Below are 60,948 nucleotides of genomic sequence, written 5' to 3' on the forward strand. Positions count from 1 at the left end.
TTCAGTGATGGCGAAAGCCATCTATTGACATTATTGTACTGTATTCATATTCCAAAAGGTACTAGTACTGATTGATAATGTTTGCCCAGAGTTTGATATTACAAATTGATTCCTACATTGTATAGTGCTGTGTCCATATGCCTTTGAACCCAACTTTTTGATCACAAAATGGCAAAGGTAAAACATAATTGGCTGTACAAAGTGAAGTTCATTATTTTTCAATTTGTACATATCATCCAGTATAACAAATCAACTATTTACAATCATACAATCACAAAACACATTCTGTCCTTAGTCCCCTATCTCAGATGAGAAAAAAAACACCCCAAAAAAATCACGTTTGATGGAGAAAACCGAGGTGGGCTGAAGTCCGGTCGGAGCTTTCCTTGCGCGTAGTAGAGCCTTTTATATTTCATTTGGAGGGCGCTGTGAGTTTTAAGCAGCTCACGATAGTCAGAATGAATATCTCTGTTTCTCCTCCCTAGATCTGTGTATTCCCGTTACATGTGGTGCAGAGCCTTTGTGTTCTCATCCAGTGAATTTCTCTGCTGGTTATGCCTGAGATCAGTGTCACTGATGTGTCTGAGCTGAACGTTTGACTCTGCCAGCTGTCCCTGATTCTGCCATCTTGTCTTGTCCTGTTTTAAGGCATCTTCAAGTTCTGCCCACCTTGTCTTGCTCTCTGACTGCTGTTCTTTGAGCCTGTCTACAGCACACTGGAGCTTAGTGATGGTAATTTGGTTCTCAGAGATGGTATCACTTTTCTTTGACGTCATCTCTTCATGGCGCTCAGAGAGAGATCTGGAATTTAGCCCTGATGTCTGCATTCTCCACCCTTAAAGTATGCATGCTGTGCATCAGACTCTCTGAGCCTGCAGATGTGTCCTTCTGGTTACAGAGGATTTCTAGACGTTCCGCTAAAGCCTGCTTTTCTAAGATCATTTGATCAAAGCGCTTCTGCTCACGTCTGAGGGAAGACCTTAAGAATTTTCCGTCGATCAGGCTCCTTTCCAAAGGCCAGAGATCTCTCAGAGAGCTCCTTCTCTTGGATCTCGATTATTTTGAACGTTCTTAAGGACAGAGCCTTCTCCTTCTCAATGGCCTCCCCATGTCTGCTGTAAGCTTCTCGGTCGTCTTGAAGCTACTTTTGATGAAGCTGCCTCTCATTTAGCGCAGCCGCAAGTTCACTTTGCAGCCTTTTGTTCTCAGAGGCGAGTAGTTGGTTCTCATGAATCACATGGTTCAGTTCTTCCGCTTCCTTCCGCTTCTGGGAGACGGCGGCCTCATAGTCCTTCTGGAGCGAACAGTGTTTTGTTCGTTCCTCGTTGAGGTCTGAGGCCCACTGGTTCACTTTCTCCTGCAGTGTGGATCCAATGGTGTCCTTGGCTTCAATGTCGCTTTGAAGTTTCTGTATGTTGAAGTGCACGGATTGAATTGCATCTCCTTTTCCAGACTTTCCCTCTGCTGCTCGATGAGGCAGTCCTTCAGTGCTTTGATTTCGGCACAATTCACCAGATGACGCTTCGTAGATTTTTTTTTTCAATCAACTTCTTGTCCTCTTTGATCTCTGTGGTCATTGCACCTTTCAGCTTTGCCTTGCTCCTCTGCTGATCTTTCTATGACTTCTTGAGATCATCCACTTGGACCTTCAAGTGCTCCACCTCAACACAAAGGCTATTTCTTTCAGTTCGCTTCTTCCTCAGAGCAGTTGCTAGAGCCTCTTTTCTTTCCGCTCTTGCTTCAGGGGAGCTTTGTGTTGAGCTTTAACGGCTTTTCCGTTGTTCAAGGCCTCTGCCGTGGCTCTTCTCTCCACCTCTATAGGGCTTCCTGAAGACCATATTATTTCTCTGATTCCTCTGCCTGTGAGACATGAAACAATAATAGTTTGTGGTCCGTGTCCAGGGATTTTAATTACATAAGAGAAGTGTATAGGTTCACTCTTAAACAATTAACTGTACTACTGTACAGCTGTAGAAAATTGACAAAATTACGACATCACTCAGAAGCCATCCTCATCATAACAGCATAACAACATCATAACTTTTGCACTCCTCGGCTTGTGATATATCGTTTCAGTAGCACGTCAGAAACTAAAGGTTGAGCTTTGGGTTACGTGAAAGAGAATGAGTGTTTCATTTGTCCGTTCTACTGTAGAAACTTTGCGCTGCAACATGGCAAAATATTCTTAGTTTCAGTTGATTATACACTAATGAAAACATAGTTATCAGTTTTAAATCCCGTTTATCCAAATTGATCGCACTAAATACTAAAAACTGTCCCTTCAAGACGATGAAGGTGTATGAACATAATTTGACACAAGAATCAGCTGCATTATTTGACTTTGTAATTGTATTTCTTACCTCACTGATGGAGCTGTAGTTGTATCTGTTGTTGGAGACAAAAGGCTGCTCCTGAACCTCCTTTATAACACTTTCCTCAGGCTCATGTGCATAGTCCTGACTAGCACTTTATTGAGAACTTCGCATGTTAAAAAAGTACTAAGTCGTTAATAAATACATAGCGAAATGCCTGTACTTTTGTGTAAATGTTTACATTTACGCCATTAAGATTCAAGATTCAAGATATTTTTAATGTCATATGCACAGATAACATATATAGGTATTCTGTACAACGAAAAGCTTATTTTGCTGGGTCCTCCTAACACAGAATTACAATAATTACAATAAACTTTAAGGAAAAAATAAAATAAAATAAGCTTAAGGCAAAAAATATATAAATGAAAATAAGGCACAAAATATAGTGACAGTATTGCACAAGAATATGTATAAAGTGTATAAAGTGCACTATGCATTGCAACAATACAATATCCAAAGTCCAAAGTATGGTCGTGACATGAATGAAGTCACAGCAGCAGCCGTTCAGTTCAGTGATGTGTGTTTGTGTTCACCAGCCTGATGGCCTGTGGGTAGAAACTGTTCATCAGTCTCGTGGTTCTGGATTTGTGAATCCTGTAGCGTCTGCCTGATGGCAGGAGCGAGAAGAGACTGTGCTGGGGGGGGATTGGGTCCATGATGATGTGTGCTGCTCTCCTGGTTACTCTGGTGGAGTAAATGTCCTGTAGAGAGGGGAAGGCTGCTCCTGAGATGTACTGTGCAGTTTGTATCACACGCTGGAGTGCCTTCCTGTCCTGGGCAGTGCATTTTCCATTCCATACTGTGATTAAGCTGGTAAGGACAAACAAGTGATTGAGAGTGACGGGTATAAGCCGGCAACCCCGTTTTAAAAAGATTTGTAGTGGAAAGCAGGCTCATTACAGAAACTATGATAAAACTTGATATGCAGTGTAAAACTCTTAATTGCAGCCACAATAAGCTATGTTTTGCTAAATATCAGTTATGTTACAGATATAACTTTATTTGCATTGTTCTAACAAAGTGATTGCAAATTGTATTTCTGATGGAGCAATCTGGTTTACTTGAAAGTGATTGCAATTTTCTTTACTCTATTATTTGAAAAAGCACGGATGGAGGAGTCACAAAAGGTTATTATTTCAATACAAATTCAGCATCTTCTTGTTCTTGAGAGAGGCTCTATACCCAATAAAAAAACAGTGACTTATTGTAACCACTGTATGGCAAATGAGCCAGGTATTGAAAGATAAAATGTTGAGATGTGGTGAGATGTCAGTGACATGCTCACCATTGTATCTCATAACAAAAGAATATAAAATACAGTTAACAACACACAAAGTCGTTCAATTACTCATGTGTAGTAAATGCAATGTCGCACCTCTAATTCCATGATAAATTAAATAAAGTAAATATCATAAACTGCATGATGTGATGCTCTTGCTTTTCAAAACACATTATATGAACCTTTTGGAAATGAATAGATAGTGCTGCTGGACAGCTAAGGCTTACAGCTGATCACCCCATCAAACAAAAACACAGCAAGACATGGAAGCCTAATGTAGTTAAAATACAATTTATTCCTGCTTTCAAGTCACAATTATTACAATATTTAGAATCATGAGTATATGTATTACCCTTGCATTGTGCACTATAATGAAATGAAAGTGTTACATCAAGGCACAAGACAGCCACAGTTGTTAAAGGTGTTGTTTGTAGTGCAGACATTCAGTTTGCCTCACCATTAAGCAGATACAGGTCAGGATAATAGAATACAAGCAAAGACAAAGAAAAACACAATGTCATCCCTCTAAGCAAAGGAAAACATATTTAAGTTAAGTTTAGTTAGGTTTTCTTTCCTTGATTATGACTACACCAGTGCTAGTTATTTCTCAGTTTTTAAGCACAGACAGAGAATGAATACTGACAGCTTTCTGAAAACAAGAGATCAGTTCATGTTTGGGATGAATGGCCTTCTATATACATGTCCATGTTTCCAAGTGTTTGCAGGTAGATGATGATGCAGTTTTGTCCCTCAAAGGAGGGACTCGGTCCTAAAGAGCCAACGAGAGGATATACAACAATAAAAAGGTTTGGCTTAAAGAAAAGTTGTATTTCATAGATTGACAGTAGAGAGCTACAGAAAGTGAGATAATATGGTATCAAAGTTCCTTAAAAGACCTTTTTGGCCACAGGGATCTCTCAATGAACACTATTCATCAATAACTTTTTTTATACTGTACGGGGATCAGGTTTGGTCAGTGTGTGGTACATACATGATCATTGAGAGTAACTTGTGAACTTCCATACTTAACAAAAACATAACAGAATTGATTGTTATATCTAATTTCAGGAAATTTCAAATGTAGGTACCCGTTATAGGAATTTCATAATTCCAATACATAATGATACACCTTCAGACATCTGTAGAGTTGAATGATTTTGTTCAAATTGCTCTCTTGTACGTTATGTACATCATATGCTTCAATGAGAGCTAACGTACCATGTATCTGCTCTTGTGCTCACACAGGGCCGCGCCGCTTTCGTCTGCCAAACGCCTGGGCACCCACGTTGGTGGGAACAAAGTTTCTGTGTCCCAGTCCTCCTGACCGACTCAGGAAGTCAGCCAAGCGGTGGGTTACACAGGTGGCTGTGTTGCATCCCCGCTTCTGTGCTGTTGCATTACTTGCAAGAATGGAAAAGACAGTGAACACAGTTTATCACAGCAAAGGAATGTCAGCATTCAGATGTCTGACCTAACCTTGAGTTATTACTCAAGGTTAGGTCAGACATCTGAATGACACACATTTAACAGTATTGCTGAGCATCATCAATGACAATTAAACATAATGAAAATACAAAAACAATGAATGCTTCCATTAACTGTGTGTGCATTATTGTCATGCTTACCTTTTTCTCCTTTCATGTTTTATTCAATGAGTAATGTACAACCTATGTTTTCAATCTTGAATGAATTAAAAACAGTTTCCAAGTAAAAGAAGAATTTATTAAAGTAGAACCAGGTTACTATGAAGAGAACAATAATTAGAAAGGTGTTTTGCTGTTTCTATGTTTTATTGTCTTGTACGGAACTAGCTTAGTAGTCAGAATCTGCTCAGTGGAACATTGAAGTAAAGCTGTTTCTATGAAGTTAGTCAGACAAATAGGATTCACATGCATCAGCAGTCTCGTGAATGGAAAGCTGGATGAACAAGCAAACGTTAACTCAGACAGACAGAAGAATAGACTGGGCTAAAAATGAAAGTTTCAATTGTATGAGTTGCCGTCGTTTTCATAACGCTCAGAGAGACTTCGCTTCTTGCCAGGCGTCTCTGCTCCCACGTTGGTGCGGGGATAGGTTTGGAGTTTGTGAATATCCTGGGAGAGTTTGCCCAGCACACAAGTGCTTAAGCCGGTGCAGCGCTTGGAAAGGGGTTTATCCAAGCTGTTAGGGACAGAGACAAACATGCAGAAACAGGCTTACAGCAACTGTGGCATGCACATACATATGAATAATTACATGCATCATTTTCTAAAATGTCATGCGTTAAATTAATATTTGAAATGCATGCTAACAGATTTAACAGACATATGAAGATATCTCGTTGTACTTGACTTGTCATGCTATGCATGTTCAGTTTCTATAATATCTATCATGCGTGTGCTCTCCTGCTCTTTGACATCATGCTCTCTTCAGTTTTATGACAAAGGACTTTCAGGCACATCATTTACTATTATATTAAATAAATGGATGGATGAATTACTAACTGCAGTCCATGCATTAACAGATTATGACACAGAGTAGTTTTACATGAAATTCACTTTATTATTATACATTATACCTTGATGAAAAAAATAAAGACCAAAGTTGGAGCTGTTGGGCTTATAAACAAAAGTGTGTTATATTTTGCTGAGATAGATAGATAGATAGATAGATAGATAGATAGATAGATAGATAGATAGATAGATAGATAGATAGATACCCCATCCTACATTAAAATGTATTATAATCAGGGTTAACTATACTACGATAATACCTAAAAATAATAAAAGCCATACCTGTTTCCATCGACAGTTTGGTGCTCTTGCTCATCTGACGTTATCTGCATGAACTCCTTGATAGCTCTGAGTAACCTTTGGACATCATCATTTGATAGTGTGACGCCATCTGACATTGACTCCTTGCTAGTTCTGAAAATACACATTTGATGAAGTAATTTGGAAACATTGGTTTCATTCTTTTTAAAAGCAAACATCTATACGTATGCATATGGGATTAGTTATAGTAAACAAGGAAAACTGTTCTGCAGAAATAATTTTGAGCACATTCTTTTCATTACATAATTCAAATAATTACAATGTTTTTTTACAAGGTTAATATATTTAATTCTTTACAGAACAATGCCATAACTCTCACCTGGATGGAGCTGCCTGTGAGACGTACATCTGACAACTGATCAGTGCATAGGCAAGAAGGAGATTCAAGAGTTTCAGCATGATCATGATGCCCTTTGGAAAACAAGGTAATACAAATTGTTGCAAGGAAATTTGAAAAACATTTGATTCAAGTAGACATGATTTCATGATTAGTACAGACTAAATCATCTACTGCATGCACTCACTGCTATGAATTTCCCCTCTCGCTAACACACCCTCACTGTTAGAGCTGCTGAACTTGCGGAGGCAGATAGAAGAGTTATTGGTGATATACTGACACTGGAAGCTTTGCCAGACACTATAACAGCAGCTCTGTCCATTAGCAGAATTAGTTGCAGCATATCATAAATAGTATAACCTCATCAAACCAGCAAAGCTGCATCTCCCCACTGTTAGCGCCCAGTATCCACCAGTACAGGTGGCTACCCAGTCCACTAAGTTCTCACCTTCTCCAAAAACGGCGTCATCTGATATTTAGCATTATGCACACAATTAACAAAAAAAGCAGTCTTTTATCAATACTCACTGTGAGATAATAAATCTTCTAGTAATGAAGAATTTCAATGATAGTCTCACTTGTGAATCTGCTGAGCACTCCTTGCAGTGCAGGGCTTTATATATGTCCCCCATGGGTGTCTGTATTAAGTGAGTGAGCACTTGATCACAGTCTATTGGCCAGTCAAATGTTTTACCTCAATCTGCGAGCCAATCAGAAGTACTACATCACTTACAGCAAGCCAATAAAAAAGCTTGTACGTAAATGGCATTAATATATGGACATCAGTGTGCTTAATTCACACAAAAAGCAAGATTCTTTGAGAGTATTCCAATGAGAAAGAAAAACCTCACTGTTATAGTTAGGTTTAATTAAAATGGCCAGAGAATTAAAACATAAATCACCAGTGCTTCTGTTATTAAAATATGCCGATGTGATTTTTAAGATTGGGCCATTTCATCTTTAAGTGTTTACGATGAACACGGTTAGGGCCAATAAGTGGCATGAGATCCACAAGATTCATCCCATTTACGAATGTTCACAAATGATTCATATGTCATTACATATTACCAGATAGCAATGTCTTAAATAAAACAAAACAATTTGTGACAGCCTTTGTTGCAGTCACTCACTCAAGATGCTTTTTTAATGTGGCAGAGGGGAATGGGGTTAAAGGCCAACCACATGGCTCATATGTTCATCAGTATGCCATCTAAAAGACAAACAATTTACAGTTTGCATGTTTCAATATATCATTGACACTGCTGAACAATGTTTTTATCCTGTGCATGTTCATAATTTATGTCAAATTGGATAAAATAATGCCTTTCTTGAATGGGAATAGTGTCCATGGATAAACCGGATGGACACTACTGAATTATGTGGCAAGGTTTGCCACATAATTCAGTAGTGTCCATCCGGTTGCTCCGAGCTAATTACTGTTCTGTTGGTCTCTGGCCATCTTGTAATTCCCCTTATGTAATAATATTGGATGATGCATCATAAAGCACCCTGCCTCCCAGTTAGTTTTTGCGTCACAAGGAAACTCATTAGTGTGAATGAGCCTTTTAGTACTATTGAGCAGACCTGCAGGCTCTATACCAGAAGCCCTAAATTAGTCTCCAACAGCTCCATATGATATCAGCAACTGCTCAAGACGAACGTCAGACTTTAGAGAAAGAGATTCCAACTGTAAACACACACACAATGATTATTGTCTCATTTTATTACCATGCAAAGAAGTCTGAAGAGAATATATTTAGCTACTGTTCATATCCAGCTTCTCATGGAATGTCAACCCAGTACAGCAGAAATGTGAAGGTAGAAAATCCTGAGCATCGAACCCCGATTTTAGATAGCAGTGCTCAAACAAGCTTACTGTTTGAAAATTCTAAAAAAATCGTACCAATACAAAAGCTAAAAGCACGCTCACCATCTCTCTAACTCAGATAAGAAGAATGTCTCTTCTTCTATGACAAGAGCCGACTTACACTAGTCTGTGAAAAAGGAAATACTCACCACATTGTTTGGCACTCGAGCTGCTCCCTGGCCTCGGTTCACCTCGTCCTGCTCTGATCAGCGACACGAGCAGAGAAATTACATTCCAAGGGGAAAAGTGTCTTGTCAAGAATGCAATTATCTCACACTGTTAACATTCCCTAATGCTTGGCACGAATTAGCTTGACAAATTAATTGCAACACAGGAGAGCCTTCATGACAGAGAGGGCAGTGTTCTGTTCAGTGCAGTGCTCATCAGTCTCAGCTGAGTCAGTGTGTGAACGTGTCTTCTCCCAGAGAGAAGCGCCACCGTTCCTGGCTGGGAAAAAGTCTCAAAGAGAATCTCCTTCAAAGCTCACTCATATCAACATCTTGTATTTTTTTAACAGGCAGTAAGAGTTGATAATCAGCTGGAATGACACCACAGTTAGGCTATATATTCAGTATTAAAGTTGGTGCATGAGGATTGTCAAAAGACATTTGAGCATATATATGGATTATTGTGAGGTGAAGTCCTTTTTTTCAGCATGTTTAGCCCTTCTAAGCCTCCAGGCTAGTGTTGAATCTAAGAAGGCAAGCTGAACAGATATTTCATGCAAATAATAGGTCTGCTAGAAAGAAAAAATGCTTCTTGTCCAAGAGTGTAGACTGATCCTCAATAACAGAGGAAGAGAAACCCAGATAATTATTAAGCAGGAAGAGACAGTTCCACACAAAAGTGAGCACCAAAACAGCACTGTGGTTTTTGATCTCCAGAAACACTCAACTCACCTAAGTATAACAGATTTTTTTTTTTAAAGGATGAATATGTCAATGTAACTCCATTGGCACTACTGTCGACTTTTGAGATGAAATCAATTGTCAGGTTGTAAGTATGAATCTTTTTCTTGATATCAGGACCTAAGATCCCACATCTGGACAGAGGTAGTGGTTCATAGACACAAATAGTTGTACGGCACTTTGGGGAGGAGTTCTTTTGGTTCAGTCCTAAAGGAGCAAGCTTGTGTTTTGAATGTGAACATAAAGCAATTGTGGCATTTGATGGCTGGATTGCCGCTGCACCTACCGGAACTGTCAGAATTAAGTAAGCAGGAAATTAACTAGTTAGTTGATGAGGAACTTTATTGTCTGTGTTGAAAATATTCTTTGGCTTTACCACACCCTGTTAAAACAATACAGTGACATTGTGAACACAGAACAATGATGAGAAGAAACAGCAACTGTGTGGAAAATCTTTATTGAAGTGAAGTGCCTGAAAACAGTTACAGATCGGTCTCTGCGCCATCATAAAGAACATAAATTTACTCTCATTCCTTGCTCATGGAATTACAAACATGAGATGAAGTATCCATTCGTAAAGGGACTTACACCTGCTGCTCTCCATTAGAAAGCTGAGCAAATCTAAACTAACATTGAAACATGGCCAGTGGTTGCAGAGGGATTACAAGACCTCTTGATTTTCCTGCCACTTTCATTATGTTGTTGGAAAAAGAGGTTCTGGATAACATTAGCATTACCAGGGAAGGTCAGTAATTCGATTTTTCATCATGCACTTGATAATTCCAGTCATCCGGATAGTAAATGATTAACTGTAGAACAACAGTAGAGAAGGGACCCACCCAAACAAGCATGGTACGCAATGCCCCACAGTTTAGCTAAACAGGAAGAACAATCTTCAAATGGCCTTATAACGCTTTAAATCCTATACATTGATATCAGGACAGGAATACAATTATCCCAGAATAGGGTTGGTTGATATGACAATATGTATACTGTTTGTGAACTTACCCTTGCTGCAGCTTCTTCTTGGCTGATTCATGTGGGGTCTGTCAAAACTCCTAACTAAGTTTGTAGTTCAGGCCTTTTGTCAAAAAGTCTCAAGCCCTGTGACATCATCAGGGTTATTTTTCTGAACTGATCCTTGTAAAATTGGTGGTGCTCCTTTAAGAATATTTAACAATGTATTATATTAATCCATATTGCATTAATTATATAGAAAATAAAGTAGATATAAATAGTGTTTTGGTTTTCTTAAATTTCTTTCCAGATTAGATTTAAAAAAAATTGGGATTGAGAAGTAAAAATGAAGTGCCACACCTGATATAACCTGATAATGTTCATGTATTTTTTCTCCACTTTTTTTCCTTCCAGATTCAACCTTTCCTGCCTTGTTGCTCCTCATACTACACATGTATATTCATGACATTCCCTAGTAGAAGCTGTCATGATTATGTCAAATATTGTTTTTAATAAACCTGGTTATATTATTTTTTTTCTGAATCAATGCCAAAATATGGTCAAAGTTAACCACCTGGACACTCGTTGTGTTGCTGGTGTTTTGATTAATCCAACCGCTAACAAGATAATGCAACAGTGAGAACATGTTTATTTGATTACATTTGACAGATGTGTTTAACGCTTCCAGAATAGCTTTTGAGTCTCTGGAGCTGGCAGGAAGCAAAGAAGTAATTTGCAAGAATGTCCTCATTAGGTAGCCCTAACAAATATGAATGATTAGGAGAGGTCTGTAGAGGCCATCCCAAAAAAAAAAGCTTAGCAGCTGCCTCAGCAGGAAGGAACGGCTGGGTAAACAACTGCATGTCTAATGAGGAGCCAGTCAAGATGAACTTATCCCACAGCAGCATGGAGAGCACGGTACTACAAAAGTGCAAACTGTTTATAGTTTAAACCACCATTAATGAGATGATAGTTTATTTGATTAACCCTTGCAAGCTCTATCCATTCTCAACTTCCATCTACAGACCATATCGCAAAAACCTGTTGGCAAAACAGCAAGTGCATTAATAAATAAATGTATCGTTAATAAAAGGGATTATGTACAATATATTGACAAAGATTCCGATTCATTTGGGCAAGGAAAAAAAAACGTCCTAAAGTTTTATGGAGGTATTAACCTGTTTCTAAAATCTCCCCGCACAATCCTGCACTGTCTGGATGAGTTCAGTTTTTAGCCAACGAAAAAATCTCAGACAATGAACCATTGGAATGTGGTGCCTGCCTTAACCTTTAACCTCTGTGAGTCGTCGTGACCTAACCTTTAACATGTTGGGCTGACTGGAGCAGCTTACTGGGGCAAAGTGTATTTGCTTAAAAGTAACACCAGAAAAAAACACATTTGGAAGTTGTATTATTGTGGCAGTAATATGTATTATTTTTTTCTGCCTCTGCGTCGGGAAATTTGTCAATAGTTCCTTCTCCTCACATGTGTGTGTATTCAACAATGATGTCCACTATATTCTCAAAGCAATTGATTTTGGAATCACAAAATACTTTTTTCACACAATCAGCTTTTTAAAAGCCACATCACCTTTGAGACTGTCGGCCAATACAGCAAGTTGATGATATCTATTATGATATCGAGTATATTGTTACAATCCTGTGGGCCTGGTCCTCTTGCCCTACTCCCAGGAGCAGGAAGGGTGGTTAACTTAGGCTTGTTTGCGTCATGATGTGAGTTTGTCTTGTTTCCTGTTTTATTTTGTAGTTCTTGTCTTGTGTGTCCTCTGTGTTCCCTGCACTTCTTGCCCCTGTGATTGTCTACTGATCCCTGCCTTGTCCCTGATAGTTCCCTGCTGTGTCCACCTGCACCTTTCCCTCCCCTGTGTATGTAAACCCTGTTAGTCTCCTGTCCCAGTGTTGGTTGGTACTGTCCCTTCCTCTGTCCCTTCCACTGTCCCTGTGAGTAAGTATGTCAACCTCTCTGTTTTAAGTTAGTGTTTTTTAAAGCCTTTTATTTTTTTGTTATAATAAATTTACTTTTTTAACTGTTGCATCGGCATTTGGGTCCACTCCTTAAACCACCACCTGACAGATTGTTTATTTGGGTTATCTTTAGCTCACCAGTCTTGAAATTATTTTTATTTTTTTCTAAAAAAGCAGCCAAAGCAGTATATATATATAGTTACTTTGACCACTACACAGATGAAACAGTCAAAACAAATTATTTACATTTGAGGGAGGGGAAATATTAGTTTCACCTTACTGAATTTTAGTTTGTTAATATTAAACTTTTTAGATTAACAGACGGGTTTGAGATTAAATTCCTTCCTTGCATGTTGCTTTTGTCTAGCATGCTGATCTTACTATTTCAGTACTCTTAGCTTGTAACTATTTAGCTTCCCATGAAGTCATTAGCTTGTTTCTTTTTCCTTTAGTTTCCTATACATTTCAACCTGTGCTCTATCTTCTTCCTTCAGAGTTTATTTGCAGTCTGAATGAATTCAAAGCTAACTCTACTTCCCAGAAATACTTGTCTACCTTCAACGTTATCATGGTCTCTACAACATGATGAACATAACAGCTTGGGTTAGTAATGTTGGGAAAGCAACTAGCAATGATAAAAAGTATCCACCTAAAAACCTTGCCCAGTGTTGCAAACTCTTTTCCAATAAAAATAACGAGCAGCTGTAACTCCAAAAGTCACTAAATCTAGAAGAGACAATTAATTCAGCTATAAAAAATATTGCAGGGATGATGTATTTTGTAGGCCAAACTTGTAGGCATGTGGGTGATTTCCCTTTGCCTAAACAGTCAAACGTCAAAATGTAGTTCTATAACATAATTGCCTTTTCTATTTTAGTTTAAACTGATCTTTTTAGGACCCAGGAAGCAGCACCACCCGACTGGGAAAGCTGCCTCCAGACTGCCTGCAGCTTTGTCTGATTTCCTCGAAACAATGAGTGGCTCTGTGCCCACCGGTTTAATCCACCCCAGTCTCCCCTAATATAGGTTCATATGTTATATTTAATACGTACATGATTGTTTGATGTCAGTCTGCCTACTGCTTGTGCAGTTTTATGCATCAAAACGCTGGTTTGTTTGTTTGTCAACGTTTTACAACTTTCACGTTTCAGCGTTTTGGGCTAATGGGTCGGATGAAGTGCAGCGTGACTGTGACTTCTGTGGTGGGCTGCCCCCTCTGCAGGTTCAATAAAAGCAGCGCAAAACCCAACATACAACCACCAGTTGACCAGTGGCAGAACAAAGTTCACCAACAGCTGACACTGACTTTTCTGGCCAATCTTAGCTTTAGAGGCGGGGGATAGCAAAATGTGGAAGATGATACATATGCGCTTCGGTTCCTCTGAGGAGAAGCCGAAGTCTGCAGAGGTCGCCTAGGAGTGGAAGAGAGATTTTTTGGGAAGATGGTTTCAATTAAATCGCAATCTCTGGTGCCGGTGTCCTGCGCAGAGGCTCTCCTTGGAGTGGGCTTTTTTGCTCTCGCCCTCCTCGCTTTTCTGCTGGTTCGCCAGCTCGTCAAGCAGAGAAGACCCCCGGGCTTTCCTCCTGGTCCATCTCCCATCCCTGTGATAGGGAACATTATGTCTCTGGCCACCGAGCCGCACGTCTTCCTCAAGAAGCAGAGCGAAGTGCATGGACAGGTAACGACTCTGACTCGTTTTTTGACTGCACGTGCTTTTTAACTCTGCAAACTGTTTAGTGCATGACCTGATACCAGAGGATTAGACTTGCACGACACACACACATCACGCACACACGCATTAGGAACTAGTCATGAAACGAACAAAAGAGACTCGCCCTAAAATTTGGTCTGTAGCATTTGGAGGAGAACCGACCATTCAGGGGCTCCCAAAAAGCACAGACAGGACACCAAGTTTATTTTTGTTGCAATTGTTGTGCTTTTTAATGTTACACATAATTTAGGTGCAGAGCTGGATATCTTGTAAATGGAGAGATAACCTTAGGGGTCAGTCAGAGTCTGTCTCATTCACTCACTGTCCCGTGCAGGGAAGTTCAATTAATTCTCAGTTTTTTGGCTCATGAAAACCCAGTTTGGACACTATAGTGACAAAGAGCAGACATAAGCTAAATGTTGCATCATGGCTACAATGGTGGTATTAATCTCACATATCTTGACATAGGCACTCATTTACACAGAAATGTGTGCAAATAACAAAAGTACAGTGCTCATGTTGCAATGTGTACCTTTCAGATTTTCAGTCTTGACCTGGGAGGCATCCTGACGGTGGTATTAACTGGATATGACTGTGTCAAGGAATGCCTCTACCATCAAAGCGAGGTGTTTGCTGATCGCCCATCGCTGCCTTTATTCATGAAAATGACCAAAATGGGTGGTAAGATGATATAAGATTGCAATGCATACTATTTCTAATGCAACAGTATCTGAATGATTGCAGTTGGCAAGATATAAACTCCTCTGCTTTACTTCTTTCTCCGTCTTCCAAAGGGCTTCTCAATTGTAAATATGGCAAAAGCTGGATTGAACACCGTAAACTGGCTTGCAACTCTTTCCGTTACTTCGGCAGCGGCCAGAAACAGTTTGAGAGGAAGATTTCAGAGGAGTGCATGTTCTTCGTCGATGCCATTGATGAACACAAGGGAAAGCCCTTCAATCCAAAACACCTGGTAACCAACGCCGTGTCCAACATCACCAACCTGATCATTTTTGGACAGCGCTTCACTTACGACGACCGCAACTTCCAGCACATGATCGAGCTATTCAGTGAGAACGTGGAGCTAGCAGTGAGCGGCTGGGCCCTCCTGTACAACGCCTTCCCTTGGATTGAGTATTTGCCCTTTGGAAAACACCAGAAGCTGTTCCGCAATGCTGCTGAGGTGTATGACTTCTTGCTGCAGGTTATACAGGGGTTTTCACAGGGCAGGGTGCCCCACGCACCTCGCCACTATGTTGATGCCTATTTGGATGAGTTGGAGGGGAGCGCCGTAGGATCCGACTCCTCTTTTTCCTATGAGAACCTCATCTACTCAGTGGGTGAGCTCATTATTGCTGGCACAGAGACCACGACTAACACCCTGCGCTGGGCCATGCTGTACATGGCTCTCTACCCCAACATACAAGGTCAGTTATAGTAGAAGCATCCTCCCAATATGACAACATTTGACCCAGAGAGAGATTTGATGAACATCTGTTTGTAGGCTGCTCTAAATATAATGCTTATGTAATGTTCTGCATGAATAAATGCCTGATGCCATTTGTTTTTCTCCTCAAAGAGAGGGTGCACAGGGAGATCGACAGCGTGCTGGCCAATGAGAGGGCACCCACTTGGGAGGACAAACAGAAGATGCCCTATGTGGAGGCTGTTCTGCACGAGATCCTACGCTTCTGCAACATCGTTCCCCTTGGTATTTTCCGTGCCACCACCCAGGATGTTAAAGTCAATGGGTACACAATTCCCAAAGGCACCATGGTGATCACAAACCTCTATTCAGTGCACTTTGACGAGAAGTACTGGAACGATCCAGGTGCTTTCTCACCACAGAGATTTCTGGACAGCAATGGCAACTTTGTGAAGCGTGAGGCCTTCCTGCCATTCTCCTTGGGTTAGTCTCTCTGTTTCTCCTAGATTCCAATACTCTTGATAAAATGATTGTGGCTTTAATCCCCATGGGGAAATTTGGTGTAAAGTAGCAGCAATTTAAAGACAGAAAATAAGATATCAAAACAGCAGGAATGAAAGATATATTTAATAATAATAATAATAATAAATAGATATATTTAATAATAATAATAATAATAATAAAATATATAATAAAATAAAAATATCTGGATGAAAGAAAAGCACAGTATTAATTTAGGAATTAAATTAAACTTAAACAGTAGAAGTGCAAAAGTGCAAGTATGTATGTATGTGTATATTAAGTGTGTGAGGTGTAATAAACAATCAATAACAAACAATAGTGTGAGGTGTAATAAACAATCAATAACAAACAATAGGAGAGTGCAAAAATGCAAGTTATGTATGTAATATGTGAAGTGTGGATAAACATAAACATGTACAGTGATTAATCAGTCAGAGAACCTGGCAAGCGGTGACTTATTTATAAAGCCGTAATGCCGTAGGCAGGAATGTTTTCTGTATTTGTAACTGTAATCACAGTATGTCTCAGGTCAGTAAGACATACATTGTAATTTTCAACATAGTTCGCTATGATCATAGTTCATCGGCCGATAAGCGTCCATAAAATCCCAAATTTCAAAAGAAATATCTGTATAAATTTAATATCAAATGTTTTTGATTCAGCTGTAGCATCTATTTATGATTTTAATTTTCTTCAAGTTCCTGTTCTTTTTCTTTAACACAGAACATTCTCATAGAGCATGTAGAAGAGCATCCACAATCCCCAGTTAAACACACCTTTTCCTCATCAGTTTGTGTTCCCCATTTCTGAGCACAGATGATGTGCCTGTATGTGTATTGGAGAGTCCAAATTAATGAACTTTCGGTTTTCAGGGAGGCGGTGCTGCCTGGGCGAACAGCTTGCCAGGATGGAGATGTTCCTCTTCTTCACCACTTTGCTGCAGAGGTTTCATCTTCAGTTTCCTCCAGGAAGCATTCCAACTGTCACTCCCAAACTGGGCATGACCTTACAGCCCAAACCTTACTCCATCTGTGCTGTCCGCAGGCAGCAGAAAAGTCCCTCCTTTGGAGACACTCCTTATCACGCTTAGGCAAACATAAATGTAATACAGCTTGTTCAAATGTTCATTTAACTATTTTGCACAGCAATGCAACCACAAGTGGAGAAAACTGCATCGCTCTGGACTGTAGCGTCCTGTTCCTGTGCGTCACAGTTTTCCGAAAGGACTTTCAGCGATAAAAGTAGCTTTTTACATATGTACATTTCATCCAGTTTATTCAATTACTATTGAATTATTTTACTGAGCAATATGCATGTTTGCACATTACTTTTAAGTAGTAAGGGAGGCGACACAACTTGATGCTGAAAGACATTCTGGGAACACTTGTGTGCTATTGATTTAATTCTCTGTAGCTAGGAGTTGCTCTGAGCCCCACAAATGAAATGTCTATGAACCTTGGTGCAGTGACGATGGGTTAGGTTTATGTCAATGATTAATAGTAAGTACACCTATTATGGATCAAAGCCCTGCCTCCTCAGGACAACTTCAGGTCAGACAAGTGACACCACTGATTTGCACGCGTGGGGTGAAATGTGACTTTCCAGGAAAGTTCTGAACACTGTGTGTTGGAGCTGGATGTGTATCACCACTGACTCTGACCCTCCCTCTCGGGATTGCGCTCTCTGTAAAATGTGTCTCTTGGAAAGCAAATGCAAACCTGGTGGATTTCTAGAAATTGACAATGCAACACTGGTTTTTGATAAATGGTGCTTCTCAGTATTAACAGAGTACTGCATTTATGTTTGAGGTTAACGTTTGTTTGTCCCTTTTTTTTTTGCAATACTGGTAGTACGAGTTTTTTTTTTGTGTGTGTGTATTCATAAAGTCTTTCTTAAGATATTTAAAACTTGCCATGTCATCTTTTAGCTGCTGCTAAATTGCTAATAATCTAACAGTGAAAAATGTACAAGGGTCTCATATTTATTACTTGTGTGTTATCAACATGTTAAGACCCCAGATTATCCCTTTGAATATTTGCAGAATCATTTTAATAGGATAAAGCCTATTGATTCAGTGATCCAAGTCCCAGGACACCCAACGTACAATAATCACAAGTGGTCATGAATTGTAAACTGTGTTGTCCATGAAGAGGAAAAGCAGCTATGTCACCCATGTTCTAAATGTACCTCTCCCCCCTTTTCTCTGCTCCCAGTAGAAAAATGCACTATTCAATACATTATGTGCTTTCTCTTCGGTGGTGTATTCATAAATGGAGCATACACAGAACACATTAGCATTCATTTGGAGTCATGTTTCATGCAACCTGGTGAATGCAAGTTCGATACTCGATATTTTAGCTCAGTTTTCCTCTCCACCAACTCCTGAGGAAAATATCTGGTTCTTTAGCTACTAAATGCTCCCCTTTGTTCACCCAATAGTCACTGGTTGTGTTTGTCTGCTTTTTGGTGCTGGAGAGGGAGTGTACAGTGGGTTTTCAGAACGATTTTGCAAAAAACAGGGTTCTGCTTCTGCCAAAAACGACACTCATGAGTATGGTGTGAGCGAACAAAAACAATAAAGTTGCAGGCCATAAAATCCAAACCATAAGTGGAAAGACCCTGTGTGCTAATGCCAAGGGGAACTGCCGGGTCGGGTTAATATTGACTGAGGGTTTGAGATCTTCCACAACCACTTTCCTTCCACTTTCGTTCTTCATGAAACGATTTGAGCCTTTGTTAATGTAATAGATATTTACATTAAAACAGCAGCTTTAAAGTGCACAGCCACACAGGTGATTTATATTAATGTGGCTGATTAGACCTCCGTTTATAGGGCGTTCATTGTTCCACAATATCAAGCGCAACCTGACCAAGAGTAAGGGAGATAGATATCAATCAAGTAGTTTGTACACACCCACTGGCCTGAGAGGAGGTCTAATGAGGTGTGTAAGTGAAAACACCTGTGTGTGTCTTTAGGGTCTTTCTCTTCCGTTTATTTGGGATGTCATGACACAAAAAGAAGGCAGTGTTATTCTAGTATATTGCGAGTTCATACAGACATACACACTCGCAGCAAAAAAAATTTAATGAGAACGTCTGATACTTTAGGGATGGTGTTTTATGACAGCTATAAATAACAACAAAAATCAGTTGCCCCCACAATGTAGATAAGGGTGAATGGTTACATTAGACAAACGTACATATATTGATGCTACATAAGGGTAACAACCATTCATAGATGTATTTATGGCACAATCATCAGAGGACACTGTGGTTTGAAAGACTGCACAGTGAGAAGCCATCAAACCTTTACAACTTAATGAGCCGGAGTATGTCGGGTTGGGAGCTACCGAGGATTTATGATCCAATATGGCTCCATGTGAAAAAAACTGACGACAGAGTTGTCAGAATGCATATGGCTCTGACCTGAGTCCAACTCTGACTTTAGCCACCGTCACTGCCACTTAGAGCCCGGTGAAATATTTGACTCAAGATGTTTCTCTTGCATGAACAGTACTGGAGCCCAGAGAGATTTTGCCAATCAGTGTATCAAAGCCCACGAACTACTGTATGTAGGTAAAGTTTGGCACGAGTTGGGTCGACTGAGACAACGGTGATAGACAGAGATAATGAAGAATACAAGAGTGGTTATGAAACAGAACAGCAAGAGGCTGAAACCAAGTGAAAAATCTAAATCAAAACAACAAACCCCACAGTTCCACACCTGTAAATAGAAGTAGATAAAAACTCTGGAAACACAAGGGTAATTACAGGATCTCAATGTACAACATGTCAGCTGCGTGTAGAAAAAGGATGCATTCATTTGATTATTTAAAAAATATATATATGCACATACTCTTTTGTACAGCGGCTAAACACTTGTTTGGTATTAAAATGTGCACACTTGTATCTATTGTTTTGTCTTTAAGTTTTGTTGATTTACACTGCTTACTTAACATTGTCTCCAGAGATTATGATTCTATAAGGTGATAAAGGAGTTAGGCCTTCCCTTTCATTTAACATTATATTCTAGTGGAATGCCAAGAGTTCTTGCGAAAAAAATAGAGACTATATATATATATATATATATATATATATATATATATATATATATATATATGTATATGTGTGTGTGTATATATATATATATATATATATATATATATATATATATGTATATATGTGTGTGTATATATATATATATATATATATATATATATATATATATATATATATATATATATATATATATATATATATATATATATATATATATACACATACACTAGTTCTCCAAACTGAAATAAACTCTGGATCCCTGGGTTCGGCAAAAACAAAGAAGTAATCAGGAAAAAGAGAGTTGGGTGAGCTTTTAATTTGTCTAAACATCTGTGTTTGCCTACTGACTGAAGCACAGATGAATAAATATGCTATAATTTGCTGAAAAACTGAGAAGATTGAACATTGAAAAATAAATTACCTAATAAACTGTGATAGAACTACAAAACGGTGTTGCTGAAAGAGAGGCGTTCGCAGTCTGCTAAGAATAGAGATAAGCGGTTCTCCAGTGAGGTTGTAAAAAGGTTATGCAAACAGTGTATGAATGGCCGACAGACAGCACATACTGTATGCTCCTCTGTTGCAGAGGATTGCAATTGCTTGAATTTGTTTGTCGTCAAGTTGTTCATTGAGAGATTACAAACTACTACAGTCACCCAGATTACAATTGTCTTACTTTTTAAAGTGAGTTTCATATTAATGACATAAATCCTTGCAAAATAATTATTCACCTTTGCGTGAATCCTGAGTAACCTTTAAAAATAATATTTAGAATCAAAATAGGAAAATGAAGAATCCATTCATTGAAATAGCACTCCTGATCTCAATGTTAAAACACCAGAGGACATTTCACTGATTAGAAACCAACCCTTACTGAAATGACGCACAAATATACACACAAGTTACATACTAATAATTAGAAATGTGCTCTTTTTCTCCCTACTCATTCTCTCTATCACATTCCCGCCAAAAATATTCACATACACTCGAAACAAAATGAAGCAAGGAGAGTTAAAGAATCCCCCCCCCCTCCCAAAAAAAATAAAAAAATAGACGGATGGTACACATGAGTAAAAGCATCAAAAATGATGCAGATATAATGCTATTAATCAGTCAACATTTCAAAAATGTCTCTGTGACTGAGTCTGATACAGTGTTTCGTGTCGCCAGCAAGGAGAGAGAACTACACAAGCCTAGGCTCTGGGCCAATAAGGACTCAGTAAAGGTTCAGGCAGGCGCATTTGATATATATATATATATATATATATATATATATATATATATATATATATATATATCATTCAAAAATATACCTGACATTGAGGCTGAAACAGTCTCAGTCTCTTGTCTTTCCGTGTTTGAACTGTTTGCTTTGGTAAAGGGTATCAATCGTTTCATAATGTCGCTTGCTTCATTATCTTTCCTCTTTCCTCCATCTTTCATTTTTAAATAAACAGGAATTGTTTTGTACCTAAGGGAGGTGTAAGCGCTTTGTATTCAAGGCAGCATCACAGCCATGGAGGGAAAGTTAATGCTGGACCCTGTCCACACTCTTCTTCTTTGTCTTCTGCACCTTCCTCCTCAGCTCTGGTGCTTTTTATTCTGGGTGCACTCCATGGGGTGAAAGTGTATAGGAGTTGGGCTCCCACTGTTGCAGCAAGGATCCGCTCACAGTAGTAAGGCCTTTTTGTTTCTCCAAAAACAATGTGACTGCTTTAGCATCTGAGTGTCTGCACAGTGAATCTTTCAATATGTGTATGTGCGCATGTGTTTGTATGTGAGAGAGAGAGAGAGAGAGAGAGAGAGAGAGAGAGAGAGAGAGAGAGAGAGAGGGGGAGCAAAGTGCATTTGTCAACTGTCTGTGTGTGTTTCTCACGTCTGTTTGTGATTGTGAAAGGCAGGTGGTTGAGGGACTCATGTCCTTGTACTGCCTCTCTTCTTCATCCTCCTTCTACTGACGCTCCTCTCCCTCCTCCTCCTCCTGGATGACCTGGATGTCATCTGACGGGGAGGTGGGCAGACTGGCCGGCAGGCTGGGGAGGAGGCCGTCTGGCTGCTGCTGCTGCTTGCCGAGCTCTTTGCTCTTCTCTTCCTCCTCTATGGTCTTCTTCCACACCTTGTGGTTCTCCGTCAGGTGCTGCATAATGCTGCAGAACAACCTACGGCGGCTCTTCCTCCTTTCTGCAATGGGGAAAACACAAAGAACTGTTTAAAATAATCTAGATTGGTTTACTGTGATCTGTTTTTGCGAGGTAAACTCGACAATACTGATGAGCTGTTGGTGTCTTACTTGGTGCCAGCTCGTCCACTAGCTCATCATCCTCATCCTCATCTTCATCTGTGTCTGTGTCTGTGTCCACCTGCCCCACCTCATTGTCTTCATCTGATCCCTCTTCATTAATCCAGTGGCCAGGAAGCAGGCCAGCGGCGTCGTATGAGTTACAAAGTGGTCCTACAATGTGAGTGATGAAGGACTCCTGTAACTTTGCCAGCTGCGGAGAGGAGCGGTCCATGAAGGGGCTGATGGGTAATCCCAACGTAGCCTCCTCATCACCCTGCAGAAACAAAGATTATGGTTAAAAACGTCTCAGAAACACAGATCTTTAATGATGAGCCTTGATACAAACTACAATCACAGTAAGGGGAAGAACAATATTAATCTGACACTTTCTAACTGATATTTGCATTGTTTTAGTGTTTTTTTATTATGCGGAAGGCACATTTCCCATGCAGGATAATACAGACTGAACTGGGCTGAAAGGACCTCCTTAGACTATTCATTGTCATATATTTTAATTTGTTCATAGACATTTGCATATCTGGGATGACCTACAGGAATTGATAGATGTCACTAATATAAATAATCGCTCGCTTTTAGTTTTGTCCCTTTTCCTGTCCCTTACATGTAACCTTGCTGTCTAGATGTTTAAATGTGTCAGACATGTGTTTTGTCTGGAGGTGCTGGGAAGGGGGTTACTTTAGGGTATAGGTGGATTACTGCTGTTACGGACATATTATGTTAACAAGAACAGACCAGACGGATTGACGGACAACCCATAAATATAATGCCTCAGATGTCGCCGGACCTGGAGGCATAAAGGCTGAGATAATCTTGTTTGAGGTATTCCTTCTTCCCTAAGTAAAATGATAAAGATGAATTAATTAAATGGTCTGTGTTAACTGAATACACATTAGCATGCAGTCCACCTGCTCATAAAATTCATTGACGATGCCTTCTGTCCACTTGAGGTGCAGGTCACGAACTTTGGCCGGCCCATTGATATCTGCCAGCTTGATACACACTTGGCACACCAGCAGCCTGTCGTTCTCATTGGTCCAATCAATTCCTGGACTGTTCACATCATTGACCTGTTAACAAACAAACAAACAAACAAACAAACAAAGATGGATGTCTTAATACAAATGGTCGACTGATTTTTCCTGCATCCATTATGCTGCGTACTAACTAGTCACTAGTAACTAAACGTTAACGTACCATCCTTAATGTTTTAATCAATATTTTGCCAGATATTAAAGGATCAATAAATGGATGATGATCTATTCTGGTCATATAAATCTGTAATGATTTCTTCATCTCAGACCTTGGCATTGAACTCAGCCAGGAAGTCAAAGTGCTTCTTGAGGTCTGTGGCCAGTATAGCCTCGATGACGAGGAAGCGAAATCGCTTGAACTCCACATGATCCAGGTTGACCAGGAAGTTGAACTCGGGCCGGGACAGGTAGAGGCTCCAGGCAGACGCAGCGTGGTGGTTCTCCAGCACCGACCTGTCGTTGTACAGCACCGCCTACAGCACACAGGAGGGAAAAGCCAAGTGGTGAGAGAGGGGAACGATTGCAGGCCAACAAGATTCCTTCAATTTCCTCGAAAATGTCAGTAATACATTTGCTTACATAATATGTCTGCATATGTGTTACACAATTTGTTATGGCTTAAAAAATAGCAAGCACTCAGTAAATGAGATAAACAGGATGTGAGGGGATTTGGTTATACAAGTAGAAATGTAACCGCCTCAAACGCAACTATAGCTGACGTAAGAGAAATGTTAAAAGTAGATTTTTAGACATTGGATACCACATAGGCATCATTAGCAATCAATAGGTTCAGAGTTCCCTCTCACTTCTTTTAACCCGCTTTCCTGGGACTTCTACAAAACCCAGACAGTGTGAGTGCTATCAGTGGTCATGTTGAGAAAATACAATATTTAAACAGGGGCATGCAGTTAACCTGTTCACCTCTCATTTACATGACTGACCACAGTGAATGAGCAGCATGGGGATCAACTGGGTGTGTGCTATGGAGTTAAGCTTACATATGAGCTCCTCTTGAGACAGTTTGTACAGCGTATTTAACTTTTTGTTAATCTCGGGACATTAAATAAATTAAATAAATAAGTATTGGATTTGCGTAAACCGAGGATTTTGCATCCAAAAAGGCTACTTTTAAATGATACTATGCATAGCTTGGCTTTGTGTTATGTAGTATGTAAGAAAAGTCATTTAATAAAAATGTTGACTGTGAAGTTAAAGATTAACTGTAAAACTAGAGTTTCTTTAGGATACTCAAAACACTATTTCAAGAGAATTGTTTTTAGTTCTGCAAATACAGTGTTAGGCAGCAGAGGTGATTCAGAGGGATGTTAAAAACAAAAATGATGCTTTAAAAACATTAGGTGAAATTGGATATGCAAGCAGTCCATTTTGTGTGTCTTCGTGCACATGTAGGTGATTATTCATGACTATTTGTGTTGAGTGGTGTTTTTTTCTGCTGACAGACCTGTAGCATCCATCAGGAGCCACTCAGACATACTTTATCACCACTGCAGAGAGACAGTTATGTCATTTCTTGTTTGCACAAAGGGCTCATCTTTCAGGGTCAAGACGTCAGTAGTTATGTTTGTCTTCCTGTTAGAGGGAAAGTTGCAGACCTGCTGCAAGCAGTGTCCCTCACCGTGGAATAATTAATTTAGGAGAGTAGAGACAAACGCTGAGACTGTAGCAAAGGATCCAACATGTTTTTCATTTCATTAATACTCACGGAATATATTGTGCATTTATTTGTAAAGCTTGGACAACTGCACTTACACATGTATGTAATTGTCTGGTGTAATAGAAGAGTTTAAAGAAACCCCTGCACTCCGGTGTTCACAAGGATAGGAGGCAAATTAGACACCAACGTTGAGAAATAAAAAGGCATGTAGTTCAGTTTAGTATCTAGGTGGCCAGTTTAAAAAGGGGACTAAGGTGACAACCAATAATCTAACGTTACTTAATAATCAGTATACGTTTGTGTATACACTTTGTCTTCCGACACAACAGTTAAATGTCATTTTCCATAAACCCATATTTTGAACATCGGATCCTTTGTTTCTGTAAACACAAGTGTGTTTATGTGTCCCAGTGAGCTTCAATACGTGTGTCAATGTATTCTACAACACTTTCAAGTACCAATAAAAACTGCAGGGTACCTGAGATGCATTAGTGGCTACTAGAAAGGCATTTGTGCGACCGGGGTGGTCATAATCGTGCATTGCAGCTGCTACATAAAGGGCCATGAGCTCCAGGGCAGGTATGTTCCAGGCCAGGCAGCCGTAGCTGTCATCTGAAATCGAGGAGCTTTTGGAGGAAGCGTAGGATATCCTTCCTGGAGAGATCCCACTATCTGAATCTGGAACATGACAACAGACATGATGGATGTCAATGGATGTCGCAGTGATGAACAATAATATGTAGGTCTACACTGTCATTCTAACGTATATACATATATAATTTAAGCAGATATTGGATTGAATGCAAAACGGAGGGAGATATGGCCAAACAGTATACAGACACACACACACACACATACACACACACTGTTCTATTCTCATTTGTTCACTGCTCGACTCAACTTCTCATATCACTGCCATTTTCTCATCTCCTTCTCTCTGTCCCTTCTTATCAAATGACAGCTATTCTGGCAGCCTCGGAGTTAGACATCAGCGCATAAGCCACAGGTAATTTCTAATGGAGCTCAACTACCATCAGTAGAGATAGGGAATTCCTGCCTTTTGGCAGATTAAAGGCAACATCCCTGTGGTGGCGGGGGCGTGGTTAGCTCACGTGCAGAGGGAGAGGGGGGGGGAGCGACTCAGAGCAGGTGCCGGGATGAGGGATAATCAGGCTCAGCTGGGGGAAATTGGTGTCTGTGTGTCTCTCCCTGTTAAAAACCAGCAGTAGCAACGGAGGAGGAAGAATGAGCGGAGGCGTCGGAGGCGACGCAGCCGAATCAGCTGGTTGACCGGAGCAGGAGCACGGACAGGCGGAGGCGGGTGCGCTTGGGGGCGAGGCCGAGAGCGCATACCAGGCAGCTGATTAATAAAGAATATTACTAAACCCGCAAATCCGAAGCTTGTTGCCCTTTTGTGCCGCCTAAGACTCACAAAGGTAGCGAACTACGTTAAAATCCCATAAAAGAAGGAACTTTTAAAAGCCACAACCAAAATCAGATTTACTGTAGTTCTAAATTTAATCATAATTAACAATGATAATTGTCCAAAATCTCTTCATGAAGTAGTAGTGCACACACTTCAAAACAGGTGCTTTCAGCAGGAAAGGATGAAGAGTGTGCACACTTTAAAAAGACACATTCTCTTTTTGTCTAGTGACCTAATCACAAATTTCTTTGCAAGATTATTTTGTGAAATTGGCTCAACCTGAGACATCAAAACGGTAGCACAGCTGCATATGTGTACTGTAGAGGTGACAACTAGAGACTAATCTCTAATGGTTTTGGGTTATATGTTATATTGTTCTGTTTAACTTTGCATAAACAGAACAATTTTCTTTTATTGTGCATTGTCGCTCAATAATCAGACTTATTTCACAAGATGTTGTTACACTAAAACGGTCTTTTACAAATTAAAGACTATATTTTTGCCAGCCACATTTAGAAAGTGTTACTAGAAAGTAAAACTCTGGGGAAGCCAATAGCAGTGTAAAACAATTATAATATTTCTTTCTTTCAAACTATTTTTTAATAAGATCAGAGTCCATTCAGAAAAGCTTTTGTTTGCAGGCTTTTGTGCAAAAATGTGATTAGAGCGTGAATAATGAAAACCCCTCAATCCACTCAACATGGCTAAAATCTGTTCAACACATCGATATATTACATAATGCAACCATGCATTTAGCCTGAGAGGATCGTTGTGCAGTCATGTGTGCAGATTGTAACCGGTGTTCCTCAAACCATTTAACAGATGTGTATGAACAGTGAGCATATGATCCCACCTGTATCACTTCCTGTCACATGCTCACTGTGAATCTGCTGGAACCCAGGGATTGGGCGAGTGGTCAGGTACCAGACAGCATGGAGCACATCAGTAGCATGGACCCTGTTGTGATCTGTAACCATGATAGTTTAAATTAGTCTATTGTACCATGTACAGTGCACCAGCACGCACTTCAAATGCTCGATCAATTAGGGATAACTACAACTGCAGCTTAGCTTGGCCACACAATGGACAATGTGGGCTGACATGAAAAAAAGTGAAGAGAACACTACACCGTATAATACTCACAGGGAATGTCCCTGTAGCCACTTTCCAGAGCACAGAAGTATGTCATGAACTCCCTCACAGGGATCTTGAAAATTTCAAACAGACACGTATCCTGGAAAAGGGTATATGTCACCTGGGGAAACACACGGCAGCTTTACTGAAACACCAATCAAAACACAACCAGCTCCCTCACCGGTGCTCAGTGGACAATACAATACATTGAACATTAAAAAGGACTTTGTGCAAATCATTATGCATGGACAATAAGTTAATTATCTGAGCAGACATATCACTTTCAGGAAAAGAAAAAAAACATTTGCATTTACTGAAATCTTATAATCTTAATTTATATCTTGCATATTTACATTCAAATCTGACTAAATGCTAAAATCCATAAAAATCCCTGCAATGATGATTATATCCAATTCAAAATAACTAATGGCTATTCTATTCGTAGGAGAGTGGACAGGCCGACAAATTAAAAGACAAACTGCTCCAGCAACAGGAGATGACTGGTTTGTGCGTTTTGTACTAACGTAGCTGAGTATCCTTCCGCTCTTCCCTCCTGTTCTGTCCACCAGGTCAAAGATCTGGAAGTTCCAGGTGTTCATCCTCTCCATGAGAGCATCATGGTCCTCCAGCATAGGATCTAGTCTGAACTTCTGCTCACCCTGGAAACAATCAGAAAATATGGTAGAAATTAGCACAAATATTGTTTCTATTGACACATGATGCTCTGAACATGCAAACAACTAATTTATGGCTGAAAGAATAGTACAAATAACATGAAAACTCGGTGCCCTCTGATCAAGCCCACCTCGGATTCCTGAGTCTGCTGGTCTGTGCTGGAACGCTTCTCCTTCTCCTGCTCTGCCTGCCCCTGGTTACCTGCAACGTCTGGCCTCTCGTCCCCAGACACATCCACCTCCTCCCTGATAAGAGGCTCTCCTGTGAAGTCCAACCCTTCACCTGCTGCATCAACAGAGCACAGGAAGCCGTGAGTATATGGACACACACACACACACACACACTTGTTGCATGAATTTTAAATTTAATTTAAAAGAATACATTGCAGTCACAGAATGTCTTTTTTATTTATTCCCCTTAATGATTTGCAATATATTGAAGTGTTTAAATGTGCTTTTAGTAAATATTTTGTCTTAAATACATGTCTTTTATTTGCCCAAAACAGGTCACTGTTGTAAAAAAAGAAAAAGAAAAATGAAACCTTATACTGGTTACCAGAAGTTATAGCAGCTATTGAGGAAGTGATTGTAGTGAACCATTGATAAAAAAAAGTAAATTTTCAACGTGTTAGTCTAGCTATTAAACAAAATGTTACAAAAATCAAAACATACATTCTTTCCTGTGTGCACCTCTGTCAGTCTTTGTGTGCATCAACTTGCATTATGTTTGGAATCCAGCAGTGGGCAGTATTAACCCCCTAAACTGCTTACAGAAGTGTGTTTCTTTTCATCTCCAGCAAGACTGTCTTCCACCACACCGATACACTAGTTAATGTGAATGAAATGTATTTGTATGTACCCGAGCGCCTGCGTTGAGCCTCACTGGTAAATGGTTGATAAGATTCCCCCGTTTCAATGGTGGAACCTCCCTTGAGCATCTGACGACCACAACTAGAGTGGACATGACAATCAAAGACATGACCAATTGCACCGTTATAACCACAAACATGAAATAAACAATGACATGCCGCTTCAACACTGCGGGTCTCACCTGGTGCACAGAGAGAAGGGGGAGCTACGGAGGCCCTGCTGGAAATCAGGTGAGCTGAGGGTGAATCCTAAGGGCTTGTGCAGGTTCAGACTGACACTCGGCTTTGTCAGGAAGTCAGCAGTGTCTGGGAACTCCACAGGCGATCGAGTGACGAGGGACGACGAAGAACCTGTGCCTACTGCGAGAACACTGTGGCTTGGTGAGGTGAGTGGGCTCAAGCTGGGAGATGCACCTGGAGAGGACAAAGAGAGAACAGGAAGAGAGACTGCCATGAGATTCAGTCCAAACATGAGCAATTAATCCACATGTAGTGTCTCTGAGAAGTTTTGTGGTTAAGTCTCACCTGTTCTCCTGGACCCAGCATGGTAGGTGAGGGTGACAGAGGAAGATCTCTGCTTGGGAATGGTGAGTAGGTTTGGATTGGGCCCATTAGGCAGGCCTGAGCTGGAGCACAAAACACACATATTCAATTCTGGCTTAAAAAAAAGAAGACTCTCAAGCATACGTTTAGCAAAGATAAAGAATAAGATCAGGGATACTCAATGTCTCACTGTCAGGCGCTCTTTGGCCAACAACATAGCTAGTCTCTACTGCCATCCTGTGGAGAATTACTGCACCATGGACAAGTGCAACTATAACCGAGTGGCATGTTATCAAACAGTTCGAATGGCTTTGCTTTTTGTGATCATTTATCGTGTAAAATACATGAAATACAACCAATGTTCTGCTCTGGTAATAATAGTAACACCTCAGCATTGGCGTCTAACTGTCAAATCTGGCTTCTCCACTCAAAATCAAATGTGATCTTAATTTCTTACCTGGCCCTCACAACAGGTATATAATACCCTGTCAACCTGGTTTTCTATGAAGTGTATTGTTTCTATTTTTATAATCAAGAGGATTTCTTGCTTATTTAGAACTCACTGAGAACAATTCATAAATCATTTTCAGCCTGAAAAATGATTGATGATTGATTTCACAGGTGCTGCTGAGCCACCTGTGGAAGACCACAGCAGGAGTAAAGTCACATTGACTTTGGTTCAGGTTGAAGTAGAGCACAGTATGCGAGCAATCCTGACGAGAGTGTGTATTTCTAAGCGTGTTTTTGTTGGTACCTGGTCAAGTTAAGTTCAGGGTGGGGTCTCTTGCCATTGCTGCGTTCCCAGCGTAAAGAGGCGGAGTCGAGAGAAGAGAGTGCTGAGCACGAGGAGGAGGTGGAGCTCCGCCTGGGCTGAGGGGTGGGGAGGCTGTTTCTGCTGCTCAAACCCTGATGGGGAAAAGAAGTCTCCAGTATAGACAAATGTTTTTACACAAACTGAAGATGCTGGTCATGTGACATAAACGACAGTATCACATCAAAAAGCTATGGGCATTTCTGAACTTAAGCCACATTCAGACAGACAAAACAAAAGCCAGCATAGAGCCACAACGCAATGCAAGGTCATTGAGCAACATAACACAACATCTGGCTATTCAAGTAGTGAATTGTGTAATTCCGTTATCTAACTTGTGACAATCAAGGGTACTGCCGTTCTGATAACTTTTCACAGCTGTAAAACCCTTTCTCACAATAGGTACTGCTGTTTCTGAAGGAGCTTTTAGTGTCTGAGCTTGTTCCTAAATTTGGACACTATGACTCCTTCAGTACTTTGACTTTTTGACTGGAATAACCTATTACTCATCTCTTTATATAACCATACTAGGTTGGTGGCCTTGTAGTGCTTTTACCCACCTTAATGGTTCTCCTGTCACTCCTCTCTACAGAGTCCTCCACCTCATCGCAGGGGTAGAAACCTGGGAAGGGGGTGAAGGGGTTGACCCTGGGGCGGCAGGAGCCCGAAAATGTCCCCATGAGGCTTGAGATGCTGCGCAGAGCTGAGGTGGTGGGTGCCGACAGAGAGGAATCCATCAGCAGGTCCGATACCAGGTTCCTGGCCTCGTTGATGACTGAAAGATCCACGCCATTGCCGCTCACTGCACCCTGCCATATGCACACATACATCACACAGATTAGGGAGCAGGGCAGCAAATTAACTGGCAGAGGGCAACTTCGGTCCAGCACACTCTAAAGTAGTCTTATCCTGCTGGAGTGCACCATAATATTGCCAACAGGTAGCGTGACAATCTACTGATTCATGACACTACCTTAAAAAGATGTTTGGTCTAACAACAGCTATATAAATACACTGCATCCAGAGCCCATATGAAAAGTGTAGCGCTATTCTAATATCTATAGTGAAATCTCATAAATTGTAAGAGCACTGTAGCACAAACAGGTGTGATTCGTGCTTTCTTCAGGGCACGTTTCATGTGGGAAAGTATCCTGACTGGCTTGGCTCTGCCTAATAGGAACAAATAATGATTTTTAGTCTGTGGGAGCTAAATTCTTTGTTGGATTATGCAAATAGTCAAACAAGACAAAGAATGTCTGAGTAAGATAAAAATGTGGCATGACAACAATTCCAAGGTCATTGTATGCCAGCTTTTACACAATGTGTGATTTGCCTAGCCAAAAATGTCGGCAAAAGAACCGAGTGTACGAAAGGTGACTTAGAGACTCTTCAGAGACCCCTCTCTCTGAGTAGACCTGCATTATCTGTGTGTTACATGGATGAACCACGCACAGGTACCTTGAAGTTACAACATAAATAAACACAGTACTGACCTGATACTGTGGTTTGTACCAGTGCTTCAGATCCCAGTCCCACAAGATCATCTGAAAGACACAAAAACTCCATATTATGTTTGTGCATAATAGAGAATATGGAACATATTTACATGGAAAGAGCACAGGCTTTGACCTCCGCTCCACTTCAGAGCACAGTGTCTTATGACTGTTCAGTGAGGGTACTGGCAGGTCAGCGCCAGAGCTTCTGTTAGTCTCTTCTGCCTGTTATCCAAACATACAGTGTGGTAACAGTTTACACTGAGGATTTCCTGCGCCACACGATGCACTCTCTACTACAGGTATGCTAATGCACGATGCCAGAGCCACAGCACACTGGGGCCTTTCACTGAAAGCAAAAGAAGAAAAGTAAACCACTAAAACCACCACGATGTGTCTACAATGGAGCTATGAGATGTTATCTGGCTCAAACTACGTCAATTGGCAGCATTTCCACGCTATCTGTTGGTAACCAAACAGCAGCTCTCACACATGCACGTTACAGTGGTGTACAGTCAAAGTTGCAGCAGGTTGTGTAACACTAATTTGCATGGCCTGAAATAACCTAATCCTCTGGCTCAAATAGAAATACAGAAATGATTAGTTTTGATACTAACTAGGTTTGTTACACAGTCCAATTAGAATTTTGCACATTCATTGATCTTCCTAACATTTGCATTTTATTTGGTCAGCTATGCACATTCAAGTGAAAGCACTGAAATATATCACTTTTGACAGCAGAGCAATTGAAAAAATAAAGGCTTTCTGTTTGTAGTGAATTGGTCGCTTCATGCGGTGACAAAAAGTCACACATTGTATGTCTACTTTTGTGTTTTAATGAGTAGAAATATGTCAGTTTGCTATGTAAAATCCAGGCAGTATACATTTATTTTTAAGATAAAACGTGCAGTCTCACCCCACACCACAAGGGGGAGAGACACAGACATTAAGCCTCACAAATACCAACAACCTCAACCTCACATGTAAACACACACACTCACATGGCCTTCTTTTAAACATCATCATATTGTCAGGAATAATCAAAGCACATCATTAACATAAAACATGTTTCACACTGGATTAATCATTCAGTCACATTCATTCAGAAATGCCAAGAACGTCAATAAGATATTTAGTAAAACAAATTCACAATATTTAAGGGATTTTCTATTTTTAGAGGTACATTTCTAAATGTACTCTTATATCGTCTTCAAAGCCTGATTTTTAGTAATATTTATTCAGACCTGTTTTACTGTTCTACATGCGACACCTACAGTGAATGCAAGCTATAACTACGGGTAGTAAACAGATCAGTGGCTCTATCCCATCTCCTCCCATCAGTAACTGTTTCAATGATCAAAATGGGATGTTGGGTGTTTGTCATCAGCCTCTGTACAATGCTTCCAAACATTTAATATGGCAAAAAAGCACTGCCATGGCAACCTGACATAGAGGCCAGCAAACAATGCTCCCTACACCATGGCAACGCGATGGCGGGAGACGGCCGGAGGACAGAGTTGTTGGCCTTCTGCTTGTTTACGGAGACGCAGAAGGGCTAAAAATGGAGAGGGAGATGGATACAGGATGCCATTAAGCTGATAATTAAGGACAGAGAACTATAGGCAGAGACACAACACAATATTGAATACGATGTACTGTGCCTTCATTTCATTGAACTTGAACATACTGTTTAGTTCCCTTTTCAACTGTCCCTCTCGATCACACTGACACACTCTTCAGTGTGTCACACAATATAGCGTAGGTTGTGTACAATCTGTCTTCACCTTCACACACTATGCCTCTGCTTATTATGTGCACCATGCACATGAATATCTTCTCCGCCTGACGCACAGCACAGAAACAGGAAAAGCTGGCTGAATGGGCGATCCGCCCCCACCAGGCAACAGCGTATTTATAGTGAGGGCCTTCAGCAAGTGAAGAGATTTAAATCTTTCAATGAACAGGAGATATTTTATTTCGCTGTGTTTTGAAAACATAACATGAGGGCAGACGCAGAGACGGAAACACACAACAGCTGACACTTGAAACACCTGCACATATGCAGACACACAAAAGCTCGAAAACATTTCGCTGCATTTGTGAAACAAACATTGTAGACATCCAGCACAATGAGGTGAAAGCACTTTGAGTATTTCCATTTTGTACTACTTTTTACGACCACTTTTCCACCTTAACGGGCTCCATTTAAAAAGGGATGCACTACAATTTGTACTGAGTTGTGATGAGACCATTTTATGAAATATAATGCATAAATATTTAACAGTATATAACGTAGATACAATTACCAGTACAATGCATTTACATGTTAAGAGTAATAATGAGTAATAATCTCTTTGTACATTTGCTAGTCAAGTTTTGCTTGCATTTATTTTACTTTTTGCCACTTTTACTGAAGAACTTCTTCCAGCACTCAGGTTAGGGACGCTGAGAAAGGAAGAACAAATATAAAAACACATTAACTCATGCTATATTCTAAAACTGATATCTAACATGAGGAATGTAGATAGTCTGATTTTGTGGGGACATTTGTGCAATTGATAATTATACTTCAATATCATAACTTTGGATTTACACTGGGAATATGGAAAGATGCGTGCAACAAACTCTGACTGCCTACCTTTTCAAAGTTTTCTCTACGATTCAAATACTTTTCATTTGGGGCTGGCTTTTAAGCATACATGGACATGGAAAGTGCTTGTTAGACTCGTACAATTGCCCATATCCATTTTATCTGCCATTCTGTGCAACATGTGCATGAAGATTAAATATGGTAAATATAGTAAAAAAAAAAGGGATATTAATGCACACCTGCATGAATATACAAAGCAAACAAAGAGAGACGCACTGACTTTTTCAGTACAGATACCTTCAAAAAGAACACAAATTACAGTTCTTTTTTTTATGCAGAAATACATTTGTCAAAACTGAAACAAATATGTAGTATGTATAAAATGTATAGTATATATACATTTAACTGAATTGATTAGATTGGCCCCATTGTCACCGATATCCAATCCAGCTTTTTGAGTCCAGCTGTAAGATGCACGTAGAGAAAACAGACAATAACACACACAATCAAACACGCACTCGAACGCACACAGAAAATATACTCGTCAAAATAACACTACACACACACGGTTATTTAACACAAGTCGTAAATATTTCCTAACAGGAGTCAATAAACCTGTGCAAGCTAGTAGACGGCCAGTTGTTACACCTGAGTGTCATATTAGCTGGGCTCTGTGGTGTGAGAGGTGCTAGAACTGATAAAAACACGCTAATAAGAGAGTGGGGGACAGAGAAAAGGTATCAATGAGGCAGGCAGGCATTTGTATGGAGAGAAGCAGGGCACTGCTGACGTCAGCCTGCAGCGACGCACACATCGTCAGCAGCCCTCTCTGCACATGCACACGTCGCTAATGAGGACTGGGCTCTTGTTGTCAAGACACGCACATGAGGAAAAGATGATAGAGAGAGGAAAAGAGAGCACAGGCTGGCTTGATTCTCTTAAGCCTGATCAGGAAAGAGAGTTAACCAGATGAGAAGACTGCAGAGCGTGTGTGTGTGTGTGTGTGTGTGTGTGTGTGTGTGTGTGTGTGTGTGTGTGTGTGTGTGTGTGTGTGTGTATGTGTGTGTGTGTGTGTGTGTGTGTCCGTCCTATTGGTCAGACATAGCTTGAACTACCAGGATATGGCTGGGTCTGTACAGCTCTGGCAGGTAAACTGACAGGAGGCCAGCAGCTGAGGCGACTAAAGGAGATGCAGACTGGGATTAAAGAAACAGTCTCTGAACTTTTGACCCAGACTGAATCGCTACAACGATGTTTCCTACACAACTAAATTGATCTATATAAGAAAATACAATGTAGGATGACTATAAAATATACTAGAGAGCTGTTGTATTAATATTAACAGCAACTTCAACAGCCTCAATTAAACAGTTAAAACCATTAGAGGTTCAACAACTATTTTCTCTAAACTCTTCCTACTTGGGTTACACATTTTGGAATGTATTGCTAGCAATAAAATGATCACTATAAATATATCAAATAATGTTTGGTAACAATGATACATAATGACTATTTACTTCATATTCTCCATTAATCTTCCTCACAGATAAAGATAAACACAAATGGTCATGAAAAAAGAAAACAAGTGCAACAGTGAACTTACATAACCTCATACCAAAGACGAGGAAGTAAAAAAAAAAAAGTAAGAACGAAGGTTTAAACTAAAATCATATGGAAGTGGTAAAGATATATTTAAAGTGGAAATAAGGCTTTGACAAAGACACTATGCAAAGTATGAGCGTTGGAACGAGGACAGGAAGCATGCCCACTGGTGAGTGGAGAGCTTGTTGGCTCACAAATCTCACAGTGTCCAACATGCTAATTGTTGATATCCAGCAGTGGAGCTCAACCTAAACAACAAGCAATTGTATCTCGTGTTTGTGGACATTACGCTTCATAAACACGGCCTAATGTGTAACATTTATAGCTACTTTTTCGGCATGAGCAAATGGGACAAAAATTATTACAGAACCAGAGTGGCTCATCTTTTGAGTCAATTTAAAAGCCAAGTTGACACTGCCCGCGCTTATTTCTACATAGTTACGATAAATTCTATAATTCTAGTATAGAAGTCAAAATTAAATAAAATGTTTGTAGGATTTTAAAAAAGCACTAACACATTCATCTTCAATGTTGAAAACATAATCAGAAATGTAACAATTGAAGGGTTCCTAATATATCATTTTTTTATAATTGAAAATATTAATATTTGTTCAAATCTTGCAGCTCCATGGACAGATGTTTTGTTTCACTAAATATATCAGATAAATACTTCAAAGTTGATAGCAACATTGCATTACATCATACTGATATATTTTATAATTGATTTATCATTGCGTCAATGTGTGACAAAATAAATCAACCACTATCTCAAAGTACCATATTTGTACTCTTGTTTTGGTCAGTTGCTTTATAAAGTCACAATTAATGCAGAGCGCAATCTGTCACTCTTTGCTAAATGGTACAATGTAGTGAATCAGAGTTAGTTGGGAGATGACAAAAGTATCGAGTAACGAAGCAGTTGCCAGTGAAAGTTTGAATAAATTAAGGACCCCAGTCGAACCAGCCGGACAATCTACAGGAACAAAGACTTTAAAAATCTTTTTGCATCTGTGCTGCTTGGCTCGCCACCAGCCCACGGGTCAACAGGGCCAACAGGAAAACTCTTGGTCCTCCAGATGGCTGTCACCAGTGTTGTCAGGGCAACCTGGCAGGACCATGGAAAATTCTTTGACTAGGCAAAGGAGCTTGTGCAAAATGTCATCCCTCTCTTTCACACTCATCTACCACTTCACTGGACTGGTGTTGTTCAGCTGCTGCCCTGCAAAAGCCAGCGTCCATTGGTGTCATTTATAGAATTAAGTACTTCAGTCTGACCTTAAGATCGGTTTCTAGCATGAACAAAGTTCACCACATCACGCATAGTGTTCCTCTTACCTGTAGCGCTGTTTATCGATCTAAATTGCTTAATTGGGAGTTGCCTAGCTTTGGAGATATCAACCGTAGAGATGTCTGCCTTCTCTCAACTATAATCGGACCATATGGCACTCTCCAGAAATCATGACTTTTTTACTCAAGAAAATCCACATACTTTGTTGTGAGTAGTTTCATGTAGGAAATATAGTTCCCATGTGCTACAGGAGGTAAACAAGGGAGCAGCACTGAATAAAGGGAACATAGGCATAGAGGTGGTGTCAACATCTTTTGGCTCCAGGTATTTTTTTGAAAAGTTTACATTTTAGAGGCTGAAAAGAGTGTTGAAACAAGAATAATTATGATGAAAGATGAGCTAAACATTTTATATTTTACTCAAGTTAGTGTCATTACTGGTTTTAACAGAAATGGAGGCATCTCATTTGTTTCCTCTTCACATTCCAGCACCATGTTACAATATATGAGGATGGTAATCTTATCGCCAATCTGTGAAATAAACAACTAATGGGAGATTGATATGTTGTAATATAGTGAGTTTTGAAAACTGTACATCTACAAGCCTTCATCCACAAAGTAGAAGCACCCCCCTCAAGGTCAAAAGCCCGACCTTTGTCACAAGGCAAAATACAGTGAAACATCTTTTCTAAACCTCCCTAGCCTTACTCTCTCCAGACAGACAGGTGGTTGTTAATTAATAGTTACAGATGCATTAACAAATGCAACCACGGGCCGGAAGTTAGATGGCGCTCTTTTCCAATACTGTCATTTCATCAAGACCACGAGATTGGACAAATCGAAGGGACATGGAACTGCGTTGGTTTTATCAGACATACAGAGGATTGGCGTAGTGGTTGGTGTCCATCGTGGTGGAGACCCATTAAGAATGTAAAGAGGCCTAAAAGGCTGCCACCGCTGTACTGAAGTTGCAGCAGCGAAAGCATGGATGTAGGATGAGTTGAGGAGGCTACGGAGAAAAGCACTTGAAGGCTCAGGAAGGGAAGGCATAGACTAGACATCCCTCAGGCTACCGCTCTGAGGCTGCAGGTGTGTCCTCGTTTCAAGCCTCGGGAGATATTAAAGGGTCCCAGCAGTCATTTGACCTTGGATCACTTTAGCATCTGCCAAAAAAGAGATGCAAGAAGGACAAGAATAAAGATAGATGACTGGATCAGTAAAAACAATTGTTTCATTGATTTGCATCAATGTGAATTTTACACCCAACCGAGTGAGATATATTTACTGGGAAGTCCTCAGGGAAGTTTTACACTGGCAGTGTGTCAGAGCTAGAGAATATCTGCATTTCCCCACATATTTCGTCTCTGTGACGCACAAGAGATGAGCTATGTATCATTATCTTTCCGTGTTACTTAACCTACGGTGTTCACTTGCGGTACATTGTATTGCAGAACATGCTTTAAAAAACCATCATGTGGAACAAGCAACAAGATTGAGCAATAAGATTGTCAGCACCTCCTGTGGTAGCTGAAAAGGAAAGCTGGATGTCTGTCAGCAAGGTGCTCTTATTACCAATGAGTTTACGGATGCAGTCAGGAGAAGGACTCTTCTCTACCTGTGCAACTATATATCCCAGTTCTCATACATGTAGAGCAGTGGGAGGAAAACCAAAGAGGCCATGATGGAGCATTTGCTAAGGAAATGGGGCAAGATGTGTTCTAATAAAAAAAATTACAATTTGAGAAAATATGTATTTTGCATTTGGGAAATTATTAAAATGTTTTCAATTCTTAAGATTATATTTTGTTATTGACTGAAACAATGTTACATCTTCAGAACATGTTCATTATAAGTAATTATGTTTATTTCCATAAATTGTTTTAAAGAAAAATAGATGAGTACTGTACAAAATGCCAATAATGGAATTATACAGCAATAAATCAGTAATAATTGTGCTTTTCTTCATATTTTCAGTGCATTGTTATGAAATTAAATGTTAGTTATTGTGATACTGATTGTTGATCAGATGACCCAGCCAACAAAAATAAAAAGGGACTAGTTGCTATTACACCCTTGAGCTTTAGAAGAACTGAATATAAAGAGGTTATTTTGGTGTAGGGATGCAACACAAGTATGTAGCTTAACCAGAGACACACATATCTCAGTTTACCTATCAGCATTGACTCAATGCCAATGCCACAATCTGGGTAAGGTCAACCCTAGTACATCGATGAGGAACTTTTTCCCACAATGTTATGTTTCATGTTGAAACGGCCCATAACATTTTGACTGTAAACTCAGTCGGCAGCTACCAATGCTGGCAAATTCAGCCTGCACACCAGTTGCAGTGTTTTAAGGACCTACAAAAGCATAAAAAGAAAAACAGATTAAATTGTATTTGAATCTGACCAACAACAAGCATCTTTCCCTTCATAACCTAATGTTGCTGTGTGCAATCTAGTAAATCAGAAATGACAGTTTTAAATTAAATTAAGTTTAAAAGTAAATCTAACTTGATAATACATAATAAACTGATAGAAAATAGGCAGCAGTTACGAAGAATTTGTTTGTTTGAAACTGAGTTTCCTACATTCACAGCTACTCTGCGGATCAGATAGATTGCAGGCATAGGTCTACACACTGCAAACACATATTTAAAATATGCATTATATACTGTAAACAGAGCTTGATAAAAGAGATTCAAGCAATAAATTACACCTGTGTAATTCAAGTTGGTGACAGTAAACAAACAGGACTCAAATGAGAATTTTTTTTAGGATGACAATTTTACACAACAAAACATACTCCACATAAAGGGATTTAATCCATGCATGACTTTGACCTCACATTTAGTGGAAAACATTCAGTAAATCTTGTCCCTATAAATAGTTGCAGGCAGTCTGCACTGCAGGCTACGGGTGCAAGTTACATTTTATCAGAGCTTATATTTTTTTGTTGACCTGGAACACAGCAATTCATCGCTATCACAAGAGATTGGCAAGAATATAGGCATGTACGACCTTTGGAGAGCGGTGGCAGAGAGCCCAAGTGTAAATACTTTGAATAGTACTTCACAAAGTCCTTTCTGCTGACATTGATTTGCAGATCTGCAGGTTCATAAATATCCCAGGTTCACCCAGTGTGAACACAAGTAATTAATAAAAGGACCATTGACCTTATGGAGCACAGTGAGTACAGTCAGAACCTAACGAGGGCTTCATATGTCATCAAAAAAACATTTAATGAGCTGTTTATTCAGGGACAATAAGTAACCACATCTGACTAGTCTCTCTGTTTGGTTTTTCTTTTCTTACACCTGTATTTCCCTACCGATATCAGCACATTTGGTTTGCAAGAAGCTGTTTGGAATTAGTATCATCAAAGATATGCGAGAGGACAGAGGTGATGTCAGTGCCAATGTTTTTGGTTGAAAATATGCCTAGGCAGCCCTGGACCAGACGGCTTTCCTGTTCAAGACTCCCTGCACACATGGAGCTGTTATACATTTTTGGTCACATGGCTTTTTGTTCCATACATTTTATCTACGTTTGTTTACAATCTTACTCAATGAGTTTAAATCCTGGCAGGCACATGGGATCTACCGGGTTTTTACTCACCAAGCTCTTGAACTTAATTGCGGTGTTTAAAAACAGACAACAACGCTGTGTGAGAAACGACAGCCTCCTTATTGAGATCGCGCTGGGCTCCGGTGAACACGTACAACATGGCTCAGCTTTTACAACGATGCAATATGTCATATAGCTACACACTACTCTGGCTGGATTAAATCGTGCCACTGTGGGAACTTTGCTGAGTTATACATTTTTTTCTCTTTATATAATAACCTCCCGTCTGGTGTTTTGGCATCGGATAAGCCTTCAGTATGTTTCCATGGAGCAGATCTGCAGTAGTTGAATGACGTTTAACATTATGTATGTTAACTGGTTATGGCAGCTGCACCACATGTTTGTTTGTACCGAGCCGTCATTTAAAAAAAACAGCTCGGGACATTTTGAACAGGCTCTTCATTTGTGTATAATTCAGCGCTGAAGCGATTAGTGGATTAACAGAAACAATTTTGAAAATTGATTGAGTGGTTAAGTCATTTATCAAGCAAAAATGCAGCACGCTCTGAGGCTCCAACTTCTCAAATGTGAGAATAAGCTACGCTTTCCTCTTATTTATATCAATGTAATATATATATATTTTTTTTTTAACAATTTGTTTGTAATTGTTGTAAAACAAATAGTCCATATTCTCAGCATATTCTAGCTTTAACTCTGTCTCTCAATCAAAGTACAAACATGTCATGTATGTCCTTCACACGCAACCGTTGTTGACCACTGTGGAGCCCAAGACCAAGCTATAGTTTAGAGACTGGGAGAGCTGAGTAACAGGAAGGTTATACCTGATATGGACATGTGAGCTAGATGAGGGAGGCTCGAAGCCTTGTAAGGGAACATCTGGTTTTATCATGGAATCAGTGCAAGCTCCTCTCATAAACACAACCCAACGCCTGAGCCCTGGAGCTCTGGCCAATAACAAGCATGTGAACACAAACGCCATCCATCAGAGCCGAGCCGTGGGAGGAGGAGTTCACAGGGAAGTAGAGTGAGACAGACACAAAGAGCAGCGAGAAGAGACGGAAATTGTGTGTAAAGTAAATCATTTACAATCAAGTGACCAACGCTGGCTCTCGGCAGCTTCTTATTTCTAATTTACGTATCAAATTCACAAAGCTGCCTTCAAAGCTGAGGCGGAAAAAAAGCTTAAGAAGCTTACATTTGTACACTTGTCAAGTTAAAAGGTCAAAATCAATATGTAACATGCCGCTCTTGAGCGCCTCAACATCTGTCTACTTGTCGTTAAAGTTATTTGAGATTGCACTCAAATGACTTATGGTTATACATTATGAGGGTCATTTAACCAAATTCAATACACTCTTCTTGGCAAATTCATAGTGAGAGTCTGTTTGTCTGCTCCATATTAACGAAGGGCATGTTGCTGCCTGTCCTTTCCTGCCCTCCTGATGGTGGAGTGAAGGCCTGGCTTGGATCATAGAGGTAAAGGTCAGCATCCTACGGGTCTACTTCATGTACTTTTCAAGATGCCTCACAGCCATTTTGTATGGCGATTATAGCTGGATATTATTTTTACAAGGTGTGATAGTCTAGAGAAACTTTGCTGAGTGATATAAGATCATAAAATAAGTGGCTGTAAATCATTACGCTCATACACACAAGTTCAGAGAGAACTATTACAATGCTCTAAGGAGCCTTTTAGCCTCTTTTCGTTCAACATTTTGGTTTAACATTCGAGTATTTACTGTATGGTTCAGACCGTAGTTCCCCGCTCTCAACAACCGTCGTCTCCAGCAGCAGCAGGAAGCTGTTTTCAGTCAAAAAGCTAAACTGCCTAACAGCAGACAAAGCTGGTGAAGAAAGTTAAACATGTAGCAACCTAAATAGAGACCAAACCAGAGATAAAAGCAAAGTGAATTTTGCACTCAGAAACATGACCCAAATGAGATAAAAATGTCGCTCCGTGTCTGCTGAATGTGTATGTAGGCAACCATCTGCTAACATTAAGGCTATATACAGTATACGGTCAACATTGATATGTCAAAGCTGTGTGTTTGGAAGCTGGTTTGGGATATCTACTGTCCTTCAATGGTTAGAAATCCAAGAATACAGCTTTAGGGTCTATTTAAAAAAAAAACACTGAGTCTGCGTTTCAAATAGGATACTTTTTCTTTTTACTTTTAGTACATACTGCAGCTGCCCTTACAAAGTACACACTGTTGCATGCAATATGCATTCAATTGGAATATACTACTTCCTCATAACCTTGCACCTAGAACTTTGACCTTCTCGCTCATATATCAGCTGAGCAGAGGATTGTGGGTCAGAATAGCCAGAAAAGCATGCTGGCTCGCACACTGCAAAAAGCAACCGGATGTATTAGGACATCCTGGTATTTTTGGCATACTGCATTTGACATACTAGGTTCTGGGACATACTAAATCTGGGTATTGGAAAAGGACCTCCATTTAAATGTAAAATGTCACACATTTCCGGATTTTCTGAATATTTTTGATAGCTAAAATGTCAAAGATCATACTCCAGTTCTGTCATTCCATTTGACACAGATGTTTCAGGAAAAATGCCTTCTTCAGTGTGAGGCAATCACCCACAAGTGTGCAACGATCCACTTCCCTTGGTATGGCAAGGCAATCGACAACGGACTGCTTTTTACAACAATGTGTGGGCAAACAGCAACCCCATGCTGATAGTTTGCAACATTGTAACACGCGAGGGACTAAATCATACACTGTAAGAGGCCCAACATGTATTTTGTTGCAACACAACAAAAGCACAAAAAAATATGTTTCATGAGAATAATCCACCCTGGCTTGGTACAGGGGTGGGGTGTTTCACACTGTAGATTCCCTGGTGTTTAGTGCACACATAATGTGAGACGGTCACGAGGCCAGTATGCTCCAAAAGACAAACATGGAGAAGCTGCTGTTGGGAAAGAGTTAAGGAGTGTAAAGTAAGGACCCGCAGTACTGTACCGGCCGAAACAGTGAATTTCATAAAATGATGTACCTTTCTTCCTGTTTTTAAGAAATATTGCAGAAACAATATTTTAATTCAATAGATATTTCTTCAAATTAGCGCAAATGTATTCCGAAATAGGCTATTTGGGGGTGACATTCATCACAGGATGCAACAGTCACATGACTCCAATTCAACAACTGAGCACAGGATATCTAATTAATTCATAGATACTTATATTCTGCTATTGATGCATTGAACAAACAGAAATCAGCACAAAATGTATCCTGAATGGCAAATGAAGGCAGAATAGAAAATGGAATAAAGTTGACTTGTATGCAAAGGCAGTTTTTTAAAATTAATCTTGCAGTTTATAGTTTAAACAGGCTACTTTCAAATAGACTAGGGTCTTGAGTTTCTCTCCCCTCAATATCCCATCTTCAGAATGAGCAGACTGTGTGTGCAGCCAGTGCTGACAGAGTGCGAGTCACAACATGATGCTGAAACCACCAGAGATCAGCATTTTACATCTTTAAGTAGAAACTCAGAGCTCGGTAAGGTCTGCCTACATCATCTGACACAGATGCCACATGGCATAAATACTGGAACACTGGCTGACTGTCAGATGAGTCAGAGTCACACAAACAAACCTGAGGTAGGTTTACTAAACAGAGTTGAGGAGAGCAAAGGTGAAGCCTACATATAGCCAGTTTACCAAGCTTTGTGTAGTATACAGTCCTTTGACTTTATATTTCTATGAATAAAGACACTGGCATGACTGAAAAAGAGCACTCCTGATCATGAATGAAGTTGAAAAAAGAGGCAAAACTTCAGTATTAGCAATAGTTTGAAAACAGTGATTGTCAAGTTGAAAAATAAAAGAGAGAGCTAGAAAATGTAAATTTGCTTTGAGACATTTGCTCGTATCACTCTCAATTGTTTTCTTTATTCACTTTATTGAATTGTTAATTGTCTATTGTTTTGTGGATCGTATATCACCCGGGGCATTTTGGATGAACCACACCTGCCACCACAGAGCTTGTTAGCCTATTTGGGTGCATGTTTTATTAATATGGGAGGAGCTTCCACTTTTCAAGCACACAGACCTGACAAAGATCCAAGTGGGATTGAAACATATTAAGCTTTGTTTATACTCGCGCTTGACACCGTGACGCTCATTGCATGATTCTCCGGAACGCCAGGGAGCGTTCAAACTAAATGTACTGTGAAGAAGCACGAAGACAACGACTGTAACAAGCAAAAAGCCATAAACTAACCTCCACAATGCAGAGGAGGAATTGTAATTAACTGGAAACTCATATCTCATATTCATGGATGACTTTATTGTCTTTGTACAAGCCCTGTAAAGAAACAAGGTTGAATATCCTGGAAACAATTTGATTTGGCTGGCAAAATATATCATCAAATGAAGATTTTTAAGACCTCCTGTTTCTAAAGCGCATCTAAAAACAAATAATTGGTTTTCTTGTGTATAATTTCTAAACATGTAACTAGTGCTTTTATCAGTGAACTATTTGTGGCAGTCAGGTCATCGTGCGCACCAAGTAAAAAATGTAGAGGCGCACGACCAAGTGGCCTGACGCGCAGGCTGTGGTTACACTGAGGCGAGAATAAACTAAGCTTCAAACCTTTGTGGCATGGAGTAAGTGAGTATGGTGTGCAGGTGCTACCTTTTCCTTAATTGACGCTGTTTTCTGGTCACCTTACAAATGTCCAAATTATCAACAATCTGCATAATTCTTTTAAAAATAATATTTCTGAAATGCAGTTTTAATTATTTTATTTTTTTCAGAAATGAAAGAATCAACATCACTGTAGGTTATTGTCATGAAGCATCTGACACACTGTAAACTGGATACGGCTCCGGTGTCATGATACATAATACAGACTTAACGACACCAACAAAACATTTCAGTGCTGTTTGTTTTGTAGAGTTGCGCTGCCTGAATGTGACCTTAAACTTGTTTCTGACTGCTCTGATGTTCCATGACATGCAAACAGTTAACTTCATTACATTATCTTGACGGGTAGTCTATTAATGTGTCTAAAACATGATACATGATCTTTGCGGAATACATAGTTTAACAGACATCTATGACACTTTAAACCTTTGGTAGGGCTGCACAGTTTTTGTTTTTTAGCTTTGCCAATCTTTAGTGATTACTTACAATATTGATCAAGTACTTATTAAAAAGGTGGGTCTTTCAAGCATACTGAGATTAACTGGCTGTGTCACATCTGCACATTTGTGTTAAGTTGTAGAAGTATATCCAGGTCTATGCTGCGGCCTTTTTCAGCTCAAGTACTTGTGGAATACAACTACAACACAACCAAGTATCTTGTTCCCGAAAGATGGGTGAAAAAAATGATGTTCGGCATAATGATAGTGATTTAACTAGCCTTCCAGCCTCATTTTGAGAACAGAAAAAGACTTAAAGAAAGGAGAAAATAAGCAACTGTTAACCAACTAGCTAACTGAAAAAATGTCAACTGCATTTATTTTATTCTCCTCAATTTGCTTGAAGCCTGTTTTTGATATTTATACAACCAACCAACCAGTTTTCCAATCACTTAGCAAAAGTAACATCAAACGTTCTATGTGATCATATGGCCGGTAGAGTTCCCCTTGTGACGCAATTACTGCATCTTTAATCCGCGCCAACCCTCCAGCCAACTACTTGTGTCTGCAGCAGAGCACCTGGTGCTTAATGCCCCGTGTCTGTGGTGCCGTGCTCGGGTGGCTGCTGTTGATATGTGGCATTAGGTCCACTGTCGAGCCAGTCGATCCTTTGATACAGGTAAGAGATATTTCGGGCCAAAATAGGGTTGCTCAATCTAATGCATTGCAGAATGCATCAGTATAAGTTAGAGACACCGGCTCAAAGCTTTTATAGTGCAAATACATGGTATATCTTAAATTGAATAAATAGATATTTGGCTGGCATCACTCAGAGTGTCAGGTGTGCCCCTGAAGGGGATTATGTGTCTTGACAAACAACAATATCAACAGTTTCACAAGAGTGGCAAGAAATGGTCTTCTACTTAAAGGGAATTCGACTGGCCACTAAACCACTGCCCGTCAGACCTTGATCACTCTTCAAAAGTTCTGATGAGCACATCATGACAGGGCCTTCCCAGGGAGCAAACCGTTTGGGTTGGGCCACAGCTCTGACTGTATCTGAGAGGCACAGTGTGTATCAGCTGCAGATGGGGTATGCGATTAAAACCCTGTACTTTCCACTCACTCGTTCTGCCATCAGTGAGCTCCATATGACGGCTGCAGACACCTATCTCTGCCACTAGACCCACCAGTCCTGCTGGTTTGTCTCCTGCAGCAGCCATACACAAACAACTATCTTCTACTGTACACCTGCTAGATTACTGCCTTATTGTGCTCTCACCTTTCTCACAGAAAAAACAAAGATACTGTATTGTGTGTGTCAAGCAAGAAAAAGCAAATTATTTTGGTTCGGTATTGTAGCTTTGATGCAGACAAAACAAGTACTAAGTCATTGCAGCGATCACTAAAACCAATGCTTTATGAGTTGTGAATGCAATAAGTGCACTTTTATATTTAACCTGAAATGTAGATAAGCTTTTTGTTTCGTCCACTTTAACGGGTCAAATTCCGTGTGCTGTGACAGGAGAGAGAAAGGCGGGGGGATACAGGTCCCCGGGAACAATGGCGAGCAGATCAAGAGCAACCCGAATGGGGGAGATATCACACTGAGGATCAGCGTCTTTCCTCAGACACAAAAATATATCGACAGAATCTTACTTACATTATGTTAGGGGAAGGGGCGGAGGGGTGTCTGGCATTTGAGCCTGTGTGTGTGTGTGTGTGTGTGTGTGTGTGTGTGTGTGTGTGTGTGTGTGTGTGTGTGTGTGTGTGTGTGTGTGTGTGTGTGTGTGTGTGTGTGTGTTGGGGGAGGGGCAGATGGGGGTTAAAGGGAGAAAGAAAAGGAGACAGCGACAGACTAAAGAAAAAGTGAAGAAAAGGGGGTGGGGATTGCCTGAGAACAGTTTCTCCGATTCTTAAAAAAAAAAAAATGCTTAAACCTCACCACTCCACTTTTGAAAGATGTACGTTTACCATAAATCACTCAGAATAAATTGTGCAGTTATTGGAAATGGCAATCCTGTTGGTTGAAGTTAGGGTTTTCATTGCAGTGACTAATAGTGCTTCACAGTTTTGCCCTTTTCAGTGGGATCTGCCCTCAGCTGCTAAACACACACAAGCCCTCCTCTGTAGCTGCGGCTGACGTCAACCGTCACTTAGCAACAGCCTTTTGGTGTAAAAGCAGCAGTGCTGACACCGTTTTCAAAAGAGGCGCACAGAGGAAGACAGAAAGAAATGAGAGAGAGATAGAGCGAATAAAACGTTGGAGAGAAAAGTAGAGGGGATGCAATGAGAATGCAATGCAAACATAATAGTTGTATAAATTATCAGTACCACAAAATCCCTCTCGTCTAACCATGCCTTCAAATTATCACATAAAGCTTTAAGAATATTGAAGGAAAAGATGATGTTATAGCAACAAAGTCGTCTGGAGGCTATTACCAGTCAGTAAAACCTATGGTATGCGCTCACTTAAATTAAACTTAAATATACTACATCCCTCCCCTCATGCTTACAGTCCCACTGCAACCGTTTACATATGGGCTCACACCATCTATGTCATAGAAGTCTAATTTTACTATACCAGCCCTCGACCAAACCTGGCCGAGCTCTCTCCCTCTGCTCTCTCACCCTGTCACGGACTGAACCAACAGTCAGCACATGTAAGGTTCAACAACCTCATCCTGAACTTAAAAGCTCAGCCACCTGAAATATTTGCATTGTTGGGAACCTTGTGGTGTAATCAAAATTCTTTCAGACGAGCGGCACAGTAAAAACTCCTCTGTCTCTTAAACTCCCCAAACAAAACAAAGCTTGATTAGCCAGCATTTTCTCGTTATCTTATACATCAATTTCACAATTGCACATGTGTCATGTTGTGGAAACAAGCAGAGTATGGGAGGCTGATACAATAGTTGCATGGGAAATAATGTTCTAATTAGCCCAAACCTCTCTATTCCAACATTCTGAGCCCAAACAACTCAGCCACGAATAAGCTTTGTGCGTAATAACACAAGCAGATAGACGAGGTCAGGACATCACATCAAAACTCATTAGAGAAAGATAAGAAAGAGGGGGAGAGTTGCACCGCTCTTTATACGCATTTCCAAACACAGCATCAAACAAGCCCTCACCCAAACTATGTTCTAAAATAGTAATGACAAAGAAACAAAATAAAACCGTCTGTGAATATTTTGCGAGCCCTTTTGTGACGGTGACTCTTCAGACAGCAAAGTCATTAAGGCTAAGCTCTGGCAGACCTATCATGAAAACTAAAGAACGGAGAGCTAATTGCTGGCGATCATGACGCAAACCGTTTCCAGAGTAACCCGAGTTTTGGAGTACCCGCTCCAGCATTTCCTCATCTGTTTGCACTCACACCAGCAGGCTGACAATGCAGCCGCTGCATCCTGTTTCACTCTGCAGTCAGCCAAACACACAGTACCTCGCTCTGCTTAACCCTTTGTAGGACGACAATATTACTCACAGAAGCCCATCAGGGTCCAATAACTACAAACCCAATTTAATTTAATTATATACATATATATATATTATTTAAAAACAAAACAAAATACCTCTATTACACATATAGGCAACATTTCTAAATGCTGATTCAGCTCTTGATTAGGCATTCATAAAATGTTTACCTACTATCGGAGTGGCATCTCTGAGGAGGGAGTTGCTAAGCAATGAATTGGGACATCTTGGCCTTGATATTGCGACTGTAACACAAGCTTCTGAACACGGAGGTTAACTTCACACGTCACTCTCTTTCAGCTCAACAACAGCTCAGTTTCACATTTCATCACATAGATTTATATTACAATAATCAGCTCAAAGGCATATCAACAACACTTTCATTAAATATATTTTCATATTTATATAAATTATAAATTAAAGTGGAGAAATTGTTCACAACATTGCTATTATCTACATTTAAGTTTCCTTAAAATACAAAAAGAAAACACACTTAACCTTTACTGCAGATAACATTTAATGGCCTATATTTTAAGAGTTTTTTTTGTTTTACCCCCATCAGCAGTCCTTCGGAGCTACGGTCTATTCCAAATTAAGTTATATAAAAAGTATAAAAAGAACAAACAAAAAATTAGGTTGAGCTCAATCTATCGAAAAGAATATGAACAGTGATGCAAAATTAGATTGTGGCGTTTATGATGCATTCTGGGCATGTCGGTGGCCCAGCCAGGTTTAATTTGATTATCTTTCATACCTTTAATTGTTAAAACAAGATGGACGTATGTATATAAATGCCATAACCAGCATGTGGAGGCTTTAATGTATACTGGAAACAAAACTGAATGTGTGTGTCAGTACATGCAACTCATCTTGAATTTAACAGACATTGTTCAGACAGTTTAGTTCTGATAACAGTGAACCAAAAGGCAAAGGAGCTGGCAGACAGCTTCACTAACTGCACCGAGGCTTTTATCTCCACAGACAATACTCATAAAGGGGCAGAGTATGCAAACAGTATGAACAGTACGTTGGCTACAATATAATTGTATCTCATTAGACCCATGACAAAAAAAACTACCTCGTTTTTATTTCTATACATTCCAAATCTATTAGATTTTAAACCAAAAATCTTCAATTAAATTTGACACAAATGACTTACTTATATAATACTGATGGAGGATTTATTAATATGAACATTACATAACTGGTTCAATACACTCATAGTGACAGCCTTAAACTGCTGTATACACTAAGCCAACCATGTAAAATTATAAAATACGAAAAAGTAATATTCTGGAATATTTAAATTTAGCTTTGTCTAATTTCTGGATGAATAAGCGGAGTGTTTTTTTCGGTGCCGACTTTTCCCTCCTAAAGACTCTTTCTATTGCACACCGTCGCAAGACGGACAATTTTTCCCTTTCTCATCACTGCTGGAGGCAGACACTATATTCCACAGGGCGATTAATAAGACTTGGCATTTTTTCTTCTTCTTTGCAATCACCCTGCGGTACGTCACTGGGTTGTGACGTCAATGTTATATCATTCCACATGGCTTTACAGCAAGCGAACGTGACAGCTGAGAGCTGCTCTGCGTTTTCACTGCTCTCCCTTCCAACCTTTCTCTCTACAGCCTGCGTCTCTGCTCTTGTCTGGATGGGGGGTTAGTTAAGTGTATTATTTACCCCTGCCTGCCCCTGTGGAGTGGTAAGTAACCACACAAAAAGTGGGCCTTCTCCCTGAATTGTACATTGCGCTGCCAGGACTGCCTCTAAGGTCTCACTCACGAAATATAGCTTTTAGATTTCTGCCGTGAAAGCCCAAATACAATAATCCTACTTAAAAAAAAATATTATCTCCACTTTATCTACTTCATCTCAAAAATCTAACTGGGTCTCAGAAACACATGCTGACATAGTTTCGGGGAGGAACAAGCTGCCATTCAGGTTGGACGATATAATCATTGTTTTGGCTTTTGGATTTGAAATAAATGATTTCTGGGACCCAAACCAAAATATGCAGCAGATAATTTGTTAACATTTTTCTCAAATTGCGGGTCTCAATTTGTGACCCATGTGACTACTGGAGAGTCTAAAAGTGCATGATGCAATTTACAGGATTGATTGACGTATTTGGGTCTCCTATTGAAGAAGAATTTAACACAATAGAGGGGCACTGTTAATGCAATAAATCTAGGATTCAGTGTGCCTAACCCCTGGCACTGGCAGCCAATCCATAAAGCTTTGGTTGTGCAAGAGGTTTAGAGTTATCAGAGCAAACATGAACATTAATTGAAGCTGGAAAAGACTAAATGAGGCAATTTACTGTTTTTATGTGTAAATAATATTTGCACGTTTTAGACAGAAACCTTTGTCCTGTTTCATGATTTCTAATTGAGCAGTCGAAACAGTCGCCTATGAAGGGTTTTCCTTTCTAGTCAGTCTGACACATTTAAGGATTGCACCTCCAATCAAAAGACGTTCTCAGCGACAGAGACCGCCGCCAAACCCAAACACAATACTGCGTACGAGCAAAGAAAATGGGGAGGTTGACCTTTAAGAAGAATAGAGCAATCTTTTGACTCATAATGTGGCCATAACATGGCATTGAAATGAATGTCTGTAAATCCTAATCACTTATTCTCATTTTTGTTTGAACTTCTTGCCTTTTTGTTCATGTCGAATAGCACAATTGTACTTTAAATATGCAAATTACAAAGTCATCCAAGTTGATGCTGTCAAAAGATGCTTTAAAGCCATGGTGCCGGCACCAAAGGAAATATAATTGTATGACTCACTGTTAGACCACGCTACAGTTAAAAAGTATTCTATAGCTTGCATGAGTAAAAAAAAAGACAGTAATTCAAAAATAATAATAGCGACAACTAATACGTTCCAAGTATTCAAATTCAAAAATGAAACGTCTTACTTACATCATCTTGATGTTCAAAGATATTTAAAAAATGACAGAAGGGACTGACATCAATAAGTTTTAACTGTAAATAGACTATCTGGTGAAACGTGTGTTGGTGGTGTTGGATGTCAAGTGTAACAATAATTTGTAAATTCAGCCTTTTCAAATGTAACTCTTGAAAAGCTTGCGTTAAAACAAAAGAAAACCGTCTATGGAAGCTGTGATGGGCTCAAGAAACAACAAATTGTGGATCAGATATGCGCAGAGCAAGTCCATTACCTAATTAACTTTATGTTTTTCTGTCATTTAGTTTGACAAAGAACTATCACAATTTCGGCCAACGTACTCGTAAAGTGAACATTGAAGTTGATTTAGAGACAAACACTTGGATGTATTTCCTATCTCCCTTTTTTTATAATTTGCATAGAGAAGTAAACAACATTTCTATGGGGATTTGACGTGCAGGTTAAGCTAGCAACACGGATGTCCTATTAGCATTAAACGTAGGAGCTGAATTAGCCTCATTTTCCAAACAAATCAATATGTTTGTCATGCATGTGCAGCCTCATGTGCATGCCGTTTGAAAACAAAAGAAACAATACAAAGATCTGCTCATCAAAGTGTTGCTCTACAGCGTCACTAGTGACCGAGAAACTCCTGTGTACTTTTTTAAAAGAACAAAAGCAGCCACCTTTCTCAAAACATAAAGGAGATGCTGATAACTGTATCACTTTGTCTAAACAGTGCACTTTGTTGCAATACACACTTAACAACTGGGAATTAACTTCTGGGGTTGTAATACCAAATAATAACTTGAGGTGGCCCTTTCCAGCTTTCTATGATTATCTCTGATGGGAAAAGAAAATATCAGACACATCCGAAACCTATTCACACCTATGTCCTCCATTTGAACTTGCAGATCGGATTATTAAAAAAAAAACAGACAGAGGCCATAACTATTATTGTGTCACACAGGTATTACACCTTCATAATATTCTGTTGCAGCTCTTTAAATCCCTCATGTGAACGACGAGGGACAAGCTGGACACACACAACCACAGGTGTCTGGTGGTTGCCCTGCGGTCCCTCGGGGCATCGGGCGCATCGTCAGAAGCAACACTTTCAGTTTGAATATTCATGATGGTGTCAACTTGCAAAACCTCTGCACCCACATTAATGGAGTGTTTGTGAACAACACGTCAGGTAGTTTATACATGAATATAGAAGGTCTCACAGTGGCTAAAACCATTCATTTTTGTAATTTTTTTTCTTCTTCTTAATTTAACTACAGCACTTGATAGAGCCAACCAACTCAACACAGAGCTGAGTCTCAAAACATTAATTTTGCAACCGACGAAGATAATACAAAATAGACACGGGTGAGTATGATAAAGTAATTACTGCAAATATCTTCAAATGTTTGTATTAATACACAAGATGTGTCATAATATATGAAATTAATAGATGCAATGGAGGCAAACAAAATGAATGTGAAGCATCAATTATCATGCCATACTATGTTCCTGGACAACTCGGAGTATATTGCCCGCTCATTTACCGAAATACAAAGTAAAGTTGCGTTTATACCTGAGTAGGACCTTTTCACCAGCCAAAGAACTGTTGCTGTTGTTACGTGCAGTATAATATATAATCCACATGATTTAAGGATGTTGGTCAAACTGTGCCAGTATACCAATAGCCATGGTGTGTCACATAATATGTCATCAAAAGGCTGAGGCTAATTTGAAAATTGTGACAATGATTTCAAGTTTTGTTGAAACTCTTTAGAAAGAAACATTTTCTTCTTTGCTTCAAGAGTTCTCCAGACCAAAACATCTTCACTTGCCGAAACTCTATACAACCATTTTCCAAGGTGATGCTGTGTATAAAACTACGTGTTGCTGCGAACAAACCCCCCCAGCCTTGCAACTGAAAGACAGAAAACCAAAGAACCTCACAGACAGCAGAAAGGGGGGTTGACTGTTCGGTGTGCAAAATGTGTGTGAAGATGAAGAACATGTGTGACATCACCAGTGAACCCTGAGTGACTCCTCTCGAGATCTGCCTTTGTGCCTCTTTTTGCCGGCCTTTGACGCAGAAGTGGTCTCATTAATAGAGAAGTTATATCACAAAAGATAATTTATTATGCTCAGGTTACGGTTCTTCTTGACTGACTAGATTACCAGATTATAAAACCCAGGAAAGGTAAAGCTTGGTCCCTCGGCTATGATTAAAAACATTTCCTTTTATCCAAGAGCATCAACAACCGCTCTTACCTGCATAATGCTAATGCTAATGTTGTCGGCTATCCCATTAAGATCTATCCCAGCATGCAGTGGGCACAACACCTCAAACCGGGTGCCAGTAAACTGTCTCAGAAGGCTGACATCGACAGACAGACACACTCACCCGAACATTAACAACTTTGACTTAAGGTTTTACTGGCAGAGAGGCTGACAAATCCGGTTTAAAAAGGACAGCATGATGATGACGCAGGTCATAACATATGCTGAAAATTAAAGTTATCTTTTTCCTCAATATAGATTGTGATTCATATTAGATCAACAATCAATAACCTCTTAACCAATACACTAGTTCTTGTTTTTGAATTCACACATTTTCCAAATGTCTGTCTAAAGTGTAAATTTATGTAGTTTTGTGGAGCAACAAGGTAACTGAAGTAGACAATTAACGTAGCAATACAAACAAATATATATTACTAATAAAAAAAAACATGGTTTGTTTAATCAAAAACAAAAAACAGTGTCCTGTTTCCACTTTAAATGAGTCAACTGAAAATGATGATATGGTGAGTACTTTAAGTGTAGCACATGCTGTTATATGTAAAGAGACTAGAACACTAACTGTTGTACATAAAGGTTGGACAATTCAGTCTTACTCAAAAAAATCCATAAGTTTAAAGTTTTGGAATCCTTGAATACGTCAACACTGTATTACAACGATTGTCGATTTAGTCAAATAGAAATGTGGAATGGGAATACTCTTATTAGGAACTTTACTAATACACAATGTTTCCTTAGTTCTTTACAATCACACATTTTTCGACAAACAAGTTAGGTCAACATAGTGTGGTTTAAAAAACACCTCATCTTAGAAAACGTTGACAAATGTTGGAGTTTAGACCATCATAACGGAAAACGTACTTTGAAGAAATATATTACAGCCTCCTGTATAATTCTCGCTAATTTTGAGTTAAATAAAAGTATAAAGATGTAATAAAATAACAATGATTCATAGGATGAAGTAAAAGGTGAAATTGGGTTTTGTCTTGAATGATCCAACCTGTTTTTCTGTTTCAGTTTGCATGCACTGTTTAAGGCCGAACTCAATGCGACTACTAATCTGCTAATAGCCTAAAACACAATAAGGTGGAACCACAACTGCTGGAAATAGAACAACCGAAACAAACCGGTGGATATACATTTTTAGTTCTCTTATCATTTCTAACAACAGTGTGAAGGACACACAAACAATGTGTGTGAGCTGATGGCTTAGCATCCACTAAAGAAATGCATGTTTTATTTTGAACTACTGTTTTTTGTTTTTTTGTTTTTTTTAATTACTGACAATAATGTTGGCATTTATTTACACACAAATTGAGTCAGCACCTTGCATCAGCTTTTTGCCCACAACACATTGGGTGGAACATGATAGTCTTCATTGAGAATGGACATCACTCGATCTCGTGTATTGGTTTACAAAACTAATGCAAAGTAGAAGCACCATTTTGCGGTGGATCTGATAGCTACTGTGTGTAAACAGACTTTATACAGCTTGTGCATACAAGCAAACAAAAAGATGAAGAAACACACGCTGAATGTGGACTGTAGACACTGAATAATCCCCCATCATTTTGTTTTGTTGACTGCTCCAGTCAGATGGGACTGTAGGCCACATCACTTGCTATGCTGCTGGCTGTGTTGTTATTGTGTCCGCCACATTTAATTATTATCTGGTATATAAACTTTTAAATAAAGATAATCGCCACAAAAATATAGATAGGCTTAACATTATGGATGCTACGAAGTGATGTAGACAAGAAGATTGTAAACAATAAGATGCTAAATGGTAATTATAAGTATCCATAGGCTGTAAAGGACACTTTTTTAATAATTGGCTGAAAATGACATGTGCTCTAAATGCCAACCAAGGGCTTGGCATTTAGAGCACATGTAATAACGCTGCACAATGCATTGTTGCCTGGAACAATATGCAACGTTCTCTTTTACCAGAAAAGTCACTTATTGCATATCTAATTATTTGGTTGAATGTTGTTGTTGTTTTTTACCCTGTAGGTCAGTAGCTTGATTGGCTTTGTGGTGGTTGTTTTTTTCATGACAGGAGATTGTGCGTTCCCCTCCTCTCATAGTGTACTCTGGGTAGCCGTCGGTGACCAGGGGGCCTAATGTGTAACAATAACAACAGACGTGGTCCTGTAGGGGAATACATACCTGTTCTCTGGATATACAGGGTAACGAAGGTCTGCGGGGCATTTTACAACTGCCATAATAGCTGGTCGACGTCTCCCCCAGTGAAACACAACTGGACCTTCTCCGAGGTCTGATCACTGGGACCTTTTCCTCCGCGGAGGAAATCCCACTCGGCGCTTCCCTGGACGGGTAGTAGCGGTCAAAGCAGAGCCCCAACAGGGAGCCCGAGACCCCCGCGAAGCAGGCGAAGAGCGGTCTGAGCAGCGCAGGCAGACTGCTCAAACTTGTGAAAGAAACCAGCCACACAACGCTGGAGAAGACCAGTATGAGCACACTGTGTTTGAGCTTCAGAGTGGGGATTAGGGTAAGCAGACCCACGCACCCCAACACGAATAGCAACCTGCCCACCATTTGCATCTGGTGTTGGTCCTCTCCCCATTGCAAAAACCGCAAAACCAAAAAATCCCCGAGGTAACACGATGCTGGCAGTGACACGAGCCAACATTTACTGCTCTCCTTCTTTTTCCTCATCAGGTAAAACGTCAGAAAGAAGAAAGCACATCCTATGCTGAACAAGGGACTGATGGACTGGGAGAAGCGCGACAAAAAAGTCCGCAAATCCCAAAGCGAGTCACTTTGCAAGCTCCTCGAAATGAGGAAAGAAACCGCGAAAACTACAAACGCGCCGACGTAGAGGGCAGAGACCTTTAATACTTTTGAATTAAGAATGTCTTCGTTGCAAAACCTGCACACGTTAAACAAAAAGCCCCTCTGATGGTCCTGTTTCAGAGGGGTGACGCAGCTCTTCACATAGCCGTTCCTGAAGCCCTGTGAGCTGTTTACACTTCCAGCTCCGTCGTGGTGCCTTGTTTTACTGTGCAAAACCTCTCCTTCCTCCCGTGCAGCCATGGCTCGACTGTGGCTCCTCGTATCCACGCGAAAGTCCCCCTCTCTTCCAATATTCACGCCGTGTTAACGCTGAACTACATGACAGCAAATGCACTCCATGGTCACTCAAACGTGCTCCAGCACTTGGACTAAAGAAAGAAGGTGAGATGTTGTTTTTACAGAAAAGGGGCTCTCTGTCGCCACCTAGAGGCCACAACCTGGACCGACCGGGGCTTTGTATTGTGGAGTGTCGAGTCAGTCCTGGGCCGCATCGTTAATGTAACATAAGTAATATACTGATGGATTGCAGTTGAAGACCAAAATCCTATTTATTTAAACAAATTAAATGAAATAAAGAAGACAACATGGTACATTTAAAGAGTGTGCCCCTCCCATCCTAGTTGAACTGTTTCAGATATTCCTTATTTGTAGGACATACTTTATTATTTATTTAAAATGCGTTTTTAGGACCCGATTTAACCTCTCCACAATTTGAATTTCACTTGTTCAAAATAGAGATACATTAATTAGTTAATTTAGCCAAATGTTACAGAGTGTGTTCCAATTTGTAATGATTATCGTGACTCAAGCCTCCGCGTATGATTTGAATTGGCTTGACCGTATAGTCTACTTAAATTGTATAACTAAAGTAATAGTTTACCGTAATAACAGAATAATTGGTCTTTGGGTCAGTGTCGCCGCGCTGCATCAAGTTGCTCTGGGATCGTTTGCTTCGCCTGGTTCGCTCAGTAGGACGAATGTCGATTAAACTGATCAGAATAACAATTATGTGTTAGTTGTTGACTAGTGGTCAGATATCTAATGTTGAATAAATATGTAGTTTAACATATTTTCCGAGATAAAGACAATGTTCAAAGAAAAAAGCCTCATCTGGATGCTTTTAGCTCTAGCGAGCCAAATACAGAGAGGCTTTCCACACACGTGAGCTCTTGTTGACATCCTAAACTCACAAGAACGTTCTATAACCAACAAGGCTTTTGAGGATTGAGGATAAGTATTGATCAGTGTGAACTGACAAGTTCTCACCCTGAAACGAAAATCCCGTCCCTTGTTTTTTATTTTATTTTGTCCAGGCATGTTATATCAACTTAAACAAGACAACCGCAGAAGACAAACTGTGGTTACATTTTACACAGCAGAACGTTTGTAATGTCACAACAGGACAGGATTTTAAAGATGACTGCATACCATTGAGCAATAAATAGAACAGGGCCGTCTTTAGTGTAATGAGTTAAGCCTGTGTCTCAGATGATACGTTCAACATATCTGCTGTAAAAAAGGTCCATGGAAAGGCAGGGCAGTTTTATCAATAGCACATTTTAGTAAGGTAAAGATTTAAATGCATGCAGAAATAAATAATGGACAGAAGAATAAAGTACAAGAAAAGAACAAACAACAACAAAAGGTAAAGAACCCTCACCCACCACGAGAAACGAACAGATTGTGCATCCACCCCACAGAAAGAAAACACAAACACAGAAATGTATACTGATCATTTAAGCTTATCAAGTCATAAAAGATTGTCCCATGTGGATTGCACATTTTCTGATTTCCAGATGTAGGCCTGCATGCTTGCATTTACGAAAAGCTGGCTCGGATGTAATATATCAAATCAAGATTCTATGATCCTATATCACTAAATGTGTGTCACATAGGCTGTATAAAGACGTCATCAGACGTTTCTGAAAAGTAAAGATCTGATGACATCCTTAAGCGCTACTCCCACTCAGTGTTTACTGTTGGTTGAGTGTGTTGTCAGTGGTGAACAATGTTGCCTTTTAACACTGAGCACACTTGTACACGTGTAAGTTAAATAAAGGCCTATGTGAGGTTGGTCTCAACTCAATGTTTGTATTCTGCACGCTACCATGATAACTTTTTTTACGTGTTAACATTCTATGAAATTGTTCACCAGTGTCCTTTTATATATTTAGTTGTATTCCTTCCTTTAATATGATCTGGTACAATAACTACCTCCTGGCCTAATGCTGTGTTCACAAAAATTCGCAAGGCTTTTGGTGTGAACGCAGCATAAGAGAAACCATGCCCACAGAACAGGATCTTCAAACTAAGTTAAATGAGAATCCCATAAACAAACAAACAAACAGTTTTGGTTGTAAGCATACAGAGTAGATAGCAGCATGTGTGTTGCCATTACTCTTTGTCTGACAAGGTTCTGTAGTATAATGTAAACAAGCACTTTGCTCTTGACTTGAACCATAAACCCTCCTTTTCATAACAACTGCAATTTAAATATATGCACCTATGTAAACACATGCATGTTAATCAGTGTAAGAATTATTGTAGCCTGCTGGGCGGTTTGCAGCAATACAATACTGTTAATGTTATTTATAGTGTTGTTTATACAAAACTGACCAGTGAAATGCTTATTAGTGAGATTAATGAATTGCTGGTTTGGGTCTTTTAATGGTATTTGTTGATCGCAATAATACAAATGATAACATAACTACACATAGTCAATTATTAACCTTTCATATACAACTTTCTGTGCCGTTTTATAAGGTCTGCTATACAAACTCACTTTTCGTTTTGGAAGTGAAAAATCATATTTGTATGCTGTTACTGAGGGTTTTTGGCAATGCGTTGTTAAAGATATTGACTTATGTGGAAGATAGTGACGATTTTCAGACACGTTTCCGTGCATTGACTGTTTCACTAAGACTAAGCTTCCACTGGAGGGTGCTGCATACCAATCCTGAATACTTGGTAATACATGATTATACAACATTGTATTTACTAGCTTTACAATGCTTTTGGAATTATACTTGGTATCTCTTTCTTAAAGTGTTTACAATAAATGCA

At 39.8% G+C, this 60,948-nt stretch overlaps 3 protein-coding genes across 3 annotated transcripts; 1 reads left to right on the forward strand and 2 right to left on the reverse strand.

Annotated features, from left to right (window-relative positions):
- Window positions 1–5,636: 5,636 nt before the first annotated feature.
- Window positions 5,637–6,872, reverse strand: calca (calcitonin/calcitonin-related polypeptide, alpha; the record flags this gene model as incomplete). Its single annotated transcript, XM_079217104.1, has 3 exons — window positions 5,637–5,814; window positions 6,429–6,560; window positions 6,787–6,872. 3 exons carry the CDS (start codon window positions 6,870–6,872, stop codon window positions 5,637–5,639), a joined length of 396 nt encoding a protein of 131 aa, XP_079073230.1.
- Window positions 6,873–13,964: 7,092 nt separating this feature from the next.
- Window positions 13,965–17,272, forward strand: cyp2r1 (cytochrome P450, family 2, subfamily R, polypeptide 1; the record flags this gene model as incomplete). Its single annotated transcript, XM_079217521.1, has 5 exons — window positions 13,965–14,201; window positions 14,774–14,915; window positions 15,029–15,661; window positions 15,814–16,143; window positions 17,055–17,272. The coding sequence occupies 5 exons, from the start codon at window positions 13,965–13,967 to the stop codon at window positions 17,270–17,272; spliced, it is 1,560 nt and encodes a 519-aa protein (XP_079073647.1).
- A 4,920-nt stretch (window positions 17,273–22,192) lies between these two features.
- pde3b (phosphodiesterase 3B) lies at window positions 22,193–58,125 on the reverse strand (the record flags this gene model as incomplete). Its single annotated transcript, XM_079217399.1, has 16 exons — window positions 22,193–22,422; window positions 22,532–22,796; window positions 23,449–23,610; window positions 23,844–24,047; window positions 25,728–25,927; window positions 27,529–27,642; window positions 27,819–27,930; window positions 28,334–28,468; window positions 28,615–28,766; window positions 29,343–29,434; window positions 29,535–29,766; window positions 29,878–29,978; window positions 30,650–30,801; window positions 31,267–31,515; window positions 32,200–32,250; window positions 57,238–58,125. 16 exons carry the CDS (start codon window positions 58,123–58,125, stop codon window positions 22,193–22,195), a joined length of 3,339 nt encoding a protein of 1,112 aa, XP_079073525.1.
- Between the last annotated feature and the right edge of the window lie 2,823 nt (window positions 58,126–60,948).

This window comes from Taurulus bubalis (assembly GCF_910589615.1).
Source record: "Taurulus bubalis genome assembly, chromosome: 4".
Classification (NCBI taxonomy): domain Eukaryota; kingdom Metazoa; phylum Chordata; class Actinopteri; order Perciformes; family Cottidae; genus Taurulus; species Taurulus bubalis.